The sequence below is a fragment of the Oncorhynchus masou genome, chromosome 29 (assembly GCF_036934945.1).
Source record: "Oncorhynchus masou masou isolate Uvic2021 chromosome 29, UVic_Omas_1.1, whole genome shotgun sequence".
NCBI lineage: Eukaryota > Metazoa > Chordata > Actinopteri > Salmoniformes > Salmonidae > Oncorhynchus > Oncorhynchus masou.
The window spans coordinates 64,972,829-65,025,214 of NC_088240.1; the positions used below are offsets into that span (position 1 = coordinate 64,972,829).

At 42.6% G+C, this 52,386-nt stretch overlaps 4 protein-coding genes across 7 annotated transcripts in view; 3 read left to right on the plus strand and 1 right to left on the minus strand.

The window, feature by feature from the left end:
• Positions 1 to 525: 525 nt before the first annotated feature.
• Positions 526 to 33,960, minus strand: LOC135520287 (ribosome biogenesis protein BMS1 homolog). The gene is given in 24 exon segments (XM_064945714.1): positions 526 to 1,316; positions 3,219 to 3,380; positions 4,747 to 4,922; positions 7,126 to 7,273; positions 10,075 to 10,197; positions 13,931 to 13,989; positions 14,369 to 14,549; positions 16,879 to 17,067; positions 18,967 to 19,235; positions 19,569 to 19,650; positions 19,960 to 20,090; positions 20,093 to 20,113; positions 20,329 to 20,430; positions 20,935 to 21,412; positions 21,414 to 21,588; positions 22,007 to 22,152; positions 22,804 to 22,997; positions 23,294 to 23,415; positions 23,715 to 23,857; positions 25,885 to 26,073; positions 26,509 to 26,588; positions 26,896 to 27,086; positions 27,420 to 27,611; positions 33,817 to 33,960. Coding segments are annotated over 23 exon segments (3,771 nt in total). The 5' UTR covers positions 27,602 to 27,611; positions 33,817 to 33,960; the 3' UTR covers positions 526 to 1,088.
• A 4,220-nt stretch (positions 33,961 to 38,180) lies between these two features.
• LOC135520288 (homocysteine-responsive endoplasmic reticulum-resident ubiquitin-like domain member 2 protein) lies at positions 38,181 to 45,804 on the plus strand. 2 transcript variants are annotated; one of them, XM_064945715.1, is made up of 9 exons: positions 38,181 to 38,266; positions 39,021 to 39,406; positions 42,667 to 42,744; positions 43,144 to 43,260; positions 43,778 to 43,938; positions 44,131 to 44,256; positions 44,410 to 44,742; positions 44,859 to 44,970; positions 45,145 to 45,804. In XM_064945715.1, exons 2-9 carry the CDS (start codon positions 39,260 to 39,262, stop codon positions 45,322 to 45,324), a joined length of 1,254 nt encoding a protein of 417 aa, XP_064801787.1. In that variant the 5' UTR covers positions 38,181 to 38,266; positions 39,021 to 39,259; the 3' UTR covers positions 45,325 to 45,804. The 2 variants fall into 2 exon arrangements, with proteins under 2 accessions (XP_064801787.1, XP_064801788.1); XM_064945716.1 differs by lacking the exon at positions 38,181 to 38,266 and having other exon boundaries at positions 39,319 to 39,406; positions 42,635 to 42,744.
• Positions 45,805 to 48,282: 2,478 nt separating this feature from the next.
• On the plus strand, positions 48,283 to 51,763 carry LOC135521270 (uncharacterized). Of its 2 annotated transcripts, none has more exons than XM_064947195.1 (4): positions 48,283 to 48,628; positions 50,859 to 51,191; positions 51,293 to 51,374; positions 51,483 to 51,763. In XM_064947195.1, exons 1-4 carry the CDS (start codon positions 48,451 to 48,453, stop codon positions 51,553 to 51,555), a joined length of 666 nt encoding a protein of 221 aa, XP_064803267.1. In that variant the 5' UTR covers positions 48,283 to 48,450; the 3' UTR covers positions 51,556 to 51,763. The 2 variants fall into 2 exon arrangements, with proteins under 2 accessions (XP_064803267.1, XP_064803268.1); XM_064947196.1 differs by having other exon boundaries at positions 48,285 to 48,628; positions 50,859 to 51,185.
• A 574-nt stretch (positions 51,764 to 52,337) lies between these two features.
• The window catches only part of LOC135520289 (U11/U12 small nuclear ribonucleoprotein 48 kDa protein-like), a 3,398-nt gene continuing 3,349 nt past the window's right edge, over positions 52,338 to 52,386 (plus strand). Inside the window, exon 1 of one of the 2 annotated variants that reach the window (XM_064945718.1) lies at positions 52,338 to 52,386. This exon is cut by the window's right edge and continues 254 nt beyond it. The gene's annotated coding sequence lies outside the window, so the exon portion shown is untranslated. The other variant, XM_064945717.1, reaches the window with a different exon arrangement.

Sequence of the window (52,386 nt, forward strand, 5' to 3'; positions counted from 1 at the left end):
AAAAAGAGCCGAATATATTGATGTCTCCTTGCATGAGAGATTACCACGGTTATCAAAACGTCCCACCAAGGTAAGTCTACACAGCCCTTATTTTAAGGGTTTCTAAAATTCCCTATGGGAAAAATGAATGGTGGAAAAGTGATTACCATTACCCTGTTTGACAACTAGGGTATTATGACACCTCCGCTGTGGGGCTCTAGCGTCTGACAGCCACAATGGTGCTGCCCATGCTATCGCCATTTTAAAAGTAGTACATTTTTCTTCATTGGCTGATTGCTCCCAACTCAGGCATCCCACTCAGTTGACTCCTTTAAAATGGTGGAAGTCCACAATGGCAATGCCCATGATGAGTTCTCTCTGACAATAGACACAACTTCAAAGTTGCTGAAATACCATGTGCTTCCACTTATCAGTGCATGTGTAACAACCTAGCCATTACAAAACTTCTACTCAATTATTATAAAAATTATTATAAAATTACACTTACATTAATGTTCTTTTAGAGTTAAGGCACTCGCATACTAATTGTGTTATTTTGTTTTTATTAAAACACCATGCAAGATTGAAGCAAGACAAGTGATCAAGATATGACTAATATACAATTCTTTCTAGTTCCTCTATGGAACCACTCTTAATGAGGTGTCAATAACTGGGGTTGAAAAACCACATTACACAACCAGGCTTCAGAAACTGAAGGATGTTCATCCATTCCTTGCATTTACACTGTCTCCCACCCCAGTACTGCAGAACATCTGGGTGAAGATTCCCCTAGGTACAGATCTAGGATAAGCTTCCCCTCCCCCAATCTTTCCTTCATACTGGATGCAGAGACATACAAATCTTATCCATTAATGAGTTTCTGACTATAGGGAAGTAGACAAAGGGCTTCATTGCCAAAATCCCAAACTATTCCTTTAACCATTAACAGCGAAATGCTAAACTGACCCAAGATCAGCATCTAGGGGCAATTTCACCCTACTCCACTGCAGCCCAACAGATTATGCTTAAACAGAGGATTATTCCATTCCATTGGCAGGCCGAAACACTGGTTATTACACTGGTCTTTAAGAAGTCATATTGATTTAAAATCAGTCATCCTGCGGCGCCCCTTTCAGACTGGACCTCTGACTCTTCTTCTCCTTCTGGCCCATCATACGGTAAAGTTTCTTCTTTGCCTCCTTCTGCCTCTTGAGCTTGTCCTCCTCCGCCTTGTCCCGCTGCCGCAGGAAGCCCTTGTGCTTAGCATGTTGCGCCGTGTGCGCTTTCTTGCTCTTGTAGTTGTGCACCGTGCTCAGTGCATTGAGCAGCGCCGCCACCTGGTGGACAAGAGAGGGCACATGCTCAGATTTAAAATGCAGTGTCATTCGTGTTTGTGTGTGTGTGTCAGGGGCAGTCATTGAAGCCACAAATGTTCAAGGCTGATCGCGGTACTGCAGGCAGTACAGTGAATGAAAAAAATGACAGTCTTCGTGGTCCATCTTACTGTATAAAAAATAAGACAATCATGTTACCAATAATTACTTTAATACACTGGTTGTATGTCCTTGAAACAATTTAAAAAAAATCTCACACAGAAGTTATGGATAATTAGTTGAAGCGGCAGCACTGAGCCTGTAACGTCACTTAACCAACTTAATTTGGCTTCAATGTGCTAATGGAGTCTTCACATAGGAATGAATGTCGTCCCGTCATCAATGGCTTTGTCCATTCATATATACAGTTATTGATGTGTGTGCCCACCATATATTATGGGGGGGCGACAGTGTAGTTTTTTTTGTTACAGCCCAGCTTTTACACCGATTTAGATAATCAACTTTGTCTTAAATCTAGACCACCATTTGTTGAATCAAATATGTTACTGCTGAGATAGTGGTGGGCCGTCAGGACCAGCAAGGCCTTCTCTGCTGGCCTAAACATCATCAGAATATATATATTTTTTAAAATATATTTTCCCACAAATATGTATTAAATTATTCCCCAGAGTAAGAGTTATACTCTTCATTTCATGGCTTTCCTCTTGGTTGCACTGCTTCCAGCCCCAGGTTGAGATTTGGAGGGCTGGTCTTTATGTTAGATCTTTTATCCAATCATATTTGGCCATCATGTGTTGCCAGGGGTCTAAAATCTGCCCTCAGGCCTTCAGAATCAACAGTACGGGCGCTTGTAGCTTAAAGTGAATAGAAATGAAAATTTAGTGTCAACCAATCAGCTTTAGAGTTGGCTATATTATGCCTGCTGGCTGGCTCCAGTGTTACACAGGAGCCAGCTAGCAGGCGTAGTGCCTGCACGTCTTTTGATTGGATTTCCAATATTGAGAGGCAGGTCCTATATGGGCAGGTCTATGCAGAACCTCAGAACTAGGAAACTGAATTTGATAAACAAATTAATTCGCGTACTAATAAGCTGTTTTTTCAACCCACAATGGCGGAAGGAGAAGATATCGATTTGGTCGAGGATATAATTATAACGCCATTCTCAAGACAAACTTTTCAAGAAAAGTTAGACATTGTCACGAGAGGTCGCCCGACGCTACAAAGACTGTCACAAGGGAGGGGGGTTCGTTCGCCACTTTCAAAGTTCCAACTACGAGCGCTATCAATGGCTCACAGGCTCCGAGAAGCACTGCAAACTGTACTGCTGGGAATGCCTATTATTTGCAAGTGATCGATTTGGTGTTTGGAGCCACACTGGCTTTGCAAACTTGAGTTGTCTAACCAAGGCAGCAACGAAACACCAAAGTACGGCTGGGCACTTACAAGCAATGGTGCTTTTGAAAACTTTTGGGGACACCCGAGTGGATCTACAGCTCAACGAATAAGCACGCAGGGCAACGGGAGCTGCACAATGAAAAGGTATTGTACTCTTCCCCTGCAATTCTCTGAATAAAAATGTCAATTTCAAGGTGACGCAACACCTGGTTATACTGCGTTTCTGTCTAAATGTATAGTCTCTAGAGCCATGGCATCATAATAATGGTAATAAGAGGTGGATTCATTCGGGTGGGACTGTGTAGGACCTCACTGAAGGCCCAGGCCCCAGGCCCACGGCACACCACTGCTAGAACACAAGTCTGCACCTTGGCCAGCCTGATTTCTTATAAAATAAGGTGGTGATATATGCTTTCACAGCATATTAGTACATCAGAGATAAAGAAAATGAGCAATTCTGACAGAATCCAATGGGATTTTTCCTTATCGTTTCCGTAAGGAGACCTTTACCTTCCTCTCGTGGGGCTCCCGTATGACAGCGGGCCTCTGGAGGTCCTTGGGCATCTTGCCCTTGGGCTGGTCCTGTTTGGGCTTGCTCTTGAAGGGCAATGCCTTCTGCAGCTCCCTGGGGATGTGCAGCTTGTTGAAGTGGCGCTGCGCTCGCACCACCGGCTGCCAAGAGGGGAGAAATGGTCAAGGGTTAGGTCAGAGATTCAGAATCCAACCAGGCCAATAGTCTGGCTTCAGCAGATACCTTTTCATACTACAGACGCTGTGAGACATTGGAGCTGAGAACAAATGTCAAATGGTGCCAGAGAAGATGGAGCGTTAACGTGGTGAAATCAGATTTAGACCAACTTTACTGTCCACACAATGTGGAAAGTTGCCTTTGGTTTCACATACGGACAACAGACATTAAATGCTGGTCGCTAGTTAGAGATATGTTTATTCTGATGGGCGAGCAAGAAAAACTTGTAATATTGGTCACCATGGATGTCACGGTGACATGCGTTGGGAAGCATGACGACAAGCCTGTGCGAATGACCAGTGCACCGGTGTTGTATCGAGGTGCCTGCCAACCAGAGGTGCTTCCCACTGGGCAGCTGTATCACGGTGTTGCTGGTGTTCGCTAACGTTGCCAAATATTTTGCGCCACCTTTTTTTATTCCAAGTAGGATAGCAGCCTTTATGAGAAATAACTTTATTGGTAACCACCTGGATGTCAGCGCGTGATACAGTCGACTCAGTGGGGAGAGCACGCACGGCAAGCAGGTGTTTCACAACACCAGGACAGTGTCCTTCACCCCCGCCTGCCGAGCACAGCTTCCCACAGATCCTTTAACCTTACAGCGAGGGAAGTAGTCAGGCCAATATACCAAGGTGACAGCTAAAGCACAAGCAAAAGTGGTTGCTTAGTTGTAGTGATTTTTCACCAAAAATATACAAGTAGGATATGTATCCAAAAAGTATTACAAAAGTAAATTAATCCTGAACACTTTCCCAACGCCGGCCACTACGATATGTAGCGGCTCAAATGATGTGTGTAGCGCACTAATGCCCTGGACAGGAGCTAGTGATAGAGTATAGCTCTGGTCCAGTGTGTTAATGCAATGCACACATGCCATCTGAGATGCAAAAACACTATCTGAGACACACATGCATGACTTTCGAGATTCCCCTTCAGTACGCAGCTGGATGGTTCTCAGATTGGCAGGAAGTAGGAAATGCACTCATAAATGAATCTGTGTGGTGTTATGTTTAGCTATGCACCATTTTTATTTATCAAATGCTTAAAGTTACATTATTCACCCAAAATACCTAAAATGACTAATAAACACACCTCTTTTGTGAACAATAAACGGCTGATAGTCTAACTGCCTCCATATTTAATAAATTGAGCTTTATCAAAAGATCAGATCACACTTTATTTGGATAGTCCCCTATAGATAATCTACAGATGGACAAACTGTTGATATGCAACTGCTCGCTAGGTATACGGTTAGGTTTAGCAGCAGAACAGTGAGCGGACATTCCTTACCTTGTACAGTGAGTCTGTGTTGGGCTTGTTGCGGACCCCCAGGTCGTGTTTGAGCTGGCCCACTGTCCTCATGCCCGACCAACTGTCCTTCTGGCCCGCTGGCATCAGCAGGGAGGTCACGGGGTTGTAGAGCTGAGGGACTGACACCGGGTACCAGGAGCGCAGGAACACAATGTCTACACACACAAGTAATTAATAACATTATGGCTGACCCCAATTATTTGACTGGTCGATTGTTTGGCCGATAGGCGGTTGGTCGACAAATATTTTTTTTCCGTCGAACAGTAGCAAATATATGTTTCTCAGTGAACTAATCCAATGATTAAACACTGTTTGCAGAGCGCACAACCTATGCTACACTTGTGAGAAACAGGTTTGGATTTATTACATTTATGAGTTTTGTCAATTTAGTTACTGTCTTTTGTTTAGAGAATTCCTGTCAATGTTGAGTAAGGTTTACGCATTGGCTACCTGGCCTGATCGCAAATGTTGACATATAAACGTGCCCATTTCGGGATCTGATAGAATTTCTGATTGGCTTAACGCACCACCACTAATGAGCTGTGGAGCTTCTCAAAGTAATGTTGTTTTCTTCACCTCAAACAAAGTCTGCTTTTACATCCACTGAATATGACAATTCCTGTGCCGAACTCACTGGCACAGGAAACTCTGCTTGTGTCTACATTTGACACATACATGTGACTTCTGCTATCAGAATACAAAGACTGCAATGAAAAGACTGGTCTAGATGCACAAAAGTGTGGTCTGATAGTGTTCAGATCTGGCTGCCCACTTCAGAAGATAGTCAGGCTGCATTGTGTGCAGTAGGAGAAGTCATCAACACTCCTCCCACAAGTCTCAAGAATACTTCTGTTCTGGGACCGAGGCACCTTTTTATTATAACGTTGGAGTAAATATGTGTGTGAGTAACGTGTTTGCTGGCCTCATAAATGCTAGCCAGCTAGCTAATATTTGGAATATTTTTTTGGGGGACTAGAGTTACGCTAACCCGTTTGCAATCCCTTTGGTGTTGCTTGCTAGCTACAGAGGTTAGCTGGCTAGCTACAGCTAGCCTCAGTAGTTATCTACTGCCATCAGTTGTTGTGTTATCATATTTAGCCTATTTCACCGTTTGTAGAATGCATACTGGCATTTGAATATAGCGTGGAATAGGGAATCCGGACAAGGTAGACACGTTTAAATGTAGGCGTAGATGCATGATGCGTACGGAATTCCGTGAGCAGAACTCTATGATCAGAATACTAAAGCTGAGTGAACTGTCAAGTCTAGACACGGCCTCTGGGCCCAGAATATTTTATACAATATTGCAAGGCGCTTCAGGCCGGACCTAAGTTAATACAATGTTTCAAGTTCGTTGCAGAAAGGCCACGCGTAGCCAATATTTATTTTTATCAGGATATTTTCTACCTGCAGGCTGCAAGGTTTTTATTTGTTGGCTTTATAGGCTATTTTTTACATAGTTGGCAATGGTAGAAGTTACTTTTTAGGTTAATCATTTTAATTTGGATAGACATTATTATAAATAAAATTAAACTGTTGCACGAAAATGTACATATGAAAACAATAACTGGCACGCGATCAGTAGAAATGGTAAGATAAATTTGCATTCCACACATTTGCTAATAGCCCATTACCAGCAACTTCAGATGCGTAACGCCAGAATCTGCAAAAGCCAGTTGGAGCTGGGGGGGGGGGGGGGGGGGTCAGGCCAGGTTAAGGCTTTTTTCTTCAGGTTATCTTGATCTCTGGCTCCCTCGAGTCATGAGTCTTATTTAATCAAGCAATGAGCTTGAAGCATCAGACAAGCTCAATGCATATATAGTTGATTTGATTAAAAACACATAGGGTCTTATATATGGAAAAACACACATTTTCAAACATTTTCACCAATTGATTGGTCGAAAGAACAGACGCCTTATGGTCAACCAGTATTTTTGTTGTTGTAGGGGACAGCCCTAAATAACATACCAGGAGCACAGCTAACCAATATCTACAAAACACACAATTCAATATCTACACACAAGAGTAATGAACAACATGTAGCAGGAGCACAGGGACGCAATATGTAAACACACCCAGAAGTACGAGATAAGAATATAAAGGCAGTATTCCGTGTAAATTACTGTAACATCCATAGAAGCTTCCATGAAATGTGCAACCAAAACAGTAGGAGCAACCTGCTGCAGGCAATACATTAATTTGTCAAATTGTATAAATCCTACTACTCCTGGAATTGTCACCATATTACTTTCACCTATCCAAGCCTTCAGATCTCCATAAGCGCATAGAGGGTAGGGTGAGGGGGCTACAGGTTGTTTTTGGGACTATGAAATGCTCTAGACTGCGCCAGTTGCTCACCACTCATCAGCAGCCTGTCTTCGAACGTGGCTCTGTAGGCTCCCGCCGGCGTTGACAAGGCCTTCTTAATTTGACCTCTGACCCCACTGACTGTTCGGATGGAGCCCCCTTCAAATTTCGCCACCTCCAGCACGGTGTTGAACATCCCCTGGGAACAAAACAGAGGTGTAAAGCTCACGTTTTTCTTAATTTTTGGGGGTGGACCTGAGTCTCATTCATACTCAGAGTAGTAGGGCTGATCTGACTTTATATATTCACACAACTTCTAAGGACATATACATAAGGTTGACATACCAAATTTCATGGCCCCATGTTCATCGGTTCAGTTCTTATCACACCAGGGCTATGAGGGCCATCTAGTGGTGTAGCGTGGACTACTTTTAAATGCAGCAACTAATCATTCTCAAATTCATTAGAGGCTAATTCATTGAGTCTATAGATGGGTTAGCTGACAACGTCACAAAAACTATGTGCACGCGTCAATGGGGCAGAAGTCTTGAGTTGTGATTCTGGGTGGTCAGATAGCTACCAACAATGACAAGAAAATGCCATGTGGGGAATCGTAAGTGACTCATTTCAGCTAGTTTTATCTAGTTCTTGATACCATGTCTTGTTTTGAGGTGTTTAGACTTATTTAAAGTCAATACTAATATGGCTAAAATTTACTAGCTAGCTAACCAACAACTGTAACAATGTTTTTGAGAGACTAAACATTGGAGAAGAAAGATAGGTTCACATGTTGTCGACAATCTAATCCAACCCAGTCTGTTTTGCCCCATAGCAGCGCATGTGTCGGTTTTAGTCCAAACATGCATCTACTGGTATCGTGTGGCCATCTTTGAATGCATCGACATTATTTTCTCATTCTTTAGGGACTATTGCGATTGGTCCAAAGACGACATTTGGTTGGAGTCATTTAAACTCGTTCTTCAACCACTCCACAAATGTCTTGTTAACAAACTACAGTTTTGGCAAGTCTTGCATGACAAGTAATATTTCCAACATTTGTTTACAGTCAGATTATTTCACATATTATTCACTGTATCACAATTCTAGTGGGTCAGAAGTTTACATACACTAAGTTGACTGTGCCTTTAAACAGCTTGGAAAATTCCAGAAAATGATATCATGGCTTTAGAAGCTTCTGATAGGCTAATTGCCATCATGTGTGGCAATTGGAGGTGTACCTGTGGATGTATTTCCAGGCCTACCTTCAAACTCAGTGCCTCTTTGCTTGACATCATGGGAAAATCAAAAGAAATCAGCCAAAAAATTGTAGACCTCCACAAGTCTGGTTCATCCTTGGGAGCAATTTCTAAATGGCTGAAGGTACCACATTCATCTGTACAAACAATAGTATGCAAGTATGAACACCATCAGACCACGCAGACGTCATACCGCTCAGGAATGAGACCTGTCTCCTAGAGATAAACGTACTTTTGTGCGAAAAGTGAAAATCAAACCCAGAACAGCAGCAAAGAACCTTGTGAAGATGCTGGAGGAAACAGGTACAAAAGTTTCTATATTCACAGTAAAACGAGTCCTATATCGACATAACTTGAAAGGCCGCTTAGCAAGGACGAAGCCACTGCTCCAAAACCGCCATAAAAAAAGCCCGACTACGGTTCTCAACTGCACATGGGGACAAAGATCATACTTTTTGGATAATAATGACCATCGTTATGTTTGGAGGAAAAAGGGGGAGGCTTGCAAGCCAAAGAACACCATCCCAACCATGAAGCACGGGGGTGGCAGCATCATGTTGTGGGGGTGCTTTGCTGCAGGAGAGACTTGTGCACTTCACAAAATGAATGGCATCATGAGAAGGAAAATTATGTGGATATATTGAAGCAACATCTCAAGACATCAGTCAGGAAGTTAAAGCTTGGTCGCAAATGGGTCTTCCAAATGGACAATGACCCTAAGCATACTTCCAAAGTTTTGGCAAATTGGCTTAAGGACAACAAAGTCAAGGTATTGGAGTGGCCCTCACAAAGCCCTGACCTCAATCCCATAGAAAAGTTGTGTGCAGAACTGAAAAGGTGTGTGCGAGCAAGGAGGCCTACAAACCTGACTCAGTTACACCAGTTCTGTCAGGAGGAATGGGCCAAAATTCACCCAACTTATTGTGGGAAGCTTGTGGAAGGCTACCCAAAACATGTGACCCAAGTTAAACAATTTAAAGAAAATGCTACTAAATACTAATTGAGTGTATGTAAACTTCTGACCCACTGGGAATGTGATGAAATAAATAAAAGCTGAAATAAGTCACACTCTACTATTATTCTGACATTTCACATTCTTAAAATAAAAGTGGTGATCCTAACTGACCTAAAACAGGGAATTTTTACTAGGATTAAATGCCAGGAATTGTGAAAAACTGAGATTAAATGTATTTGGCTAAGGTGTATGTAAACTTCCGACTTCAACTGTACATACTTTGGTGTTATTTGGATTTATGGTTCATGAGAATACGTTTTTCCAAAATGTCCAAGATGGAGGCAAATCTATCACTCCAAGTGAGTGATTACAACAGCCCCCCTATAGGCCAAATAGTGCCATTATTTTTGACCAAGTTACTCATGGCCTCTAGTTTGTGTGCCAAATTTAAAAATAAAATAAAAAAAAACACAAAATCTAGTAATTTTAACATGTCAAGAAAAAAAAATAGGTTTCTCTTTGCTGTGAACCATTAATTTTATGTTAATATATTCATAAAGCATTATGTACACACAGTTGGTCCATAATTTCCACAAGCATTTCGATACACTCGCATTAACATCTGCTAACCATGTGTATGTGACAAATAAAATATGATTTGATTGTGTTAGATTATTTCTCTTTTCTGTTCTACAACAGATTAACAAATGCCCCAAATGTCTACCACAAAAAGTAAATATATTGTAGCTGAATCATGGTATGTCAGTAGTGCTATGAGGTGCATCCTACCTTGATGAATGATGTGTTCTTGTAGATCTTGTATGGGTAGCCAATCAGCTTGAGCTTTTTGACTATGGTCACAGATTTGTCCAGGTCAAGGACGACTCCTGTAGCTGCGATGCGGAAACTGGTCTGCAAGAGAGAGAGTGGAAAACTTAAACAAAGATACTACTAGAAGTAACCCATACTGTGTACTGGTGCATGGTATGTTACTCCTGACAAATGAAGATGAGACACCTTTGGTATAACAGGTGTACATATTGCGCTAATAATGACAAATGAATACAAATATCCAGTTCACCATTTACCGGGTATTTACATAATATGGTAACATTTTAAAGAGGAGCTGAACTCAAAAAACAACTTCTCTGGTTGAAGATATTGCATCAATATGAGTCGTAAACAATCGTACAAGTTGCAAAATTCACTAAAAAGTCTAAGTGGTAAAATGTCAATATCTTCCAAAACTGAGATTTGCGGCTGGCAGCACCCAAGTAATTATTGATTTGGAGCACGGCAACATGCGACCCGATTGTAGCAGCAGAATTAACCTACAGCACAGCTGCATGCTATCCAATCATAGCAGCAGAATTAACCTAAAGCCCACTCTTTTCTTTAGACAGCAGAGTTGACCAATTGAGGCATTAGCACACAGTGTCTCGGAATGAGACATGCAGTGCCTTCAGAAAGTATTCATACCCCTTGACTTATTCCACATTTTGTTGTGTTACAGCCTGAATTCATAATGGATTAAATAGATTTCCACCCCTCACCCATCTACACACAATACCCCATAATGAAAGTGAAAACATTTGCAACATTCTGCAAATGTATTGAATGTATTGAAAAAGCAATACAGTTCCATCTCTTATTTAGATAAGTATTCATACCCGAGTCAATACTTCGTAGAAGCACCTTTGGCAGCGATTACAGCTGTGAGTCTTTCTGGGTGAATTCATCTCCCAGTGGCTGGTGGAAAACAGACTGAACAAGGTTCTCTTGTAGGATTTTGCCTGTGCTTAGCTCCATTCAGTAATTATTTTTATCCGGAAATACCCCAGTCTTTAGCAATGACAGGCATACAACATAGCATGATGCAGCCACCACCATGCTTGCAAATATGATGAGTGGTACTATGTTGTATTGTATTAAGGACAAAAAGTTAATTGCTTTGCCACAATTTTTGCAGTATTACTTAATTGCCGAGTTGCAAACAGGATGCATGTTTGGGAATATTTTTGATACTTCCTTTATTTTCACTCTGTCATTTAGGTTAGTAATGTGGAGTAACTACAATGTTGTTGATCGAGCCCCAGTTCTCATATCCCAACCATTAAACTCTTGTTTCAAAATCACCATTGGGCTCATGATGAAATCCCTGAGCAGTTTCCTTCTTCTCCTGCAACTGAGTTAAGAAGGAAACCTGTATCATTGTAGTGACTGGGTGTATTGATACACCATCCAAATTATAATTAACAACTTCACCATGCTCAAAGGGATATTTAGCGTCTGCTATTTTTATGCATCTACCAATCGCCATCCTTCTTTGCGAGGCATTGAAAAACGTCTGTTCTTTGTGGTTCAATTTGTGCTTGAAATTCACTACTTGATTGAGGTACTTTACAGATAATGTGTGGGGTACAGAGATTGGGTACTCATTCAAAAATCATGTTAACTATTATTATTGAACACAGAAATGAATCCATGCAACGTGTTAAGCACATTTTTACTCCTGAACTTATTTAGGCTTGCCATAACAAATGGTTTGAATACTTGACTCAATTTCCACTTTGACATTATGGGGTATTGTGTGTAGATCAATGACAATCTAAATTTGATCAATTTTAAAATCAGGTTGTAACAACAAAATGTGGAAAAGGTAAAGGAGTGTGAATACTCTGAAGGCACTGTACATGTAAACAGGGCTGAAAAGTGACTGGAAGCAGGAATATATAAATACTTATGGTATTATACTAGTGGCAATATATACATGTAAACAAGAGTAATAGTAACTGGTAGCAGGATAAAATAGATAATAAAAGGTAATGGCAATCAATAAATCAATTAACATTTGGGGGAGGGGCAGTAGTTGTTTATCCATTTAACAGTCGTATAGCCAAGATATAGAAGCTATTTAAGAAGTCTGTTGGTCGGAGCCTTGATTCACCGGTACTGTCTGCCGGTATGTGAGAACAGTCCATGTTTTGGGTGATTGGAGTCTTTGGCAATTTTTCAGGCCTTTCTCAGACACTGCCAGGCATGCATGTCCTCCCAGTGATGCGCTGGGCCTGCCGCACCACCCACTGTAGAGTCTTCCGGTCAAGGGCGGTGCAGTTGCCATACCAGACAGTGATACAAATGCTCTCTATGGAGCAGCTGTAAAAGTTCCTAAGAATCTGAGGGGCCTTGCCAAATAATTCCAGCCTCCTGAGGGAGAAGAGGCACTGCCATGCATTCTCCACAATTGTGCTGGTGTGAGAGAATCAAGTTAAGTCCTCAGGTATGTGGACACCGGGGCACTTGAAGCTCTTGACCCGCTCTACTGCGGCCCGTCGATGTGGATATGCACCTTCCCCTCTTTCCTGAAGTCCACGATCAGCTCCTTGGTCATGCTGATGTTAAGGGAGAGGTTCTTGTCCTGGTCCCATAAGGACAGGTCTCTGACCACCTCCCTGTAGACTGTCTCGTCGCCGTTGGTGATCAGGCCAACCACCATCGTGTCGTCAACAACTTGATGGAGTTGAAATCGTGCATGGCCACAGTTGTGGGTGAAAAGTGAGTACAGAAGGGGGCTAAGCACACACCGCTTCTCTGCTTCACAGCATTGTATGGGATTCAACTGACAGATGTTCTACACTTGAACACCACCTGAAACAAGATTCCCTTATCCCTGCAGCTAGCTGGGATACTTATTATGTTACTGAATGTATCCAGAGTATTTTCAGATTTCATTATCAACAAATGCTGCGAAACGTACAGTATATGTAAAATGCACATAGTATTGATGGGTTCTGACTTCTAACCTTGAAAATATTAAATATCCTTAACCGTATCAGAAGGAGAGAGGGGAATGTAGAACGTTTACATTGTCAGGATATGTTATTGTTAGCCATCAGAGATCCTATGGGAGGAGAAGAGCCAGTCTGGTACAAGTCAACATGATAACCATGAGTTGGAGAGGAGTGAGGAATTTGGGCAAAGGTCAGGTTAGATGAAGTGAGGAAGAACATATAATCACTAATCTTCTGGATAGTGATTATCAGCATAGCAGAAAGGGTTAAATACCAGTGCTTGTGTGAATATGTTATTTGTCTTATGCAGCTGTATGACCCAGTGGATGAATAAACTTGGTTTGAGTTTCACTAAGCATCCGTGAGTTTTTTACTCGGTTTATTTAGAACTTAACAGTATCAATAATGTAATGTTTGGATTCGGTATTGTGTCAGGTAACAGTTTTATTTTTTACCTTTATTTAACTAGGCAAGTCAGTTAAGAACAAATTCTTATTTTCAATGACGGCCTAGGAACAGTGGGTTCACTGCCTTGTTCAGAGGCAGAACGACAGACACCTTGTCAGCTCGGGGATTCGATCTTGCAACCTTTTGGTTACAAGTCCATCACTCTAACCACTAGGCTACCTGCCGCCCCACTGCCACCCCAGTTACGTCCTCACCTTTGCTCTAATAAATTCCAAATAATCTCCAAGCTGTTCCCTTTCAATTTCTACCATGGTTATGCATCTTATATTTCTTCTGTAAGAAACATTTCAATATAGCCCTATATATATATATATAGCCCAATTCCCACAAGTGTAAAAGGATTACATGTAATTATTTCCTTTGTGGCCTGCCTCTGTGGTACTTACCTTAGTTCCTGCGACTGACTGCACAGCCAGGAAGCCAGTACCCTGAGGTGTGATGGGACCTGGGAACACAGCAGAGAAGGACAGAGTTCACATTTATTCATTATTTTACCTATATTCTAACAGGTAAGTTGATTGAGGATCCATGTAAATCTGACCAGGGGGGCATGTCAGTTTACTGAAATAACATAAAATGTCCAACTTCATAGAGATGTGTAGTTATATAGGCATAGTGTAACCAGATCAACGCCCTCAACATATTTTACAATTTAGCTTCTTAAGGAACCAGATAATCAAGAGCTATATCTGAATGTGCATCAAACTTAGCGATCCTGCTATGTGATACAGACCTCTGATGAATAGTTGCAATGGAGGAAAAAGGTGCCACCCGAATCAAATAACTAACAAATACTAAAACTACAGCCATATTACTGCTCTCACCCCAGATGGTGGCACCACAGTGCATGTGCTGCGGTGTGTACTTGAGCAGGCGGTGGCGCCCGTTGTGGTCCTCGATGTGGTACAGGGGGATGGTCTGGAAGCGACGCCAGCCCAGGGACAGGATGAGAGGGTCGCGCGTTTTCAGGATCCGGCTGTGCCATCGATGTTTCTTTAACCGCATCTGGGACAAGACAAAGACCACCTTGAGGCACTTGGAAAGGTTCTATACAAATTACACTTATCATGCCATTTGTTTAGATCTTAATTTATGGGGAAAGGTGCAAATAAAACATGAATAATGAATACAACGTTAACATTTAAATAAATCAACACTGGGATGAGTTGAACCATTTGCTTTCTGAAAAAGTATGAACTTAGGTAAGTTCAGTAAGCATGACGAAGCATGGTTCTTGGCCCATGACTTAGACCTAGTCTGTTAAGAAGCTTAGCTGAGGGGACTTACATCTACTATTCAACAAACAAGACCTTCCATTACATTTAGTGCTCTCAAAAGGACTGAATCACCAATTGCAGGGTTGGGGTCAATTCCATTTCAATTCAGTAGATGACTTAATTCAAATGAAAGTATTCAGACCCTTTGACTTTTTCCAAATGTTGTTACGTTACAGCCTTATTCTAAAATAGATTTTTTTTTTTTTTTTTTTAAATACCCCATAATGACAAAGCGAAAATAGGTTAAGATTTTTTCTAAATGTATTAAAAATAGAAAACAGATAACTTATTTACATAACTATTCAGACTGTTTGTATGAGATTCGAAATTGAGCTCGGGTGCATCCTGTTTCTATTGATCATCTTTGAGATGTTTCTTCAACTTGATTCGAGTCCCTGTGATAAATTCAATTGATTGGATATGATTTGGAAAGGCACACACCTGTCTATATAATGTCCCACAGTTGACAATGCATGTCAGAGCAAAAACCAAGCCATGAGGTCGAAGTAATTGTCTGTAGAGTTCGGAGACAGGATTGTGTCGAGGCACGGATCTGGGGAAGGGTACCAACACATTTCTGCAGCATTGAAGATCCCCAAGAACACAGTGCCCTCCATCATTTTTAAATGGAAGAATTTTGGAACCACCGAGACTCGATGGTCACTCTGACAGAGCCCCAGAGTTCCTCTGTGGAGATGGGAGAACCTTCCAGAAGGACAACTATCTCTGCAGCACTCCACCAACCAGGCCTTTATGGTAGAGTGGCCAGATGGAAGCCACTCCTCAGGAAAGGCACATGACAGCCTGCTTGGAGTTTGCCAAAAAGCACCTAAAGGAATCTTAGACCATGAGAAACAAGATTCTCTGGTCTGATGAAACCAAGATTTAATTATTTGGCCTGAATGCCAAGCGTCACGTCTGGAAGAAACCTGGCACCATCCCTACGGTGAAGCATGGTGGTGGCAGCAACTTATGCTGATGACAGTGTGCTTTATTCTGCCTCCTCTTCAAATCAGGCTATAGCTGATCTGCAGACTGCTTCAAAATGTCATACAAAAAGTACTTGTTCACCACAAACTGGTACTGAATGCAGATAAAACAAAGTATATTCTGTTCTCTAGAGCTCAGGCATATCTGGATGTTGAATGGAGCAAGTCCACTCAAAAATACCATGTCATTTGGATCGATGACAAGTAGTCATTTAAAACATTTTTATTTTACCTTTATTTAACTAGGCAAGTCAGTTAAGAACAAATTCTTATTTTCAATGACGGCCTAGGAACAGTGGGTTAACTGCCTGTTCAGGGGCAGAACGACAGATTTGTACCATGTCAGCCATGTCAGCTAGTCCAACGCTCTAACCACTAGGCTACCCTGCCGCCCCAAAACATGTAGATGAGCTAAAGAAGAAACAGATTTAAAATGGTCTTCTACAGAAATAGATCGTGCCTTTCGCTTGATAGAATAAATAGTTCAGTTGACTTTCCGTCACTGTGATTTGAATCAGAAAGTGGGCTGGCCATCATTGGCAACGCAGAGAGCATTGCCTTCTGTTCATTTATAAAGCGCTCCTGCAGAAACTACCATACTACATCGCTCCTGACCTACAGAAGTACAAATACCTAACTCGCTCACAGGAAAGGCTAATTCTTGAAATTACTGATTTAGGTAAAACCGCCTTTAGTTTTAGGTGCCACATACATGGAACACATTTCAGAATACCCTACAATTGGACGCACCGTTGCCTTTCAGACATTTCAGGGTATTGGTAAATTACCTTTTTACAGAGGAACGCATGCGTTTTCAAAATTTTATTTTTGTATGTTTCATGCTCCCACCTAGGATTTTTCTAAATGTCAGTAATTCTTTATTTTGCTGCATTTTTGTGAATCAGGGCTCCCTTGCAAAAGAGACATCGGTCTCAATGGGACGTCCCTGTATTTAATAGGGTGATATTTCAGACACAGCCAAGGAGTTTTCAGTTCTTGAACTGGAAGTCCAATTCACTCCACTTAAATTTAAATGGATCGGAGCCTGACGCGTTAACCCTCGCTTACCTGCAGGTAGCCTACGTTCCCCTCGCTGGCACCTAGAGCCCCGAGGATGATGGGATAGTGGGGGTCAAAGTTGGTGACAAATTCGCAGGGCAGGGAGGGGATCTCCACACGCACATACATGCCAGGCCGGAAGCCCTCGTACTGGACCCGTGTCTCATCATCCACGTCCTCAAACTCAGCCCGGTTCAGCTAGGAAGAGGAGAAAGGTTTAGAGATTGTGGTGAAATGAAAGGCTCAGTGGGTTAGAACATGGTGTTGTCAACACCAGGGTTGTTGGTTTGAATCCCACACGGGCCACATATTGAATATACTTTGTGTCAGTGCCAAGGTTGACTGTCCTGTAAGTGGATTTAAAATGCACAATTTTGTGTTGCGTTTCGAGACTGATTTTCCCTCATTGTGCCTGATGAACACGACCCAATGTCTGATCGGAATGTCACTGACAACTTTGGTTTCCTTTTGGGCATAATAAGATTGTTACCTTGACCCCGTTTGAATAATTTCTAAATGCATCCTTCCTTGTTTCTTAGATGTAAGCACAGATCTGGTGGTTGGCTAGGTGCAAGTAAGTTTACCATATCGCTATCTCCCTATCGCTCACCAATCCAACCAATTCAGATCTGTGTTCACGCGCAGAGCCGTGGTTGAGTGGTAACACTCCCGCCATGTCACATACGACGCTCCCCACTGGAGACAATACCTTGCAACCAATGTTCCCTCTGTGTGAGCGTGCAGGTGCGCAGCCATGCAGAAGAAATATGAGCGAGCGCACAGTAGCCTGAGATTGAACGTCCCTCAACTTTCTACAGTTTTCCCCTTTAGTTAACACTATCAACATTTCACTCTGCTGTGGCAATTGTGATCGTGTCAACGCAATATTAACCACTTTCAATGTAATATACCGAAACAAAACTACGCAAGATTTCATATGCAAAATTAACTGTGCAAGAGATTTTCTTGCAGTAGAGCGCATTGGATTCTAATGCATTGACAGGCATGTCTCCGCAGTATTCTACACAGAACGGTGCACCATAACTAATCACAGCTGCAGTAGGCCTATATGCAAATAGCCATTGCCATATGGATATGTGCCATTCACTTTGAACTGGACTGTGTTTACAGTATGAGCTTTTGAGTAGATGCGCTTGTTTTGAGATCAAAGAGAGAGCTGCATGCAGCCATGAGTGCACATTTGTTCCTATTCGTTGATAGAGTTATTAGCTCAGTTATAGCTCATTTCTAGTCAACAATGAGGGAGTGATTGTGTCCAACAAGAGCACAAAATGTGTGCATTTCTAGCCATCTTTGGAAAGCAAGTCAGGTACTGAGCTTTTTTGTGTCTAAAAGGGGAATTGTTGTATTTTGAGACTGTCTTGAATAAGTAGCCAATTGGCAGATTGTAGCATAATTTGTCTGATTCTCTAATAATGGTATGGGAATGATAATGAATTTGATTTTGTAAAGTGGTTTCTTCCGTCAAACAACATTTTCAGTCACCTCCTTGACTAAACAAGTTAATGTCAAACCCTGCATGTTTATATTTTTTAAAGTCTAATGGAATGTAGGAATTGAACACCACACATTGGTTGCTACTGTAGGCTGAATGATAGCTGTTCTAGTTCCATGTTAATGTGTTCTGGGATGTGCTTTTCTCCATTGTTTTTTATGGTAGGCCTACATTATGATCAAATAGCCACAATAGCCTACTTGGCCAGTGTTAAAACAAATTTAAATCAGGTACAGCCTCAGTGTGCACAGTAAATGCATGCTGGAAGTTGCACAACATTTTCAAAGTTCAAGTTTGTGCTCAGCAGACCTGAAATTTGCGCAGTGACTAAATTTTTTCGGGAACTTTGCCTGCACCCTCTCTTCCCACTGTTTCTCCCACCTGTCTGTAGTCCCCACTCATTTCATAGCTGTCTAAATGAAGTGTCAAAATACCCACACAAAACATATATATTGTTTGTAAAACAATCTGTGACTACATCAAGAAAGGAAAAAGGAGACATTTCTGAAGTATTCGAACAGGGCCAGACACTTCTGCTTCCTGTCATATCAAACGTTACCTATGACCCCATAACCCCTCACCTCTGCCTGTTTTTGCATCTCCTCCTTGAGGTCGTCAAAGTAGGTGGCGTCTCCGTCGTCGTACTCTGTGTCGAAACGCTCCTTCAGCCGCCGTTTCTTCTCCAGACGCTTGTTCTTCTGGGTCTCGTCGTCCACCTTCATCAGCTTCTCCTCCTCCTCCTCCTCCTCCTCATCATCACTTTCTTCCTTGGCTTGGTCCTTCTGCTTGGCAGCTTTCCCCTTGTGCACTTCCCCCGTCTCCAAGTCCTCAAATTCGCCATACAGCTCCTCTAATTGAGAAAAGAGTGAGTTATCAAGGGGGTGATAATGAACAGTGGACTTCTGATATACCGTGCATATCCCTGATGGATTGGGGCTACTCTGTTGGGAATATGAGCCCAAATCTGGAGCACATGAAAATAATTAGAATTGGGGAAGATGAATTTCAATTGCTCTCTGCTTACCATAGTCGATGTGCACACAGATACCATAGTCGACCTTAACAGATTTCATTTAAAATGGGACAGACTGCAGTTATAAAACACTTTTTAAAAAGGACAAGACCAAAAGAAAGTCATGAAAACAATCCCAACAGTATTGAACAATGAGCAGCAACTCCTTACCATCCTCTTTCAGCAATGTAGCAGCATCTTGATCGTCTTCCCATTTCCCCGTAACAAAACAGTCCCGTATCGAGTCCAGCATCTGAAACACAATATTTATCTCAATTACAAAAAGTATTCAAGTTTAATTCATCTTTTGAATTGATGGAAACTAAATTGTATTGACCCCAACCCAGGTCAGAATATGAATGTATGGATGCCTCCATCCATAGCTCCTAACACCTAATGCCTTTCTTCAAACTGTTGGTCTTTCCACACTTTAAATGTCCAGTACCAAATAAGGTGTGCTAGTACTGGGTTAAAACAAAAATGTGCAACACTTGACCCTGTAGTAAAAGAGATGGGAGAAAGGAAAGGGGCGCTATAATATGGTTTTGTAGATTTCTTTTACCTCTTCCAGGTCCCAATTGCGAGCAGCATCGGGGTCAAAACGGGAGCAGTCCACGCCGTCCGCACGATGCTTCTTGCCCTTCTCGGGGCGGCTGACTCGAAACAGCCCCCCCAGCTCCTCCCCATCCTCCCCCCATCACCATCATCCTCTGCCACTGAAGGAAACAAACGTAGTCAGTCAGAAATCAAGGCTAGGCACAAACGGAAGCAAATGGGGCGAAATAGTCCAATAAGAAACGGCCATTTTTAAATCGCTATAGTGTGCATTAATGAATACACTAGTGCTCAACCAACAAGATCCGACATTAGGATAAAAGGGAAAACGTCAGTAAAATATATATTGTTATTGAAACCCAGGAGGAGACGTTACCTGTGCCATACACCAGTTTACGGAGGTTGGGGGCGGCGCGCTGTTGCCGTAGAAACGCCTCCGACGCTTTCTGTTGCAGGCCCTCCTTCCACCGCAGTGACCCTGAGAAACATGATGTGGGTTACGGTCAAATTAATTATTGGTTCTTGTTCCATTTAGCCACTTCCCCTCCCCATCAGTGTTCACAAGGTGAAAGCAATATGGCAGACAGAAGAAGCATGCATTCTGAATGCTAAATCGACCCGTAGCTCCTTGGCACTCCTGTAAATGTAATACGATTAGATAGGGATTTAGATTATCCTATCACAAGGCAAGAAACCTATCCAGTCCGGTCAGATCTACAGGAGTGCCTAGAGTGTAAGGGCTAGGTTGGTTTCGAAATCAACAGACAACTGTAGGGGGTAAGGTGCATCCATCACAATATTGCATACACCAGTGTGTGCAGGTTTTTGTTCCAGCCCGCCACTAACACACCTGATTCAAGTATTCAACTTGGTACTCAATTCAGAACAGCATTATTGAACAAAAATCTGTGGACCCTGAAGAGGTAGTATAGACAAGGGGGAGGGGCCACAATGAAACTACGCTGAATAGACAGAATATTACCTGCACTTTCATAGCACAGCTCTCCTCCCTCCATCTCCTCATCTTCCTCTTCCATTTTGGAGGTGGCATTCGACTTCTTGCCTTCTTTGCCCGAGACATTGGTTTCGCAGTCATCTTCTATTGAATCACTCGCATCCTCCTCCTCCGAGCAATGACCCGAGTCTATCGGTTTGAGATCACCCTTTTCCACTGCACTGTCTTCTTCATCTTCTTCCCCATCCGAATCGCTTTCCTCTCCTTCACTCTCCTGCTCTCCCTTCCCCCCTTCCTCCTCCTCACTCATTTCCAGCTCATCCTCACTGTCTGCAAAGGCAGGTACCTCCACCACTGGCTCTTTCTCCACTTTCCTTTCCTCCATCTTCTGTCTCTTCGCCGGAGGGATGGTCTTTATTCCTTGCTTCTCTTTTGGTTCAGTTTTGTCCTTTGCCTTGTTCTTCAAAACCGTTTCTTCTTCTTCTTCTTCTTCCCCTTTTGTTTCTCCCCTCATCTTCCTCATCCTCTTCTTCAGACTCTCCTTCCTCATCCCCCTCTTCTTCACTGCTACCCTCGCTGTCATCATCGTCATCATCTTCCTCTTCAGTGAAGACAGCCTTCCTCCTCTCTCTCTGCGTCTCAGGGTCCCAGACTCTGCTCTCCTGGGGTCCTGACGTCAGCCTGTAAGACAAGATGGAGACCAACACAAGTCAGAGGCAAAAATGTACATCATTTTCTATATGCTTTTATTCAAGAGTCCACTTTTTATTTCATAAAAGAACAACACGGCAGCCACTTCATTTGCTATAAAGCTGAACGATAGGACTGGAGAAATTTAGCAACTCTCACATTGCAAGGACTGACAGTCCATGAGATTGACATGATGATGAGGTTCTCTTTTAACAATCCGTTTATAAAACAGATTTTAACAATGATTTTAGGGCTGCGGCTCTTGACAATTAGTCTTTAACCAATTGTAACAATGAGTTTAGGGCCGTCTCTCAACTGATTCCATAGTGGCTTTCAAAAGTAGCGCATAATTTATGTGATAGGGTGTCATTTGAGATTTCCAAGACGTTGCTGTCTGAGCATCACTCACTCATTCTCCTCCTCCTCCACTTCCCCGGGGGTCAGGGCAGCCGCCCCTGTGAACAGTGACACTTTGCTGGCGGCCATCTTGGCATCCAGGGTGGTGTGTGTACTGATGAGGGATTGGACCAACTCTGTGGTGGGACGGACCTCCTCCTAGTGGACACGGGACAGAAGTAACTGATTATAGGAACGTGCGCACACACACATACATATTACCGAAATCCTCTGTACATTATCTAGGTTCAGGGGAGAGGGAATTTTCAATGGCCCTTGACACGTTCGGTTTAGTACACTCATTGCAACAGTCTCAAGCCACTGTATATAACAGTAGTCAATTATATTCAAGGGCACTTTCATATCACATCCAACAACTACCTGACTTTGACCAATCAAATCAAATGTATTTATATAGCCCTTCTTACATCAGCTGATATCTCAAAGTGCTGTACAGAAACCCAGCCTAAAACCACAAACAGCAAGCAATACAGGTGTAGAAGCACGGTGACTAGGAAAAACTCCCTAGAAAGGCCAAAACCTAGGAAGAAACCTAGAGAGGAACCAGGCTATAAGGGGTGGCCAGTACTCTTCTGGCTGTGCCGGGTAGAGATTATAACAGAACATGGCCAAGATGTTCAAATGTTCATAAATGACCAGCATGGTCAAATAATAATAATCATAGTGGTTGTCGAGGGTGCAACAAGTCAGCACCAATAAAAATACATTGTTTTTTATTTTTTGTTAAATGTTTCAAAGAATTTTCCTTTTGTGTGTCTTACAGAACATGGCCCAGGGGTTGGAACTGACCTGTTCCTGATTGACGTGGCCGCCGGGCAGGTCGATGTACACTGCGTCCTTATCGTACACGACCCCCCCGACCCCCGCCATGGGAGCGTAGAGCAGCCGCTCCTTCTCGTTCAGCGCCCTCTTCTTCTGAGCTTCAGGCAGAGCGCAGGGGTCTGGCAGGAAGCTGATGTCTGCCACCGCAAAGTCCCCCACACCTGCAGAGGGTGCCATCATGTGTTAGGTTTCAAACCAAATTGCCCAATGTTAAAACAATATAGCTTTCTGAATCAATGTTTTCAAAACCCCACTGTAGGAGTGAAACATTTCCCAAAAACACCATCGCAGTAACCACATGCTGTTTATTTGCACAATACATTGGTGAATGCGAATAGTGCATGTCAATATGTACTAGCTTTGATGCAGTATTAAATTCATCTCTTCTCCACAAGTCAGTGTTCCTAAAAAAAGGGCTCAGATTCTTATTTGCTCTTAACCCAATGAGCATACTTACCAGGGATATGGACCTGGCCTTTATTCTTCAAGTATGTCCCCCTCAGGTAACCATAGAGAGATACAGTACGATCACACTTGGGGTCCACCCTCACCATCTCGGGGTCCGTCAAATCCTCCATGCTGTGTAGATGGTGAATGTGATCGAGGGACAGTGAAGGGGTACAGTTCAACAAGAACATTTGAAAACCGAGTGAAGATGAAAGCAGGGTAGTAGGATCCATCACTCACAGGCACACAAGTGTGCACAACAAACACACACGCACAAACCATAAACATTCTTTCTATTAGAAAACAGCTCTGTTACACACACTGTTACACGCACCATTCAACGGCATGTATCATGCCACTTTCTCTACTCGGAATCTGTTCTAGCTACTTTCCTTTACAAACACATTGCTCTAAAAGGTCTGAACACTCACCGGTCGGCCACGACGTAGGGATGAGATTGCTGCCACACCAGCGGGCGGAACTTCATGACGGAGATGAAGCGGCCCAGGTTCTTGACCTCCTGGGTCTGGTACTCTCCGTACACCATACCGGACAGGTAGAAGAGTTTGGCACCCTGTGAGAACAAAGAGGGGACGTGGAACACTGTTCAGGAAAGGGACTTGTGTTGGATTAGGTTCAGAGAAAGACCGCATGCCATGTTTATGAGATTGTTAACCTTCATAACTTTAACACATTTACAACATGCAAGCTGACAGAGTGTACATCTTTTTAATTTGTTAAAATAATTTTTACGTCTTATCAAGACAAACCTAAGAAAATCACAAGTCAACTTGTCACTTCGACAGCACAAGAGAATAAATACGAGTTGCAGGATGTATGAAAGGGACGTGCAGGGTTGGCACAGACTGGCCAACGCCGCTAATTTACCTCCAAGGTTTATCTAGCACATCAGAAATATCTCCGCACTTGCCAAGAAATTAAATATGAAATGTGCTCACTATAGATTGTATATAGTTAGTTACAGTATGGTGTTCAGATGTTGTTGCTTTTGATATTATCCATGATTTGTACTGTTTGAATATATTTGTGATAACCGCCCTTGCTGTCTCTGCCTGGCCGGTTCCCCTCTTTCCACTGGGATTCTCTGCCTCTAACCCTATTACAGGGGCTGAGTCACTGGCTTACTGGGGCTCTCTCATGCCGTCCCTGGAAGGGGTGCGTCACCTGAGTGGGTTGATTCACTGATGTGGTCATCCTGTCTGGGTTGGCGCCCCCCCCTGGGTTGTGCCATGGCGGAGATCTTTGTGGGCTATACTCAGCTTTGTCTCAGGATGGTAAGTTGGTGGTTGAAGATATCCATTTAGTGGTGTGGGGGCTGTGCTTTGGCAAAGTGGGTGGGGTTATATCCTTCCTGTTTGGCCCTGCCCGGGGGTGTCCTCGGATGGGGCCACAGTGTCTCCTGATCCCTCATGTCTCAGCCTCCAGTATTTATGCTGCAGTAGTTTGTGTCGGGGGGCTGGGGTCAGTTTGTTATATCTGGAGTACTTCTCCTGTCCAATTTGGTGTCCTGTGTGAATCTAAGTGTGCGTACTCTGAGCCCTAGGACCATGCCCCAGGACTACCTGACATGATGACTCCTTGCTGTACCCAGTACACCTGGCCGTGCTGCTGCTCCAGTTTCAACTGTTCTGCCTTATTATTATTCGACCATGCTGGTCATTTATGAACATTTGAAAATCTTGGCCATGTTCTGTTATAATCTCTACCCGGCACAGCCAGAAGAGGACTGGCCACCCCACATAGCCTGGTTCCTCTAGGTTTCGGCCTTTCTAGGGAGTTTTTCCTAACCACCGTGCTTCTACATCTGCATTGCTTGCATTTTGGAGTTTTAGGCTGGGTTTCTGTACAGCACTTTGAGATATCAGCTGATGTATGAAGGGCTATATCAATAAATTTGATTTGAATAAAAATACTTCACAAAAAAACCTGCCAAACCAACTCCATCATCAAGTTTGCTGACGATACAACGGTGATAGGGCTGATCACTGAGAATGACGAGAAAGACTACAGAGAGGTGGTTAGAGCCCTGGCAGAGTGGTGCCAGGACAATAACCTCTCCCTCAACAAAACCAAGGAGGTGATTGTAGACTACAGGACGGCTGAAGAGGTTTGGCTTGGCCCCTCAGATCCTCAGGGACCTTTACAGGTGCACCATTGAGAGCATTCTGTCTGGCTGCATCGCCGCCTGGTTCGGCAACTACCCGGCCAGAACCACAAGGCTCTACAGAGGGTGGTGAAGACTGCCCAGTCATGCAGGCAGCAGGACATCTACACCAGGTGGTCTCTGAGGAAGCCCAGAAGATCGCCAAGGATTCCAGCCACGGACTGCTTTCTCCGCTACCTTCCGGCAGGCAGTACCTGAGCATCAGGCCTCGGACGAACAGGTTCCGAGACAGCTTCTACCTCCAGTCCAAAAGACTGTTGAGCAGCTAACCCTAAGCTGTCTACCTGCACAGACCCGTCTACATGTACTCACCTGCATTTTAAGAGACTATTTGCACGAACTCCCTCAACCTTACACACACAATTGCTAATACGATTTATGGTGTGAAGCCAAAGATAAAATCTTTTGGTGCTGACCTGGTAGACCTCAGTCCAGAAGCGATGCTTGAGCCGCTTCTTGGTCTTGCGAAGGGCCTTGTTGTTGCGGAACGAGTCCAGGTGGGTGAGCACGCCCATGATGCGCGGGAAGCCGTGCACCTGGCAGATGTTGAGGAACTCAAAGGTCTCCATTTCAAAGCCGAAGCTGGCGTCAATGAGCATCAGCACCTGGTGGACCACAGGGATTTCAGTCTTAAGCTCACTGATAGCCCCACGTCAAGTCTATTTTTATTGTTTGGTAGGGAAATCTGGGTTAAATTAAATTGTCACAGATATGTGCATCTCAAATGGCACCCTACTTGCTATAGAGTGCACTACATTTGACCAGAGCCCTATGGGCACTGGTCAAAGTAGTGCACAATGGGCCCTGGTCAAAAGTAGTGCACTACATAGTGAATAAGATGTCATTTGGGACTCACAATAGTGTTTATGCCAACACTGCATTTTTGTAGCATGATAAAATATACTAAAAAGCCAACAATAAGGCATCAAAACAGACACTGTACGTATTCCAATATCATAAGAAGTACAATTCTATCTGGTCATCAATGCCTTTAAAATTGACACATTTTGCCTTTAATCACCATATACAAATTAACTTACCAGGTCAGCAACCTTTGCCAAGTCAATCATTGTATTGATGTCATTGCTACACTCAATGAAGGTAAGACGCCTTTTCTTTCCTGAAAGGAAAATGAAGATGGTGGTGCGGCGGCGTTAGCACACAAGCTAAACACAACACAATAAATGACAGCTGTGGTCACACAAGGTAAACACAACACAATAAATGACAGCTCTGTGGTCACACAAGGTTGTATTCACTAGGAACTAAATGGAAGCAAATGTGACAAAACAGGGAGGGACTACCTTCACTTTTTCTTGAAAAAGTTGTTTTAATTTTTCGGTTGCAAATTGCTTTGCTATGGTGTGCACTAATGAATACGACCCAACTGATCTCAATACAGTAAGAAACATCCAAGCTCAGCTCACCAGAGACAATGGTCACAGGCCCGCAGATGTCCGCTAGTTTCTGCCGGGTGAAGTTTTTGATCAGGCAGCGGATGAGGGTACTCTTGCCCACCTTGGGGGGTCCTACCACCACCACCACTATCGGGGGAGGCTCTAAAGGGGTGCGGTCCACCAGGGGTATGTGATGTTTCTTTGCCTTTATGTCCTGGGCTCTGGGAGAGGGGAAAGAACAGTGTTTATAGTTTCCTACAATGTTGAACTGTGTCTGTCTGCACTTGTTGTGCTGCTGCCTCTACACCGCTTTTCTAAATCTCAACATCTGACCATCTGTCTGAACCACTCAAGATACATGTTAACAGCATTCACTCCCGTGGCTATTTCTATGAACACCGATTAGTGTCACAGTAACTAAAAAGACAACAATATACTATGTAAACTTTGTGAAATAAAACTAAATAAAAAAAACACAAACATGAAAGTGGATGGTGGGATGATTTTTCATGTAGTGTAGTATAGTGGGGCATGTATATATGAATGCTGCTGACCTGTGGAAGGTTTTGGCCATGCGCACTGCTGACTGGACCGCAAACGCTTTGGGGTTCCTCTTGCGCTCATCATCTCCGGCAGGAGTGCCCAGCTGCTTCCTGCTCTTCTTCCTCTCCGCCTTGGGCCCGCTGTGCTTCTGCTGGTGCCGCTTCTGTTCCTTCTTTGGCTCCTTCCCCTCCATCTTCTCCTATCTGACAATCACACACACGTCAGAAACTGAAGCTTGGAGGATCAAATGTAGCTTTGCCTTATGCACATCCCACTTAATTAGGTGCTTCATGTAACAGTCATTTAGATAGTTCCAACTACCTCCCTGTATGTGAGTGAACTACCTACAGTATGACAAGAACCTTGCCCATAATGGTTGTAGTGCATTTGCTAGTAACAGCAGGGTCACTCAACTCATGGAAATCTGAAATAAGTATCAGTAAGAGGTGATGGTGATGGCCAATATAAAAGTAACTGCAGCAACTTGGTCTATGCTACACATTGTACAAGCATTTTCCACAGCTCACAACATAGATTGTAGGACCGGGATGATTTTATATACAGCAAGTTTTAAAGGACCAAAGAGTTACCAGCTTCGTGTTTTCATTTCTGCCATGGAAATAAGATTGAGATACTGGTATCGTCCCGGTCCAAATAGCTAGTGGGTATTTTGGGAGCACCACTACCGACAAATCAACTACATGTAACCACATTATCCTAAATTGTTTTCCTCATTTGACGACAGTCAGACGTCAGTTGTCTTCGTGTTTGTATTACGACATTTACTCATCAATCAAGTGTTGAGGAGTCTCTTTGTACTTCCTGACTGTTAATACACTAACTGCATATCTAGCTAGCTACCATGCAAACAGATTTAGTTTTGAGCTCATTTCAACGTAAGCCACAGTTTTTATGCTTGATAACGTGATATAACTTAATGCGTTTCCATTACTGGGCATTACAGGCTGACCAAACCACGCGTGCGTCTGCGTGCACCAGTTGATTTTGTTCACCCACACCAGACGTAATCATGACACGCAGGTTGAAAAATCAAAACAAACTCTGAACCAATTATATAAATTTGGGGACAGGTCAAAAATCATTAAAACATTTACAGCAATTTAGATAGCTAGCTTGCTGTTGCTAGCTAATTGGTCCTGGGATATAAACATTGGGTTGTTATTTTACCTGAAATGCACATGGTCCTCTACTCTGACAATTAACCCACAGATAAAACCATAAAACGAATTCATTTAAGGTCATCTCTCCTCCTTCCTTCAGGCTTCTTTGGACTTTATTTGGCGGTTGGCAACCAACTTTACGGTGCATTACCACAAAGATGAACTGAGTGTGGGCCTCAGTTCCTCTTTCAATCACCCACGTGGGTATACGCTCCTAAAAACCAATGAGGAGATGGGAGAGGAGGGATTGCAGGCGTTGAGCATCACAAATACAACCAAGTTAAATTTTAGCGCCTGGCCACGCAGACGCATGTGCACATTTATCTTGCACCGCTCGCGTCGTCAGCGTGTTACAGGTTAGCTCAGACAAACTGTTGCCATAGATTTTTCAACTTACCTGTTCTTAGCGACACTTTTTTTGTTCTGATTCGGTAAAAAGAGTATCTTAGAAATGTCTGTGTCCGGTTACAGGTGGTTCTCTGAAAACCAGAGAATATTCAGAAAGATATTACATCCAAGTTTTTTATCGAGTGAGAAATGCCTTGCATGTGTGTACATCTTTGTTTTGGTCGCAATGTGTGATGCGCTGCCCTCTACTTCTACAAAGATGTTGGGAAATGCAAAATGTGTGGTAGCTAAAATGGCGAGGGAACACCTCACTCAGTGCAAAACGTGGATTTAATATCTTTCTGAAAAGTCTCTGGTTTTTGGAGAACCACCTGCAACTGGACAAAGACTTAAGATAATTTCTTGATTCGGGGAAAAAAGTATCGTCAAGAAAAATTTGACTATGGCAACGTTTGTTTAAGCTAACCTGTAACGCCCAGTAATGGAAACGTATTATTAAGAGATGACATCATCTGGCATACAAATTGTAGCCAATTGTTGCCAAGTACCTCAACTCCTCCAAGTAGTTGAGAGCAAACTCCAGTTTTTTAAATGAACCCATGTACATCTGTTGTTGCGGGCCTTTGCTGAAATTCACACATTTTAATAAAACCTTAATCAAATACAACCACTGACTGAAATACTATGAAAGGCACGCAACAGAGGACAAACATAGGTACACGGGAAGGATTTAATGTAAATGTTTTAAGTATTGACGCATAGCAACAAAGGAGTCTGAGGTTCATTTCAAAAACTCTAGTCTGCTGTCAACTCTTGCCCAACCGGCATTATTGTTCCTTTAACATCGTTTTTGTCAACTGCATTCAACTGGAATCTATGCAGCTATCCAGCAGATTCCGACTACTATCACGCTTGTTGACACTGAGTTGCACTGGAGTCGGAAAGCCATCATGGTTAGATTTAGACACTGCAGAGCCTGCGAGAGATGGGCTGGAAAACATACCTCAATGCAGGGATGGGATATGCAACTAACCAGGCTTCCAGCCAACCTTCTGTAGGATGTACATGTAGGATAAAACAAAATGTCAGGAAAGGCCAGATGGAAACAAATTTGTTGGTAAACTTTCCTAAGGTCGACAAAACACTACACTTTTCCAAATCAGAAAGTAGCATTAGCAACTAGTATGGTGGTGGACCATTTTTCTTTTGATGGTACGCATATTTTTCCTTTTTATAACGGCTCGCCATTAAAGCTACGTAAGGAATTTGACACCATTGCAGCCTGAATGGAAGATGTTTTATGTACGAGCCGGTCACCTGGGAACATGACAAGTGAATAGCCGACTGCATAAATTCGTTGGACGCAGTTGAAAAACAACCCAAGAGGAATATTAGCGCCATCTGCCGGCAGGTGCCGCAAAATACCCATGAGGGCCTTCTCTCTTGGTGATTGCCAATTAAATGCATTACATTTTTACTTTCCTTTGGTGCTTGTGAGCACAGAAACTAGGAGCTATCATAAGCTTTTAGTCAAACTAAACATTTATCATTATTCATGGTACTTAAATGCAATTTCTGTGAACTACACCAGCCCAGGGAATTCTTCCATTAGACAGCCGAAAATTAAACAGAGCATAAATTATCAGAAGTGCTCAACATGGCACAACATGTTGGCAAAACATTTGTCTAATGTAGGGTTTCTTAAACTATGGGTTGGGACCCAAACTGGGCCCTGGGCATGTGAGAGGTGGGCCTTGAGTTATGAGAATACATCTATCAATCACCCACAATTTCTTCTTAATTTGGGTCGTTGGATGATGATTTGGGTCCTGGGAGAATGGTCAATTTCTCTTTTGGGTCACAAGCTGAAAAAGTTTAAGAACCCCTGGTAATGGGTACAGTACTTTGGACACCATAGAGAGTTTATTGTGTGTATTTGTTGAGCAACAGTCATTGGACAATATGAAAATGGTCATGTTTCCATTTGATGGTATAGGGTCTAGGGTTTTTCCTGTTCACATCCCTGTCACATGATCAGGAAAATCTCTTGGCCCTAGTTATGAAGTGTTTTAAAGTTAACAGTAACAGTGGTTGTGCTTATCATGGTGTGGAAACTGCAGAAGTACGCTTTTTCCTCAACAGGGGGAGATGTGGGTCTGTCAGGTTAGAGTACCTTACACCGTCAGTAGATCTGCAACATACTGAGAGAACAGACCCCCTAAAGTCTCTCAGCTCCTGAGGTGACAGACAATGAAAAAGAGCAGTCAGGTAGACAGGATATATAGCCTACTGCTTATCTGTAGCCTACTGGATTTAATAGGACTTGACATACTACATGGTTCCACTAACAGAACTATGGAAGTTCACTTCCATACAAAGGCTATACTGGATGTATCCAGCATGATTCCCATACATTGAGTATGTATTAATATTTCTTATAGTACAAGTTCTTTATAGATCACTGACTGTATGTTCCATGCAGGAACACGTCTGTGGTCCAATAACCTCAGCTTATTGTCGTATGAAGTTTAATAGGGAACAACAAAACAACGTCAAAACAGAACCAGAGATTAATATATATTTTAACACTAAAATAGGAATAGCAAAGCTTTCATGTCTGCAGCCCAAGAAACGGGTCGACACCCACTGCCGGGCAGAGAGTACTACACCGTAGCACCGAGAGAAACGTCACCAATGGGCACAGCGACTAGGGCTCACTACTGATATCCCATGCCTGGGTTCAGAGACATCTTATATCTGCAGCAATTATAAGTAAAGGGAGTAGGGAGGGAGAGGGAGATGTGGGAGGAGAGGAGAAGAGATGAGGATAGAGGGAATAGGTGAACGAAGGAGGGAGGGAGATCTGTGAGAAGAGGAGCTTTTAGGTCATGTTGTAATTATCGTATTATTACACCTCAGAAAAAAAATCTAGCAGGAGGCTGTCTGACCGAAAGATCACCTCCTGCCTCGGTCATAAACACTTTGGAAGAATGGGAGCTACATTTAGACCTATAGACAGAATAGGACCAGCACACACCTGTGGTTATATCCAGGCATGGTATGTGTCATACGATATTGGCACATAGCTGAGTAAAAGACTGCCTCAATCGTACAGGATATTGAACTAAGGCTCCATGGAAATTAAATAGACACAGCTGTCATTATATCCAGTTGTACTGTATGTCATAAGATATTGGCACATAGATATAGGACAAGATGAATGTCTACAACTGTATTATAATACACTAAGGATTTTGAGCTGAGGGAGGATCTCTTCCTAAAATGTTGGGACACTTTTCTTCCTTTTAGGCTCAAAAGAAGTGTGTTGTCCTCCCACATGGTATTGTCTACTTTACACTGAGTATACCAAACATTACAAATTTTCCTAATATTGAGTTGTATTTTTGGGTCCCACTTTAAACGAAGCACAACTGATAAAGACTTTATATAGCATACAAAATGCTTCATAGGCTTCACAAATCATCTATAAGCATGTCATACTCTATAAATGGTGTGTAAAGTGTGACATAACCATTCCTACTAAAGGGTGAAATGCTAAAAATAACATAACACAATATATGTTTATACAACATTTATAGAGTATGGCATGCTTATAGATGATTTGTTAAGTATTTATGTAGTGCTTGTGAAGCCTTTATCTATTCTGTATATTAAGCCTTTATAAGCTGTACTTTGTTTAAAATAGGACCTTTTGTCTATTTCCCCAGTTGTTGTGTTTGGAATGGCATGGTTACTATTGTATCATGTCAATGCCATTATGACATCATTTTGCCACCAAGGCCAAGCCTATAAAAGCACAGGTACAGCTCCTCAGTGGGTATAACAATAATCATGCCCAGACGTAGACAATCAACTACTCGCCCAGCAAAGCTGGTGAATAAATTATGTTTTACTCAGGTAGTTTACCACTGAAAAAAATTGGCAGTTTCAGTCGACTTAAGGCTCACCCACAGATACCAATCTCATCATGGACAACTTGAGCATTTTAGGAATTTTTCAACTACTTAATACTTTTTAGCTACTTTGCATGTTAACCTAATTCCTAACCTTACAACCTTCCGGGCTTGGGGTTAAGTTTAGCAAATGTGTAAGCTATAATACGAATTGTAATTTGTAATATATCATACGAAATGGATGGACATTCACAAATTAATACATATGAAATGTAACACATCATATACTGAACAAAACACTGGGGACAGTAAAAGGCCACCACTCTTAAATGTGCAGTTTTGTCATATAACACAATGCCACAGAAGTCTCAAATTTTAGGGAAGTGTGCAATTGGCATGCTGACTGCAGCAACATCAACCAGAGCTGTTGCCAGACAATTTAATGTTAATTTCTCTACCATAAGCCACCTCCAACGTAGTTGTAGAGAATTTCGCAGTATGTTCAAACAGCCTCAGACCACGCCAGCCCTGGACCTCCTCCACATGCGGCTTCTTCACCTGCGGATCGTCTGAGACAAGCCACCCAGACGAAACAGACATATTTCTGTCTGTAATAAGCCTTTTTGTGGGTTAAAACTAATTCTGATTGGCTGGGCATAGCTCCCCAGTGGGTGGGTCTGGCTCCCAAATGGGTGGGCCTACGCTATCCCAAGCGCCCCTGCCCAGTAACGTGAAACCATCATTAGGGTCTAATGAAATTATTTAAATTGATTGATTTCCTTACAAGAACTGTAACTCAGTAAAATAGTTGCATCAGTTGAGTTTATATTTTTGTTCAGTATACATAGAGTGTGTCGGATTTACATACAGTATAATACGAAATGCTCTGAGACCAGGTCTCTGGTTGAGGTACAAAGCTAATTGCAACTATGAAGGCAGGGAGAAATAAAACCACATTAAGTTACCTGTGAGATATCTGCTTCCAACGACTTGATTTCCAGTCAGTTAATGAAGGGTCTTTGTTAACTCATCTGGATAAATATAATAGTTGCAAAACAAACGTGTTTCTAACTGTCTCACGTGCGTACTGCAAATCCGGAAGTGATGGCCATCTGTATTTCCAGACGTCTAGGAAACATCACACCAATTTAATCGTTCCGCCTACCAACAACGTTCCGCCGTTTTTGGTTGTAGTCTAGTCTCTGCAAAAATATATCTCTCAAATCTATCAATGACAAAGGAAGAGTGACTTAAAAGCGTTCTCATAAATTAGACTCAAATTACTGCAGATGTTATGGCGTGGCAGGGTAGCCTAGTGGTTAGAGCTTTGGGTTGCATGTTCAAATCCCAGAGCTTATAGGGTACAAATCTTTCCCTGCCCCTGAACAAGGCAATACAAATGTGTTCTTAACTGACTTGAGATAAATAAAGATAAACTGGTTGTCCTATTTCATTGGCAAGAATGAGATAATAAATTACCAAAGCAGCAGTTCACATAAAGGAGGTGTTTTATTTGCAATAAATAGAGATAATTATGCAAAATAAATTGTCAATCTATTATTCTACTTAAATTATTCACCATTCCAGGGTCCCAACATCTGGAGTGTTGGCAACCCTCGCAATTGAAGACTTAGAATAAGGCAGGGGTGTTTACTGGTCCTTCCACTGAACTCTGCTCCATCTATATCTGCCCAAAGATGTCTTCCACACACTGGGAAGACTGTTCAGGTCGTGGGGCTTCTTGCATAGCATCAAAGAGCCCGGAGGGACTTAAGTACTCATCTGAGACTTCACTGTACAGGAAACCCTGGTCTGTGGGATGAGTTATAAGTTGACATAATTAAAATGCAATTTGCTTAATTGAAACAGTCCCGGAATAGAACTACTTCTCACAAGGACCTTTCAAACCTGGAGTGTTGGCAACCCTAAGACTTAGCAAGGGGGGTGTTTATTGGTCCTTTCACTGGTTCTCAACTCCTATGTCGCAGCAGGCTGATTCCAGTGAGGTAGGTCAACTGGAGAACGGGTCGAAGGTTCTGCTGGCACGAACGGACTGGAGTCCACCATGGGTGTACTGGAGATGAAGAAATCCAGATGGAGGTGAGTAGTGGAAGGCCTGGCCCTCGCCCTGGGAGCAGAACGAGAACTCCTGGGCAACGTTCCACAATCGTGCTTCTGGCAAAGCACCTGGAGAGCTAGTGCCCAGGAGCCTGCCGTGTCTCACTCCCACACTGAATGAGGGACTGTTGTATCCGGCATCCCCCGGAGAGAGCGGGAAGGGGGGGGGGTAAGATGAGGGACAGTAGAAGCAGTCCCCCTCTCCTTCCTTGTGCATCTGGCTGTGGCTCAGCGGCTGGTAATGAGAGACTTTCTCTATGTCGGACCTGGCGGGTCACATCTTTGATCCCAGGGAGGAGTTTGGAGAAAGACTGTGTAGGTAGAAAGGGACTGGGGATAGGGTGAGCTGACTCTGGCTAAGGGGGAGTCTGTGGTCCCTGTGCTTCAGGGTTCTGGCTCTCCTGTTCTGAAACCACACCTGCAACAGGGATAGCGAGATGAGAATGTGCTTTTTTTTCGCGCACTAGTGTCTCCTGTGGTGGGCCGGGTGGAGTGCATGCTGACACGGTTGCCAATATAAAATGTTCGACTTACAGTAATAAATAATGACCAACCAGTTTAAACAACTTTGCAAGAAGACTGGTCAGTATCATAACTTAAATATAAGCACAAGTGTTTTTATGACATTCAAAAAATTATTTTGAAATGCTAAAACGAGTTATAAATGAGGGCTCCGAGTGGCACAGCAGTCTAAGGCACTCCATCTCAGTGTAAGAGGTGTCCCTGGTTCAAATCCAGTCTGGCTGTGATTGGGAGTCTCATAGGGCAGCACATAATTGGACCATTTTATTCTTACTTGCCTGCTTAAATAAAAAAATATCCATGTTGAGTTCTCTATGGGTTACACCCTGAGCTACTGCTTCACCTGTGGCCTCAAACACTTAATTGTGGATGTCTCTGGAGAAAGCTTCCTGGGCATTGACAGGCTTGTCACTCTGGCCAAAATTGAATTCCATAAGGTCTTTATTTTTAGTCTGTCTGTGGTCTCTGTCTATTGTTCTGTCATGTCTGCCTGTCTGGGCTTGATTTAGCTCTCACTTGTCTATGCGAATTTGCTGTGTCTGCACTCAATGAATCTGTGTGAATCGGATTTCTGTCTCTAAATACAATATCTATTCTTCACTACTGTGTTATTTTCCCTAGGGGGAGCTCATCACTACATTGGGAGGAGAGCTCCAGCAGGAGTCACTTTGACAAACCTTTCCACTAACTACAGGGGTCTATTTCAGTAATACCCCCTCCACCCCTCCTGACAAACATACCTGTACTCCATCACACCCGGTGAAAGCAAATTGAAATTCTAGTTCCAAAATGGAAAATTTTCTCATTGAAAAGGAATGACACTATTCATTCTGGGCAGCAGGGTAGCCTAGTGGTTAGAGCATTGGACTCGTAACCGAAAGGTTGTGAATTCAAACCCCCAAGCTACAAATCTGTCGTTCTGCCCCTGAACAGGCAGTTAACCCACTGTTCCCAGGCCATCATTGAAAATAAGAATTTGTTCTTAACTGACTTGCCTGGTTAAATAAAGGTAAAAATCTTACATTTCAATTTATCTCCTGATTTGATGGAATTTAAATTTAATTCCAGCCCCTGGAAAGAGAGCACTGTCACTCAAAAACAATGGAGTGAACTTACGGTCCTATTCAGTTATTCAGTCAAAACTGTGACAGGGTAAAAAAAATGTGTAAATCACTAACAACATTCCTGTGTGGCCAGACTGTAGAATTCTATAAGATATTCCATTTATAATGAGGATAACAAATTAACAAGTAAGTGTAACAACAAAATATAACCAATGTTTATTCTGACTCCATATTATGTTATCAAATGCAAGACTCAGTCAAGCTACGAGGCAGTCATCATACAATTAGATCTCCCCAAATGTAACTTATATTCAGTGCCTTTGGAATGTATTCAGACCCCTTGATTTCTTCCACATTTTGTTACATTACATTCTTATTCTAAAATGGATTACATTTTTTTTAAATCCTCAGCAATCTACACACAATAACCCCTGATGACAAAGCGAAAACAGGTTTTTAGACATTTTTACACATTTATGAAAAATAAAACAGAAATAGCTTATTTACATAACTATTCAGACCCATTGCTATGAGACACTAAATTGAGGTCAGGTGCATCCTGTTTCCATTGATCATCCTTGAGATGTTTCTACAGCTTGATTGGAGTCCACCTGTGGTAAATTCAATTGAATGGACATGATTTAGAAAGACACACACGGCCTATAAAAGGTACCACAGTTGACAGTGCATCTCAGAGCAAAAACAAAGCCATGAGGATGAAGGAATTGTCCGTAGAACGCTGAGACAGAATTGTGTAGAGTCATAGATCTGGGGAAGGCTACCAAAACATGTCTGCCACTATCCCTACGGTAAAATATGGTGGCGGCAGCATCATGCTGTGGGAATGTTTTTCAGTGGCAGGGACTGGGAGACTAGTCAGGATCGAGGCAAAGATGAACAGAGCAAAGTGCAGAGGCCCCTCCTTGTACTTTGCTCTGTGTCCGAAGTGGCTTCGGGACAAGTCTCTGAATGTCCTTGAGAGGCCCAGCCCAGGCCCAGATTTAAACCCAATCAACATCTCTGGAGAGACCTGAAAATAACTGTGCAGCAACGCTAGCCATCCAACCTGACAGAGCTTGAGAGGATCTGCAGAGAAGAACAGGAGAAACTCCCCAAGTACTGGTGTGCCAAGATTGTAGCGTAATACCCAAGAAGAATCAAGGTTGCAATCACTGGCAAAGGTGCTTCAACAAAGTACCGAGTAAAGGGTCTGAATAATGTAAATGTGATATTTCATAGATTTTTGTATACATTTGCAAAAATGTCAATCAGTTTTGGCTTTGCCATTATGGGGTATTGTGGGTAGATTGATGAGGTTGGGGTGGGACGATTTCATTTGAGAAAAATTCCTCACATATTTTTCGTTAGTTGAGAATCTTGCACTATCAAAAAGAACAGCACAAACTTGAAGATGGATGTCCCTACCAAATCAGAAGATCCACCCAGAACATGTCTAATAAACACATTTCCCAGACTGACAAAATGTACATTTCTCATCAACATTTCTAATATACTTACAAATACTTTCGTTGGACGAGGAACACACATGCATTAATATAGTGCCCTCTATCTATCTCTATGACTTTCACCCAATAGCTGTCAGTGGAATGTATTACGTAGTTTCCGGTATTACGCCCCGACCCACCCCAAAAAAACTGTCGAACTGGCAAGGAGCAGTCTAAAGGGGTCGAAAATACTCAAAGAATCTTCAGTAAGTTAATGTTGTGTCTGAATAAGCCTCCCGTCCACGATACTGTCACGTGGTTGTATTATCAAGACAAGTAGCAAACAAACATTTCATGATATGCTAACGCAACATTAGCTTGGCTAATATGTAACGTTAGCTAGCTAGTTAGCAATAATCTCTGGAGTGTTGATAGCACAGCACTCGTGTAAAACGAACGTATATTTGTCAGATATGCTAAAGTAGTTAACATCATACAATTACTTTCTACATAGACTAGTGGCTAGTGTAAACAATAAACAAGTAGCTCGCTAACTAGTCTGGCTGGATGGCTCGTTTTGACAGCTGTATGACGCAACGCGACAGGTGTTCTGAAATCTCGAATGTCTCCCTGAATTGTTGCTAGCTCGGTCAGGGGTGTCAGAGGTCCAGTGTCTGTTTATCCATGACTTGTCTGTTGAATATAGTCAAATGCTGACGAAGCACTTGAGCAACAATATTTTCTTAAACTGGCCATACATAGGATTAGATATAATCATCAAGACTGGCTGTGTCTCCCTCTTTAATTACATTATAAAAGCATTTAAAAGTATCAGCTAGCTAGCCAATACCCCAGTTTTTTTTTTTTATGTATTATAAATTAACATAAACAATTCCAGAGACTGTCAATATGTGCATGTCAATACATTTGAGTAGCCTAGCTCGTACCACAAGTAAGAACATTCAAAATGTTCAGATGTTTGAGAAGCATGGTCTTAATCACTTTCTCTCTATTTGACAGAACCCCAAGAAACATAGCTGCTTCACTCTCCACCAGGATTACATCGTGATTGGACACAGGACCATCTCCCTGCCAATGACAGCTCTTTAGAGGGAAAATGTCCATGTCAACCATAGTCACTGGCTGAGCTGGACTTGAGATCACAATGATGAAGATGATCTGAGGGAGTCTTCCTCCTCAGGTGTAGGAGGCGGGCCCTGTCCTTTCCCATCCCCTTGACACACCCATTAATATGAACCATGGACCCAGGAGCAGTTGACAGTCCCGTCACCTTAGTTATCAAGGCCCCCAACCAAAAGTATGACGACCAGACAATAAACTGTTTTCTCAACTGGACGGTGGAGAAACTGAAGAGTCACATCTCAAATGTGTATCCAAGCAAGCCGGTGAGTTGGTACTGCCATTTTCTGGTTTCCTCATCCCCACCATTCCATTAACTTGGAATGGGGCGGCAGTGTAGCCTAGTGGTAAGAGCATTGGACTAGTAGCCGAAAGGTTGCAAGTTCAAATCCCCGAGCTGACAAGGTACAAAATCTGTCGTTCTGCCCCTGAACAAGGCAGTTAACCCACTGTTCCTAGGCCGTCATTGAAAATAAGAATTTGTTCTTAACTGACTTGCCTAGTAAAATAAAGGTAAAAAAAAAAAAAAAAAACTAGGGAGTGGATAGGGCAGGGGGAACCGTCCGCGTGGAGAGCTGCTAGGTGTGCAGGCTTTTGCTCCAGCTCGGCTCTAGGTCTAACTCTCAAAGGAATAACCACAGTAAAAGTATCTGCAAAGTATCCCGAACAAAACTATAAACGCAACATGCATCAATTTCAACGATTTTACTGAGTTATTGTTCATATAACCAGTCAATTGAATTACATTCATTAGGCCCTAATCTATTGCTTTTACGTGACTGGGAATACAGATACACATCTGTTTGTCACAGATACAGTTGAAGTCAGAAGTTTACATATACTTAGGTTGGCGTCATTAAAACTAGATTTTCAACCACCCTACAAATTTCTTGTTAACAAACTATAGTTTTGGCAAGTCGGTTAGGGCATCTACTTTGTGCATGACACAAGTCATTTTTCCAACAATTGTTTACAGTCAGATTATTTCACTTATAATTCACTGTATCACAATTCCAGTGGGTCAGAGGTTTACATACACTAAGTTGACTGTGCCTTTAAACAGCTTGGAGAATTCCAGAAAATGATGTCATGGCTTTAGAAGCTTCTGATAGGCAAATAGACATATTTTGAGTCAATTGGAGGAGAACCTGTGGATGTATTTCAAAGCCTACTTTCAAACTCAGTGCCTCTTTGCTTGACAGCATGGGAAAATCAAAAGTAATCAGCCAAGACCTCAGAGAAAATTGAAAAATTGTAGACCTCCACAAGTCTGGTTCATCCTTGGGAGCAATTTACAAACACCTGAAGGTACCACGTTCATCTGTACAAACCATAGTATGCAAGTATTAACACCATGGGACCACGCAGCCGTCATACCGCTGAGGAAGGAGACGCGTTCTGTCTCCTAGAGATGAACGTACTTCGGTGTAAAAAGTGCAAGTCAATCCCAGAACAACAGCAATGAACCTTGTGAAGATGCTGGAGGAAATAGGTACAAAAGTATCTATATCCACAGTAAAATGAGTCCTATACCGACATAACCTGAAAGGCTGCTCAACAAGGAAGAAGCCACTGCTCCAAAACCGCCATAAAAAAGCCAGACTATGGTTTGCAACTGCACATGGGGACAAAGATCGTACTTTTTGGAGAAATGGGAAAAGGGGGAGGCTTGCAAGCCAAAGAACACCATCCCAACGTTGAAGCACGGGGGTGGCAGCATCTTGTTTAGGGGGTGCTTTGCTGCAGGAGGGACTGGTGCACTTCACAAAATAGATGGCATCATGAAGAGGAAAATTATGTGGATATATTGAAGCGGCATCTCAAGACATCAGTCAGGAAGTTAAAGCTTGGTCGCAAATGGGTCTTCCAAATGGACAATGACCCCAAGCATACTTCCAAAGTTGTGACAAAATAGCTTAAGGACAACGAAGTCAAGGTATTGGAGTGGCCATCACAAAGCCCTGACCTCATCATTACTTTAAGACATGAAGGTCAGTCAATACGGGAAATTTAAAGAACTGAACGTTTCTTCAAGTGCAGTCGCAGAAACCGTCAAGCGCTATGATGAAACTGGCTCTCATTAGGACAGCCACAGGAAAGGAAGACCCAGAGTTCCCTCTGCTGCAGATGATATGTTCATTTGAATTAACTGCACCTCAGATTGCAGCCCAATGCTTCAGAGTTCACGTAACATACACATCTCAACATCAACTGTTCAGAGGAGATTGTGTGAATCAGGCCTTCATGGTCTAATTGCGGCAAAGAAAGGACACCAATAAGAAGAGGCTTGCTTGGGCCAAGAAACACGAGAAAGTGTCCATATTTGAGATTTTTGCTTCCAACCACTGTGTCTTTGTGAGATGCAGAGTAGTTGAACGGATGATCTCCGCATGTGTGGTTCCCACCGTGAAGCATGAAGGAGGAGGTGTGGGGGTGCTTTGCTGGTAACACGGTCAGTGATTTATTTAGAATTCAAGGCACACTTAACCAGCATGGCTACCACAGCATTCTCCAGCGATATGCCACCCACTCTGGTTTGCGCTTAGTCCCACTATCATTTGTTTTTCAACAGGACAATGACCCAAAACACACCCCTGGCTGTATAAGGGCTATTTGACCAAGAAGGAGAATGATGGTGCTGTATCAGATGACCTGGCCTCCACAATCACCTGACCTCAACCCAATTGTGATGGTTTGGGATGAGTTGAACCGCAGAGTGAATGAAAGCAGCCAACAAGTGCTCAGCATATATGGGAAATCCTTCAAGACTGTTTGAAAAGCATTCCTCATGAAGCTGGTTGAGAGAATGCCAAGAGTATGCAAAGCTGTCATCAAAGGGTGTCTACTTTGAAGAATCTCAAATCTAAAATGTATTTAGATTTAACACTTTTTTGGTTACTGCATGATTCCATATGGGTTATTTCATAGTTTTGATGTCTTCACTATTATTCTACAATGTAGAAAACTGTGAAAATATAGAAAAGCCCTTGAATGAGAATGTGTTCTATAACTTTTGTAGGGGTTCTGTACATAATGTGAAAATTCTGTAAAGCACTGTCTTGTGACGCTGCAGGCATGCGTTCAGGTGTGTAATCTACTCCAAACTAATGTAATCTAATCTGAAGATGCTTAGTCTCTTCTGGAACACAAACTGTGTTTCCATCCAAATGCTGCCAGATTTTCATGCAAATATTCTCAAATCTACATAGAAACAATGTGCACATTTTCCAACCAGAGATGTTTCTAATGTCATTGTATCAGATCAGTGAAACATTTAGGTCAATGGTTGCAATAGTACTTCTGTATTAATAAACATACATGTGTATGTGCAAGAAATATTGCCCTACCACCTTGTTGATATACTTTCATCACCATTGTTCTTGCATAATTAAGAGCTAGAGGCACGTGTTACATTTCTGTAATTTTTTTGCATTTAGGGCTTATTAACCCAAAATATGTGATTTTAAATGCTCTAGTTGTGTATTCTGCAACAGGCTTTCTCAGACTGACAGTTGTGTTGTCTTAGTCATCCAAGGATCAGCGGCTGGTATACTCGGGCCATCTCCTCCAGGACCACCTGCAGCTGAGGGATGTCCTCAGGAAGGTAAAGACCACCCTCGACCTTGTCTCTGTTTTTCTGCTGTGGCATATGGTCGATGTTTGGAGTATGGTGGACTAACACTGTATCTGAAATGTTAGAATTGTTATGCAATATCACAAAAATCTCACTCAACATAACAGACCGACTGCTGAGCCTTTATTACAAAGGGCCCCACCCCCTTGTGTTTGTGAGAGAGGGTGAGCGTGAGGCAGAAGAGACTGTGATGGTATAACAATAGCTGATCTAATGTTGTAAGCAACATTCAGGTTGGCTTTGTACCTGAATTCTAGCCTGTTCCCTAAAATTGCCCCTCGTGCTTGCTCACTCTCACTCACACCGATCACCAAGACAGAATCAAATTATTAATTACGCCCCTCTCCAACCCTCTATTTCCACCTACAGCAAGAGGGTTATCACATGATGCACCTGGTGTGTGCATCTCATACCCCTCCAGCGTCGCCCACGCCGCACTGCTCCGCCCCCAGCTCTTTGACCTCTGACCCCGGCTCCAGCTCTGGGGTACGTCGAACGGTGTGGAGTCATTCTGTGGAGCTCAACAATTCAATCAGATAGAAATGAAATGTCAAGTTCTAAATATGCTTTATTATTGGTGCATGACCCTGGGGTGGCAACACATACATTCTAAGTGTTTTTTAATAGGGCTTTGGACATTCAATGAAATTTCAACCAAAAGTTGGAGTATAGTGGGCACACACTGTCTGACACAATGAATGAAAAAGTGAGGGAGAGGCTATTGTGACAGGGTAGGAACCAACTGCCATTGCACATGGTGGAGAGGCATAACACATTTAACAAACCAAACATTGAAATGCTGTTATACAAGATAAAGTAAAAACCCAAACTTGTCTGTGCATCAATACCGGTGTGTGTGTGTATATAGTAAAATACTCTACCGCCCAGCCCTACTTTGCAGCTGTCCTTATTCCCATAATGGCATTGTTTTTTACCAATATATTAACGCTTTTATTCCTCTTTCCTCTGCTGGTTTATGATTGGTGTATGTATTGTCACTCAGAGTTCAGACACTGCTGGCTCCACCTCCCAAGCCACAGCACCAAATCAGGACAGTCAGTCCACCGCCTCCTCAGTAACAGGAAGTTATGATGGGCTAAGGCACCGTGGAGGCTTCCCCCAATTTAACCCTCAAAATCCTTCCTCTACTGGTATAATGCAATGGTAAGCACTGTTCTTGTGTATTGGGATCAATTTTCTGACTGGGATCAATTTTCTAATTTAATTTTCAGTTTCTACGTAGTCAGAAAATGAAGTGAAATTACATTTAAAACTTTTAAAAATGGTGGGAAAAATGCAGAAAATATTGTGCGCGCATAGTTTTTGAATGCACATGTGACTGTTTTTCCTCCACAGGCCAGATGGGACGCAGGTCCCGGTACAGGGGGGTATGGCTGCAGGTGTGCCACCCCACCCCATGTACATGCCCATGCAGGTCCTCTGGTGGCAGCAGATGTATGCACACCACTACTACATGCAATAGTAAGTCAGGGTCGTCTGCACTTAGGGCCCAATCCTAACAACCCATAAGGACCACAGACTTCTCTACGTTGGAATGAGTTATATTCACTAGCTTCTATCAGCTAATACTTATTTATGTCTTTCTTTCACTTCCCCAATCTCTCCCTCTTCCAGTCAAGCAGCAGTGGCGGCCTCACAGCCCCCCTCCACCCCTCCCTCCTCCCCCAGTCCCACCCACTCCCCCCAACCCGCACAGCCAAATGAAGCTCCACCTCCCCTGGGGCCTAACCCCGCCCCTAACCCTATCCAAGAGGACAGACCGGCCAATCCCAATATCCAGATGAATGCCCAGGGCGGGGCCGTGCTAAATGAGGACGAATTGAACCGTGATTGGCTGGACTGGATGTACACGGTCTCCCGCGCCGCCATTTTGCTCAGCATCTTATATTTTTACTCCTCCTTTGGCCGCTTCGTCATGGTGATAGGCGCCATGCTGCTCGTCTTTTTGTGAGTTCTCATCTGTACACTATCCGTTTGACATTAGAATGGATAATTTTGAAGGACCTTGTTTACTTTGTATCTGTGTGTGAGATACTAATTTTGTGATTGTGTTTTTTAACTAGGCACAGGGCTGGTTGGTTCCCTTTTAGGCCAGAGCTGCAGAACCCCGGAGGAGGAGGAGTGGGGTTAGCTCATCAGGACGAGGTAGAGCGACACCAGGACATCCAGGACATGGTGGGTGCTCCTTGTCTAAGATGAATTCCATCTCTGTCTGTGTGGTTATGTCTGATCTGTCTGTGTCCAAGCTGCTCCTTTCTCTCTGCCACATTCTCTCTCCATCTCTGCTTTTCAAACCAATGATCCTTCTCTTATTCTCTCTTTTTCTTGTTCTGTTTCTCTTCATCTCAGGAGCGGATGATGGATGAAGGGCTGGAGGATGAGGAGGGCGACAGTGGAGAGGAAGGCCCAGAGGACCCGGCAGCTCCCGCTGCCCCCCGCCACCACGGCTTCCTGGCCTCCACCTGGTCCTTCATCAGCACCTTCTTCACCTCCCTCATCCCAGAGGGACTCCCCCACCCAGCCAACTAAACCAGGGAGGGAGAACCTCCCTCCTCCCCAGCAACAACCTCCCATGCTGCCAACTACCAGACTGTAAATAGAGCTGCAGTGTGGGAGAAGTCTTGAATAAATCAATGAACAAGCTAACATGTTATGCCATGTTAAACAAGCTAACAATGCTTTATATTCCAGAGGCTTCTCTGATTTCATCATACAAACTGATACACACACACTTTATTACCTTTGATCATGTCTGCTCATTCAGATTTTGGTGTCATTGAATGGCCTCGAAGGGTCGTCCATTTTAAGCAGTGATACAGCCGTTGCATTTATCGTTTTGTTTTTTGAGAATAGATAAAAGGACATACACACCTAAATGTGTATGAATATTTCAATGACTCTAGCACACATGTTTCTCTCTGTGTATATGAGCATTATCTACTTACATATAAGTATCTACATCTTAGTTCTTGACAAAATGCATTTTTGAATAAAAGCCTTGTGGTTTCATATGTGTGAATTGTCTTCTATGATTGGTTCAATTTGAAGGACAAGTGAGATGTTCTCTATTTGACCTACTGTATTTGGGAGTCACTAACTGGAAGTTAGTGCTCTTTTTCATCTGGTGCAGTTGACATAGTGGAATTGAATCATCCAGTCAAAGCCCTGTAACCATAGATGTTCTATGTGTGAAACAGCTTAGGTAACTCAGGAATTCTACTTCATCCTCCAAGATGGCTGCTTGATGGCTTTACTCAAAATAAAATCTAAGTGTATTTGTTGCATACACCTTAACCTCTATGACACGGGTAGGCAACCATGTTCCTGGAGTACTGCAAGATTTTGTTCCAACTTGGCACCACACCTGGCCAACTGAGCTAATTGATCAATTCGGAGATCATGTGCTGGTCTGCTAATACAGGACTAGTAAAGGCCCAGTGCACTACTTTTGTGAATTTTTTTGTAATTATTATTCAAATCAAATTTTATTTGTCACATACACATGGTTAGCAGATGTTAATGCGAGTGTAGCGAAATGCTTGTGCTTCTAGTTCCGACAATGCAGTAATAACCAACAAGTAATCTAACTAACAATTCCTAAACTACTGTCTTATACACAGTGTAAGGGGATAAAGAATATGTACATAAGGATATATGAATGAGTGATGGTACAGAGCAGCATAGGCAAGATACAGTAGATGGTATCGAGTACAGTATATACATATGAGATGAGTATGTAAACAAAGTGGCATAGTTAAAGTGGCTAGTGATACATGTATTTTTCAGGGGTTGCTTTTTCAGGGGTTGGAGCAGCACCCCTACTTCCCATGGCTTTACTTGTAACATGTATTCTAAATTCTGGGGGTGATAGTTGATTTTGAGAAATAAATATTCTCATTAGATGACAAATGATACTGTTTCGGAGTTATTACATTTTGTGACAGGTAGACTATTTTAAGTTTTGATTGTGTTAAAGCATTTTGCAAGAGAAATGTGTTTCTCAACTCACTTGTGACTGCTACATTTCTACAGGCAATGTTGGTCATCTCTAAATAAAATAACTTCTAGGATTGGTTCAATTGAATGACGAGAGAGGTTCTCTAATTGTCCTGCAGGTGGTGCCATTGTAAACAAAAATAAATTACGCTTGTGATTTTAGAACGGTACTGTTTAGCTGTCTTTGGATGATCAGTGAACGTTAGGGCTTTGTCGGTGTCCACTGAGCCTGAGTGATTCTCAGTAGACCTACAGGCTGGATCGGTGATTTAAAAAATTTAAACAAGGCACGCATGGCCTGGCAGAATCTTCCTATTTTTCATGGGGTGAATGTCAGGTGCAGGAGAAACGTGACTCGTGGCACACTTCAGTGCTCTTTTTCATCTGGTGCTGGTACAGATGGATTGGGAAAAATACTTATTGAGACCGAAACAACGCTATGCATTTTTAGACTACAGTAAGCTGTTTTGACTGTGTTGAGACTAGCAGATAGCTCAATATGTCAAGCTAAAAGTCTTATTACTTGGCCTGCAACAGCAGCAAAATATCCATAGAGAGGGTCTTGCTGCTGACCAGGATGTCCTCCAAAGCCAGGGACACCTCCATGCTGCGAGACAGACAGACAATGAGACAGATAGAAAATGATGAAACAGTTAGTTACAACATTGGTCAGGTGCCATGAAAGTGACTAAAGTTGAACATCCCAATGACTCACTCTGAACTACCTAACCAATAGTCTATAGACAACAGACAATTATGTCTCAAATCAGTGAATTGCCAGGTTGTCTTGCTTTACTATATGCAATGGGAGGGAAGAATTTGAGTTTTAGGTTGTTGTCTTTGCAAACCTTTATTTGGAGTAAAAGAGTGGATGTAGATGAACAGAAGTCAAAGTATAAACTTTTAAAAGAGTATGTTTTTTTAACATGAAATGAACACTTGAGGAAGTAAATGGTATACACCAGGCACATTCCAGTGTTTTAAGTTTCATTGAGGCTCTCAATGCACTATTTCCAGATTGGCCTTGCATTAACATGTGACCAGCTGCCTGCCAATCATATGACAGTAATACTTGTCAATGAAGATAAATACAACGCTGACTGCATTTCTCTAAGTAATAAAGTAATACTATATAGTAGTAGTACTTATAGTAATAGATTTGCATATAGTGAATATGATGCCCAATTGTGAGTTGTCTCAATTGTTTCTGTCTTACTATTGTGAAAAATAACATTATTTTCACCAGGCAAACCATTGCATTGTGTATTGTATTTTGTGTATATATTATGTGTGAGTGTGCATGTTCCTAATGCTACTGCACAGCATTAACTGTTTCACGGGCTAATAATGTTGTATTTTATTTGTGTTGTATTGTAATACAGTAAGACCACCAAAAGTCATCATTACATCATTACACAAGATCTGAAACACTCTTGTCTCAGAACCATTGGGGTGCACTTCCTTTATGGACAGGAAATACTGAATCGTGCCTCCACTGAAAAGCTGTTCTGCGGCTGACAGGATCAGAAGGCACTGCTGCGGAGCCCATGCACAAATCTGGCTCATCTCTAGCCTATAGACCTGCTACTATCAACAAGGGAATCAAACACGCAAAGCTATTCTTCTTTGCCTTGGTATACAGTAGAAGCCCTGATTGAGATGTATGGACAGAACCCTAACTGGTTGTGGTCGAACGGGGAGCCTCTACGCCACCATAGGCACCTGGGCAGACTTGGCTCAGCAACCCTGAGGCAATGGGAGGATGAGGAAGAAGGAAAAGAGGAAGAACATGCAATTTGGACCAGGGAGCATCCAGCAATCTGTTGCTATACTACAAGTAAGAGTGAGGTGTATGAGTTAACTGTGAGAGAATATTGCAGGCTCAATATTGCAAAATAGTACAGGGGACTTTCATTGCTTGTCTGTTTCAACCCTGATTTAGATTTGTTTTCAAGTGGCATGCCTTGTTGTCTTGGGGTAAACAGGGTTTATGCTGGTTTGTATCAATTAACATGTTTTCCCAATTCTGCTATTCTGACTTTGCTTACCGACCACTGCCTCCGTGCTTGCCAGTGTGGGCAGATGACTTGTGACTAAGAGCCTTGCCCAAACTCGGCAGGCCCATTGGCAGGCCAAAGAGACAGCAGGACCATACACGTGATACAACGACAGACTGCAACAGAACAGCACCCAACCTTCCATCCTACCTTATGTCATCGCTTCTCACCACACCTTACTATTATTGCTCCTCCATCTCTTCCCTTCTATCTCCTCGCATCTCTTTATCCACATTTAGTCTTCATCTCCCCTATTCCCATTTCTTTGTATGTTCATTAAAGTGCTATCCAACATACAGACATACAGTGGGGCAAAAAAGTATTTAGTCAGCCACCAATTGTGCAAGTTCTCCCACTTAAAAAGATGAGGCCTGTAATTTTCATCATAGGTACACTTCAACTATGACAGATAAAATGAGAGAAAACAATCCAGAAAATCACATTGTAGGATTTTTAATGAATTTATTTGCAAATGATGGTGGAAAATAAGTGTTTGGTCAATAACAAAAGTTTATCTCAATACTTTGTTATATACCCTTTGTTGGCAATGACAGAGGTCAAATGTTTTCTGTAAGTCTTCACAAGATTTTCACACACTGTTGCTGGAATTTTGGCCCATTCCTCCATGCAGATCTCCTCTAGAGCAGTGATGTTTTGGGGCTGTTGCTGGGCAACACTGACTTTCAGCTCCCTCCAAAGATTTTCTATGGGGTTGAGATCTGGAGACTGGCTAGGCCACTCCAGGACCTTGAAATGCCACTCCTTCGTTGCCCAGGCGGTGTGTTTGGGATCGTTGTCATGCTGAAAGACCCAGCCACGTTTCATCTTCAATGCCCTTGCTGATGGAAGGAGGTTTTCACTCAAAATCTCACGATACATGGCCCCATTCATTCTTTCCTTTACACGGATCAGTCGTCCTGGTTCCTTTGCAGAAAAACAGCCCCAAAGCATGATGTTTCCACCCCCATGCTTCACAGTAGGTATGGTGTTCTTTGGATGCAACTCAGCATTCTTTGTCCTCCAAACACGACGAGTTTAGTTTTTACCAAAAAGTTATATTTTGGTTTCATCTGACCATATGACATTCTCCCAATCTTCTTCTGGATCATCCAAATGCTCTCTAGCAAACTTCAGATGGGCCTGGACATGTACTGGCTTTAGCAGGGGGACACGTCTGGCACTGCAGGATTTGAGTCCCTGGCGGCGTAGTATGTTACTGATGGTAGGCTTTGTTACTTTGGTCCCAGCTCTCTGCAGGACATTCACTAGGTCCCCCCGTGTAGTTCTGGGATTTGTGCTCACCATTCTTGTGATCATTTTGACCCCACGGGGTGAGATCTTGCGTGGAGCCTCAGATCGAGGGAGATTATCAGTGGTCTTGTATGTCTTCCATTTCCTAATAATTGCTCCCACAGTTGATTTCTTCAAACCAAGCTGCTTACCTATTGCAGATTCAGTCTTCCCAGCCTGGTGCAGGTCTACAATTTTGTTTCTGGTGTCCTTTGACAGCTCTTTGGTCTTGGCCATAGTGGAGTTTGGAGTGTGACTGTTTGAGGTTGTGGACAGGTGTCTTTTATACTGATAACAAGTTTAAACAGGTGCTATTAATACAGGTAACGAGTGGAGGACAGAAAAGCCTCTTAAAGAAGAAGTTACAGGTCTGTGAGAGTCAGAAATCTTGCTTGTTTGTAGGTGACCAAATACTTATTTTCCACCATAATTAGCAAATAAATTAATAAAAATCCTACAATGTGATTTTCTGGATCTTTTTTTCTAATTTTGTCTGTCATAGTTTAAGTTTACCTATGATGAAAATTAGAGGCCTCTTTCATCCTTTTAAGTGGGAGAACTTGCACAATTGGTGGCTGACTAAATAGTTTTTTGCCCCACTGTAATGCCATTTGCTTGGTTTCTCCATTCACTTGAATCCCTTTAGACATCAATGGTATGAACAGAATAGCTTTTTGTCAAATGTTCTTAGGTTCTCTCCTCTGTCCCCTGTGTCTTCAGATGGCCATGGCCTCACCCAAGAGCGTGTTCAGAACCCCTGGGGCTGGGCTTGTACTGAGAGTACCTTTGGCCCTGTCCACACAGACCTAGTTAGCATCCAAAGGCAGAGTGACACAGTGCTAGATGCCCCTGAAATGTGGATTGATGTCCCCCCACACCAGCCCTCCTTGGGTGGTGCTGATGGAGAAGAATCATCCCAGCATTGTTTAGGCAGTCAATGGAGGAGCCACAGGACAGAGGGCCATGGCTGTGTTTGTGTGCATGGACCAAGTGGACCAGGAAGATGTTGCCACAATTTGGCTGGTTCCCCTCTCTTCAATTTTGGAAGTAAGTGTATGTGTCTGTTTATGTGAAAGAGGGTCATTCTTCTCTATGGTGATCCAGTATGGCTGCTATGTAGTTGTTTTCTCTAATCAAATACTTCTGTTTCCCAGTGAGGAAGACAATAATGGTAGGAGTCGAGGTGGAAATAGTGGAGGAAGTAGCCTATGAGGACACAGAGATACTTGAAGTAATGTAAGTAGTTAAATTATTCAAGGTCATGGTTTATTTACACATTGCTGAAGCACATAAACATAAAGTAGGGCTATGCAGTAGCTAATGTGTGTATGTCTTTCTTTTTAGACCAGAAGGAGTCTATCCAAATTATTTGATGGAAACCATATTGCTGCACGATGACCAGCTTTTCGCCACCTAAACATGCATTCCTTCAAAAGTTGTTTGCAAGTGAACTTTCTTTGTTTTTAAAATGTCAGCCTTGTATTTTAAATGTATTTTATCATGTATTTAAATGTAGTTTAAATATTAAAATGTATTTTAAATACCATTTAAAGGCCTTTTTATGTCAGTGTTATGGGAGGTTCATTAATGACATTTTTTTTACCCAATAAAATAATAAAACCTTTGCTTGTTGTCTTGATTTGAACTTCTAATGAAGATATAGTATATGTAACTTCCAAGAACTTCTGACAGTCTACACTTGCTTTGTCCATCCAGTGCTCCAGTACTCTGCTCAAGTATGGCAAGTCTCACAGCCCACCAAGTTGAAACAATCTAACGACATGCTACCAAAATCATCATGGGCACCACCTACACCTACACCTGGGCTTGCAGTAAGTGGAGTCCCGCCGCACCCACCAGCAGATCCTTTGTCCAGAAGCTTTCAAATCCCAGCCACAAATAACGTTAGCTGCCTCAGACGATAGATAGGACATGTCAGTGTCAGATCTACCCATCGAATCCTTCCCCCTATTCGGACTGACAGATACTTCAACAGCACTATGCCTTACTTTGTGAAGCTGCTTAACTGTAATATTTTATACTACATCTCATGTTTTATTTTATTTAATTACTTACGTAGGCCTATGTATGCTGCAATTCAGCTTTTAGCGGCAAATGTGTATAATTAAAAACTCAACCTTAAATTAATTTTGATTCTTCAATTACCAGAATGCACCTCAGTCAGCCTTACGTCATCTACATGCGCCACACAGCTAACGCTGTTAAAATGCGACAGTGGTGCTGAACA

Excerpts from the sequence above, each read along its gene's own strand:
- LOC135521270 (XM_064947195.1), top strand. The coding sequence starts at position 48,451 with ATGTATGGACAGAACCCTAACTGGTTGTGGTCGAACGGGGAGCCTCTA. Across the intron at positions 48,629-50,858 it reads AATCTGTTGCTATACTACAA|ATGGCCATGGCCTCACCCAA; the intron begins GTAAGAGTGAGG and ends CTGTGTCTTCAG. Across the intron at positions 51,192-51,292 it reads CTTCAATTTTGGAAGTAAGT|TGAGGAAGACAATAATGGTA; the intron begins GTATGTGTCTGT and ends TCTGTTTCCCAG.
- LOC135520288 (XM_064945715.1), top strand. The coding sequence starts at position 39,260 with ATGGACCCAGGAGCAGTTGACAGTCCCGTCACCTTAGTTATCAAGGCC. Across the intron at positions 42,745-43,143 it reads TGAGGGATGTCCTCAGGAAG|CAAGAGGGTTATCACATGAT; the intron begins GTAAAGACCACC and ends TTCCACCTACAG. Across the intron at positions 44,971-45,144 it reads ACCAGGACATCCAGGACATG|GAGCGGATGATGGATGAAGG; the intron begins GTGGGTGCTCCT and ends TCTTCATCTCAG.